This window comes from Microtus oregoni, unplaced genomic scaffold (genome assembly GCF_018167655.1).
Source record: "Microtus oregoni isolate MIOR12 unplaced genomic scaffold, Mior012 000002F_ref0000024, whole genome shotgun sequence".
NCBI lineage: Eukaryota > Metazoa > Chordata > Mammalia > Rodentia > Cricetidae > Microtus > Microtus oregoni.
Genome location: NW_024543061.1, coordinates 70,786,172 through 70,858,260, shown reverse-complemented (window position 1 = coordinate 70,858,260; position 72,089 = coordinate 70,786,172). Strand labels below are relative to the sequence as shown.

At 39.0% G+C, this 72,089-nt stretch overlaps 1 protein-coding gene across 1 annotated transcript; it reads left to right on the top strand.

The window, feature by feature from the left end:
* Positions 1–34,068: 34,068 nt before the first annotated feature.
* Positions 34,069–48,335, top strand: LOC121436434 (killer cell lectin-like receptor 2). The gene is made up of 6 exons (XM_041636319.1): positions 34,069–34,180; positions 35,758–35,844; positions 36,761–36,985; positions 39,500–39,639; positions 45,843–45,946; positions 48,176–48,335. The coding sequence occupies exons 1-6, from the start codon at positions 34,069–34,071 to the stop codon at positions 48,333–48,335; spliced, it is 828 nt and encodes a 275-aa protein (XP_041492253.1).
* The last annotated feature ends 23,754 nt before the right edge of the window (positions 48,336–72,089 follow it).

Sequence of the window (72,089 nt, the reverse complement as noted above, 5' to 3'; positions counted from 1 at the left end):
GTCAGTATTGCTCTAGGATAGGGTCATTTCAGGTTCCCTATTTTCAGCTGCCCCAGGAACTAACTGGGGACCTCGGCTTGGGCACCTGGGTGCCCCTCTAGGGTCAGGTCTCTTGCCAACCCTAAAGTGGCTCCCTTAACTAAGAATTGTGGTTCCGTGCTCTCCTGTCCAACCTTCCTTTATCCCAATCCTCCTGTTTCCCCAAGTCCCCCCCTCCTTCCCTTCTAACTTTTCTCTCCCCATCTCCCCTTACCCCCATCCCACCCCACCCCCAAGATCCCACTTTTCTCTCCGGCAATTTTGTCTACTTCCCTTAGCCAAGAGGATAACTATATGTTTTTCCTTAGGTTCACCTTCTTACTTAGCTTCTTTAGATTCACCTATTGTAGACTCCGTAACCCTTATTTATGGCTAGAAACCAATTATGAGTGAGTACATCCCATGTTCATTTTTTTGGGTCTGGGATACCTCACTCAGGATAGTGTTTTCTATTTCCATCCATTTGCATGCAAAATTCGAGAAGTCATTTTTTTTTACTGCAGCGTAGTACTCTAATGTGTATATATTCCATACTTTCTTCATCCATTCTTCCATTGAAGGGCATCTAGGTTGTTTCCAGGTTCTGGCTATTACAAATAATACTGCTATGAACATAGTTGAACAAATGCTTTTGTCATATGATAGGGCATCTCTTGGGTATATTCCCAAGAGTGGTATTGCTTTGTCCAGGGGTAGGTTGATCCCGAATTTCCTGAGAAACCAAAACACTGACTTCCACAGTGGTTGCACAAGATTGCATTCCCACCAGCAATGGATGAGGGTACCCCTTCCTCCACAGCCTCTCCAGCAAAGGCTATCCTTGGTGTTTTTGACTTTAGCCATTCTGACAGGTGTAAGATGATATGGGCAACATTGACTAAATGGGACCTACTAAAACTGAGAAGCTTCTGTAAAGCAAAGGACACTGTCACTAAGACACAAAGGCAACCTACTGACTGGGAGAAGATCTTCACCAACCCCGCAACAGACAAATGTCTGATCTCCAAAATATATAGAGAACTCAAGAAACTAGACTTTAAAATGCTAATTAACCCAATTAAAAAATGGGGCACTGAACTGAACAGAGCATCCTCAACAGAAGAAGTTCAAATGGCCAAAAGACACTTAAGGTAGTGCTCAACTTCCTTAGCAATCAGGGAAATGCAAATAAAAACAACTTTGAAATATCATCTTACACCTGTCAGAATGGCTAAAGTCAAAAAGACAGTTTTTTTTAAAAAATAATGCAATAATAAGAAAAGAAAAGAAAAATAGCTAATCTTGAGCCATAGAGCAAGCTGGTAAGAGAGTTACACTGTGGTTTCTGCTCACCTAAGTTTTTGTATTATATTCCCCTAATATTGTGTATTAACACATAAAATGAAATAAACCACTCCCTCCTAAGTTTATTTGGTTCAGTGTCTTAGCACAGTATCAGAAAGCAGACTAGGAGAGTACCTACACATACTGTTGACTTCTTAAGAAAACAAGTCCTGCTCGTATTTCCCAGTTCCTTTGAACTTCTTTCCAGTAGAGTTCACCTTTCATTATGTTTGTTAATTTTGCTGCTGGTGTCCTATTTAAGTCTCTCTCTGAATCCACAGTGTTGGCCTTATGCTATTCTGGTAGTTGTAATCTACTTGTTGAAGAGATCAGTTAGCATTGACTTCAGGATGACAGATTTCAAAGGCTGAGAGCTATGTTAAGCAGATAGAAGCAAAGTGGTTCTGTTCATTGAACATTTTGTAACAAAAGAACTGTTCTCTATTGGCAAAGACCCATAGAGAGTCACTGTCATTTGTGTGACAAATGTGTGATGCCTACTGATAACTTCATCTGTATCTAGTGTAATTGAAAGCATAGAGTTATTATATCTTTTTATTAATTTTGAATGAGAAGCTGCAATCATTCCAACTTATAACAATTACGAACATCCCTATCCAATCCACCTAATAAATTTGTGCTGATATTTTTTCACTTAGCTGGTATCAGTAGAGTTTATTTATTTATTTGTTTATTTATTCGTTTGCTGCTTTATTTAATGATGATTAATGTAGGTATTCAGATGGTTTGTGGCTTTATTCAGTGTAGCTGTAGGTACTGGCTTGGTTGTCCATTTGCCAGAAAGTACTCTCTGGTTCCTTTTGCTATTCACAAATGTGTGGTTCTTCTCTTCATTTTGCTGTGTAAAGTCTGTTGATTTACCTCTTTGTGCAATTCCATACCCATTAACTACAGGTTTGTTTTGTGGTAATTAATATTTGTATGCAAATAATAGGCCTTGATGAATGCAAAACATAAAGCACATCATTATCTTTTGTAGTAATAGGAGTGGCGGGGCTGAGTCCCCGGCACCCCGGCCACCTGCTAGCTTTATGCTCCGAAATAACTATACAGACACTGTATTCTTTTAAACACTGCTTGGCCCATTAGCTCTAGCCCTTACTGACTAATTCTGATATCCCGATCAACCCATCTCTAATAAAGTGTGTAGCACCAGTCTTACCGGAAGGATTCAGCATGTCTGACCCGGCGGCTTGCTTCTTCGCGTGCGTCTGCCCGGGAGAGGGGATTATGGCGTCTCTGCTCCAGAGAGCAAAGCTGTCAAGTCTGAGCTCACTTCCTCTTCCTCGCAGCATTCTGTTCTTTTTACTCCACCCACCTATGTTTTAACCTATGAAGGCCAGCCAAGCAGTTTCTTTATTTTTTAACCAATGACCTTCCTCCATCAATCTTTTTTTTTCTTAGCTGAAAATCCAAAAAGAAAGAGAGGAATGGGAACTATTATAAAGAAAATAATTTAATTGTCTCTTTCTTAAAGTTTCTAGGGTTTAGTGCATTTTCATTATGACAAGAAGCATGGTGTTATTCAGGCAGATATAGTGCTAGAAAAGTAGCTAAGGCTGCTACATCTGGATCTTGCAGGCAACAGAAAGAGGAGACACTGGAACTGGCTTTACTTTTCAAACTTCAAAGCCCACAACCGGTGATAGACTTCCTCTAACAAAGAGGCACCTACTCCAAAAACGCCACACCTTCTAATCCCTCTCAGTTACTGCTGCTCACTAATGTTCAAGCACTGAAACATGTTTGAGTCATTTTTCCTTCAAACTAGTAACCCTAACTAAGACAACATATATGAGAATTTAATAGGTCTTCACTGTTAGAGTAACAGCAGATGAATCACAAGAGGAAGCTGAAGTCCCACTTAATTGCTCAATCCTTGGGAATGCTGTCTCAACAGTTAGGGTAATCCCAATGTGGTCCTCTCTCACTGGGGAAGGTGATAAACTAGTAGTTCTCAGTTCACATGACTAAGTACCCCAGTAATCCTAGCAAAGCACCAAAAATCATTAAGATTCCTAAAGAATACCTGTGTCTTAGTCCATGATGAAAGCCTGGAAAGGCTGGGAGATACTAATCTGTGCTAAATTGAAACAGAAACAAGCCATAAAAAAGGTCTGCAGACAAAAATCCCCAAGATTTTAACTCCATGTGAATGGTAGGAATCAAAACTGGACACTATTGAAGAGTAGCCATTAGGAATACGGATATAACATATTATTATCAGGAATATAAATGATAGCAGAGGTTATTTGAATATATTACTATTAAACTCATATATCTTTACTTAAAACATGTGAGAGCTGTTTAAAAGGGCTAATACATATATTGATCTACAGAATCATGTGATTGTTTAAATAACTGAGTTCCAAAGGTTACTGGATAATGAACTAGGATAAATATCACATCAAAATCAAAATATACACAATCAAAAGTAAACTGATGATGTAAGGACTGGAGATGGTGGTTCACACTGTAATCCTGGAACTCAAAAGTTGGAGGGAGGAAGATTAGGAGTTCAGGCCTGTCTCAGCTACATAGTCAGCTCTAGGCCATCCTGAACTATATCAGATCACTTATCAGAAATAAAAATAGTTAAATTTGAAAGAAAGTGTTTTGAAGAGGATGAGCTGAGCCTGCTGACTCCGTAGGAGATGCAGTGGTGTTGCCCTTGGAGAGAGAACAGAAACAAAAAAGGTATTATATATTGATATTTAACTGTCTTCTCTATAAACAAGTTCTATACCTCTGTATCATAGAGCCCACAGATCCATGTGAAAACCTTTCCTGATCCCTTTTTATCACTCTTACTGAGTTCCTGAAGCATCCTTTACATTTCTTCCCTCTCATTGCTTGAGGTTCAGCAAGACTGTGTGGGTAGACATGATAAAGCAGAGTATTAGAAAACTTGTCATTGTAAATGCCAGGACACATGTGGTTATGGTCACAGGAAATCTCAAAATAGAGCTGTTTTTGTTTTTCTTAAGAGTTGTGAAGTTTACCGTATTTCAGTTTTGTGAAAGTTCCACCTTAAGGCAGAAGTATTAAGAGGTGTAAATTTGGCCAGAACCAGCCAGTCCTCCCAGTGAAACTTCACCTCAGCCTGGGACAGGAAGATCTATTTGCACTGTTATATGATGATGCCACTGTGGTCTGAGGGACCCACTGGTTTGAATTTGTTGTGCATCTCAACATAAAGGAACATGAAATTGTGGTTTAACAAACAAAGACTTTTATAGCAAAGAAGCCAAAGAAGTAAATAAATACTTAAATGTGTATGTGTGGGGATTTTTTCCAGAAAACTGAATTTGGAGGCAAAATTCAAGAAAATAAAAACTTTCTTCAGACTTCATACATCTCTGTTACACTACCCTGCTGGAATGAATGTTGGTATTTTCTGTTTTGTGCTGCAATTTGGTCAAATAATTACAGTGAGATTTTTAGTCAGTTTGGTCTGAATTGACTGTATTTTCTCATGATATTTATGCTCATCAATAATTTAAATTTTTCTAGAAATTCAGAGCTTAGTTGTACCGAGTTCAGAGGGTAGATCTGGGAAATTTCTTTGCTTATGCTTTAATAGGTAGCTCTTTGATCATTAGCATCAATAGTAAAATTCAGTGCATAACCATAAGAGACATAGGATGTCTAATAAATGATTTAGCATCACAACATGTCAACTGTGTTTCTGGTTTTGTTTTTATCAAATCACTACAAAATGAGATGCCCGATATTACTTAGCAGGAAAATCAGCGTGTTCTATTTCAGACAATTCAGGATTAAAGCAGTAGGCTGCACTGACTCTAGAGCCACCACATCTCCAAGCAAGGGTACAGGGTAGATTGCTGGATACATAGAAGAGTGGGAACTATCACTTCTCTTCAGAAAGAAACTGACATGGAGATATCACTTAAAAGAAGTGTGGGTGAAGCTGGGTGGTGGGGGCATGCACCTTTAATCCCAGCAGTCATGAGGCAGAGACAGTGGGGCCTTTGTGAGTTTGAGACTATCCTGGTCTACAAGAGTGAGTTCCAGGACAGATTCAAAAGCTACGGAGAAACCCTATCTTGAAAAAACAAAAACAAAAAACAAACAAACAAAAAATAGTGTGGGTGATATGGAGTTGTTGAAGGTGGTTAGACAAAGAACCTGCTTAATCATAGATGTTGTGCCTATGAGCAGTTAGCACTAGGTCCACACAGTCAGGTGCTCCCCACAGTCATCTATGGAAGGAGAAGGGGCTCCCCTGGGGCCTACTACTCAATGCTGATCTGTTGGGGATAGAGATGAAAGTGACTAGCTAGAGGCACTCTGGAAGCACCCAATGAACTTGTCTTACACTGTTGAGATGAATTAATATCTGTGAACTGTTTTTGAAAACATCTGGTGTATAATAATGGCAAATTATAGGGATGACTCAGAGATAATGGTTTAATAACAATGAAGTGGACCTGTGAAATGTCTCCATGAGTAAAGCACTGGCCACACAAGCCTGATAACCTCCCCAAATTTGATCCATAGAACCCAAAGTGGAAGAAAAGTACTAATTCCCAAAGGTGTCCTCTTACCCCTACTTGCAAGCCATGGAATGAATGCATTCAAACTCACATACAATCATTAGATCTATTCATCATTATCATCATCATCATAATAATAATAAATTTAAAAGTTCTTTTTTAAGTCTACAAAAGGAGCCATATAAGGAAACTGAAACCAACCATGTAAGACAATGGTTACAATGGTTTTACAATGGTCTTACATTGTAAAATAAATAGCAGCAAATTTAAGCGGTAGAAATGAATGAAGAGTAAGGGACTGAGAATTAAAGGCTAAAAGAATTAAAGTTAATAAAAGAAGCGATGTTAGTAATCAGGCATCTGTACTGGCCTGCTCTTGTGGATGTGACAGGACAACCTCAGCTGCAATCAATAAGAGCACATCCTGTCCATATTCACTGTGCTCGATTTTAAAGGGATCGGCAAGTAGAGCACATCCTGTCCACATCCACTGCATTCCATTTTAAAAGGTGGGCCTTGCCTACCTCCAGTCTCTCTCTCTCTCTCTCTCTCTCTCTCTCTCTCTCTCTCTCCTTCTCTTTTATTTCTGTCACTCCTGTCCCCAAAGGCTGGTCTCCCTTCCTCCTTTCTACTCATTTCCCATTCACTTTCCTCCAAAAAAAAAAAAAAAAAAAAAAAAAAAAAAACCTCTCTACCTGGGCTCTGTTGCATGGCATCTTCCTTTCTGGTGCTGCTTTTTCAAACTGACAACAAGAGAGAAGCAGGAAGTTTGCCTCTACTATAGTCAAGTGGGATCAGGCTTTCCATTGCTTCATTGGTTCCTTTTCTTTTCTCCAACCCATTCCCCATTCTCCAGTGTTCTGCTAATTTCTGTATCTTGATCTTATGTACAATTTATATTGATTTCATCAAAAAAAAAAAAACCATCAGGTTAGAAAATCTACAGTCAAATGAAAATAAAGTTTATTGAGAGATTCTGATAAGGTTTAGCTAACAAAGCAGACTATAGAAATCAAATAGCCTTTTTTCCCTCATTCCTCATCATCACCACCATCACCATTGTGCTGTTTGGGATCTAGTCTGGGTAACTGCACATGCCAAGCAAAGCTCTTCTGTGAATTGTACCCTAATCCCAAAGATGTTTCTAATGTCAGCAATCAGTATTGTGAGGCCTCACCAAGAGCTTTGAAGGAAGTGCTGTTGATGCAAGAACCAGCTTTCCCCTTTAAAGTAATAAAAGATAGTTTCTTCAGGAGTCACTTTGAGTGACCATGGCTCCATATTCCAAAGTGGAAGTAGTTTCATGAAGTTTCTTTAATTTTACAGAACTGAGAATTTCATAAATCAAGACAAATTTAAGACATATTGGTGGCCAACAGAGAGGTAGTTACAGAAAGATGTGGGAAGCTTTTAAATACATCATCAAATGACATGTTTAGCTTTCAGATTAGTGAAAGTTAGTGGTCTGCTAAGTTAATAGGTCTCACAAAGTTTTTATCTATTATTTATAGGTTGTTAATTCTGTCATAGGTGGCCAAAGAATGGCTGTGTAGAAGCTAGAGCTATCATGTGGTAAAGGAGTTAGTCTCTGTATCTACAGAATCCCAACCTCTCCACTTCAATGTAATTTTAATCAGAAATGAGCAAATGAGTCTTTACTGACGCAGCTTCTTTGCAGGAATTCTCATCACAAACTTTATGAGCAAAACTCATAGAGAAAAAAATCAGTTTATTTCATCTTTAAGCAAAGCACTTGTGAATATTTTCATACACAACTGGTAGACTACAAATGATTTACAGTGTGTGTGATAATCTATACTATAGCACATTAAATGTCTGTCTCCTTTGATCCCATGACTTCACACATAAAATATCTTTCTAAGTATGTTCTAAAGTATAGCCCATATAGTTTTTAAATTAACATCCAACAAAATATTGTAAATAATTTAAATATTAACAGTAGGAAATACCTAATTACTTAATTTATGCTGTATAGAAGTGATTAATAATTATGTCTTTTAAAAATTGTAAATCATTATTTACAAAATGCTTATTACTTATTAGACAAGTTAAATTAGAAACATGGTATAAATTTGTATGGTGGTAGACAGCTAAATTTCCAGCACTGAAGAGGTTGAGTCAAAATGTCTCAGAGTTTGAGGCCAGCCTGGGCTGCATAATAAGTATGATATAACAACTGTCTCAAAAAATAATTTTTATTATTGTGCCTAGCTTTCTCAAGGGTTCTGTGTCATGGCCCGTGAGGGTCCAATATAAATTCCCTAATTCCTCAAACCGGCTGGAACGGAGTCGCAAGGAAAAGAACTGACACAGCTTACACCGTCATCATGGAAATGGCCCGATCGCCATTTATTCTCCAAACATTTTATATACCCACACCAAATTGAGCAGGAAAGGGGGAAAACACATTACGCCATCACCTAGGCAACCAAGTGCCTGGGCTCAAGTCACATCTGCCTCTAGCAGTCAGGTAGGCCCTGAATTAGCATCTCTATAAGACATCCTTCCAAATTACAAAAGGAAGGAAGCACCAAATATCTGAACTCTTAAGTCATCAGCTTCAGTCAAACACCTCTTCTCAGGTAATCCACATCTTAACAAAAGAAGCTAGGAGCAGGCATCCTGGCCTTTGTTAAGGGCAGAGACAGCAGAGCTATGTGGTCAGCTCGGACCGGGCTAATGGCTTTTGTGCCATATCGAAACATGGGCCCACAATCCACTCTCTCTTATTATTTTTTTTTTTTTTTGGTTTTTTGAGACAGGGTTTCTTTGTGGTTTTGGAGCCTGTCCTGGAACTAGCTCTTGTAGACCAGGCTGGTCTTGAACTCTCATTAATTTTAATAACTCCTGTGCTTCTGCAACAGGACAGATATGTCACGCCTGACTAGGGCAAAGTCCTCTTCATTTACCCAAATTTTCCCTTCATTGGAACAGGCATCTTTTATGCAAGCCCCTGTCTTAGGCATCTGGGGAGAAGAAGCTTCAAACCTGTCATTGACTGCCGACCTCTGTAAAGAGAAGAGATTAGTGGAGAGAAATATACTTTTTAGGCCCTGTGTATCAGCCATTTCTTGTCAGGATGCAACACAATGTTTTATGTATAATTATGCTCCCAAAGACTATATTCTCCTATCTTAAAGGAGAGTAGAATCACCTGGGTTGAAAATGTTTCTTCCGCTGGTACAGAACATCATTCAGAGTTTACTTTCTCAGCATGTGTATCAACTCTCAACATTCATCGTCACAACCTCTCTTTCAGCTGTCAATCGCAGCAACTCACAATAATGATTTTTCCACATCATCGGTGTTGTTCTTAATTCCTGCAGGTTAGACGAGGGTTACACGAGGAAAGACACAGACACGCAGCAGTCCCACGTGGTACACTTTTAATGGGAGGGGAAAACACTAGGAAAAGTGGAAGGAAGGGACAAAGGGAAGGGACAAGAAGGGGAGAACTCGTGGCTTGTCTTTGCTTTTAACGGGGGATGCAAAGGCTTCTGGGAAATGTGTCCCGCGCTTGCGTGCGCTGGAGTCCAGAGGGATGTTGGGAGTTGTAGTGTTGCAAGAGAACAACATTTCACCCTTTTGGTTTGATTAAAAAAAATTGGGGGACCTTAAAGGGTAGGGAATGGGGGCGTAGTCCAGTCTCTCATGGCTGCTTCTTGCTGGCTTTGGGCGTTGAGGGGTCCAGGGAATGTCCGATTATCTTGGCAATGTCCCATTGGCGTTTGCGGTCGCTGATGTAGTTGGTCACTGATGTCCAAGGTTGCTGGCTGGTGTAGTTGGTCAATGATGTCCAGGGTTGCTGGCTGGTGTAGTCGGTCACTGATGTCCAGGGTTGCTGGCTGGTGTAGTCGGTCACTGATGTTCGAAGTCCTGGCTGTCATCTGAGACGGCTGATTGAAGAAATCTGTGTGGCTTTTCCTGAGTAGCTGGGTCATCATTAAGATGCTGGAAGGCAAAAGTTGCATTAGTAAAAGAAAAAAAAAATTAAAAGAAGGGAGCTGGGGTGAAGAGGGGGGGGAGAGGGTCTTCGGATGTCCGGGGTTAAGAAATGATAAAAAAATTAAGTGATACTTATTCCTTTGTGTTTGATCCGTTGGGCTGGCATCTTGAGGCTTAAGGAAACTGTCTTAAAAGAAATAGATTCTAACCATACATCTCTTAACATTTCAGGGGCCACTGCTGCAGTCAGCGGCTGGCCTGTTACGTTAAAGAGTTTTGTAGAGGAGAATCTGCTTACCACTTGCCTTCATATTTGATGGGGGTACCTGTAACGACAGCTAGACGGTTATTTATGAATTTAAAGAAGGGAGGGTGTGTTAACACAGTGACGGATCGGGACCATTGTTGTCCTTAGACTGTAGTAGGGGGGCTGAATCTGGCGTCCTTTGGAACCTAAGAGAACAGGGTCCGGTTTGGTTCACCGTGTATGAAGGATTATCTTGAGCTGTGGAGATAAATGGTTTAAGATGTGACAGGTGAATCCAATGAGGAATTCCTTTAAGCTTGGCAGCTGTGGGAGTTAAAAGAATTACTTTGAAAGGGCCCTGCCATTTAGGGGAAAGGGGTGAAGGGTGCTGGCCTGGGGGTGAGAGTAATACCTCATCCCCTATTTTAACTGGCGGAGGACATGTATTAGCACATGGTCGAGGTAGTGAGTGATCTGTGAAGTTCCATAGTAGTTAGACAGAAGTGTGAGAGGATTGGGTACCACTGGGTGTAAGGGAACGACAGCAGAATTAATGAGCCGGAGGTCCTGAACCAAACGATAAGTTCCGTTAGATTTCTTGACAGCCAGTATAGGAGTGTTAAAGGGGGATGAGGTGGGGCGAAGCAGCCCCTTCCTCAAGAGATCAGAGATTATAGGTTTTAGTCCTTTGAGGCTTTGGGAAGGAAGCGGGTACTGGGCTTGGGTGATATACCCAGTAGGGTTTTTTAACTGAATAACAACGGGGGGGGTGGTGTTTAGCAACAGCTGGGTTTTGGATGTCCCACACGAGAGGGTCCACCTGGGAAGCTGGGAGGGGAAAAGACATGTTAGTATCAGAGGGTCGCGGAGCCAGGAGAAGCAGCAGCTGTGTCACCGACGGATCTGAAATGAAACGGGTGGGGGGCGCAAAAGAAATGGAAGCTCCCAGCTTGGTCAGAAGATCCCTTCCCAAGAGTGGGACTGGACAGGTTGGTAGAACTAGAAATGAATGAGTGAGAAAGATACCTTTAAATATGCAATTGAGAGGTGGAGTTTGGAGAGGTAGATAAGGCTGTCCCCCTACCCCGACAATAGGGGAACGTGAGGGGGAGGTTGGTCCCCAAAATTCCCTTAGAACTGAATATGTTGCTCCGGTGTCCAAGAGAAAGGAGATGAGGCATCCCGACACTGTGAGAAGTACCCGCGGCTCCTGGTTGCAGATGGGCGTAGCAGTCGGGTTGTCGGTGGAGGAGCCCGGGAACCTTCAGTCTTCCAGAGCCAGACCCAATAGGTCAACCTGGGGGTCCTCTGGGGTGGCTACCCCAGCATCACCAAACGCACGAGGGCAGTCTGTGGACCAATGACCCTCCCTATGACACCTTGGGCAGGGGCCCCTTGGGTTGCGATGGGGATTGGGGCACGCCTTTGACCAGTGACCTGTCTTACCACACTTGAAGCATGGGCCGGGGGACGGGTGAGCTGCGCGCGGAGGGCGGGCAGTGGAGTCCATCACCTCGGCTGGCCTGGCGGGTGCGGTGATCACGTGGCAATGATTTCTGGCCTTGTCATTCCTTGAGTGGTAGATCTTGAAGGCCATCTCCAGGATCTGTGCCTGTGGAGTTAAGGGACCCTTCTCCAAATGTCTGAGCTTCGCCTTGATGTCTGAGTAGGACTGGTTGACAAAGTGGGACATCAGGAGCTGTCTGCCCTCGTTGGATTCTGGATCCATGTTTGTGAACTGTAGCATAGCTTTGGTGAGACGGTCAAGGAATGCGGAAGGATTCTCGTTTGTATCCTGAAATATTTCTGCAAGTTTAGAATAATTGACTGGTTTGAGAGCCGCCTTTCTTAATCCCACCAGGAGGCAGGTTAAGAATCGGTCTCTGGACAGAATGCCCCCGGGGGAGTTGTAATCCCAGTGGGGTTCCTGTTCGGGCACCGCCTCTGCACCGGGTGGATGAGAAGGCTGAGTCTGGTGTACTTCATCAGCATGCAGTCTCGCCTGCTCCCAGACCCATCGGCGTTCATGATAAGTTAGGCTGTAAGATTGGGTTAAATATTGAAACTCTTTTGTGAAATTAGTGGGGTTAGCCGTATACGACCCTAGTAGCTTAGAAATATGTGAAAGTTCCGATAAGGCGAAGGGGACGTGCACCCAAAGTGGGCCCTCGACCCCAGCTACCTCTCGTAAGGGCAGAACGGTAGCTGGTTTGGGTTGATCAGGGTCTGCTGCTGCGGCAGCGGCTCGTGAGTGCGTAAGGGGAGGGGTGAAATTAGGCGCAAGGCGGCAGGTGGGGTTAGCTCCTGAGGGGGTCTTGGAAGACCGAGGCAGAGCGGTGGGGCGGGGAGGTGAGACGAAAGAATCCGAAGTTGATTCGGACGGCCTGCGTCTGCTGTGACGGGAAGAAATCGTTAATTGTCTTCGCAGTCGAGCCCTGCTGCTAGAAAAGTTAGGTGAAGCTGGATCGGAAAGGCTGGGATATATGAGACGGGGGGAATGAGATTTTTTGGGGGATTCAGAGGAACGGGAAGGCGACCCAGAAGGATGTTTACGTGGAACTCCTGGAGACCTAGGAATGAAGCGTTTAGAGGCGTGGGGAGAAGGTGTAGGCGACTCCTTTTTGTACCTAAAAGAAACTTTTGAAGGAGGGGGGATAGAGGAGGTGGCCCCCGATTGGGCAGGGCAGGAAGGAGTGGTGTCACGAGGTCGGGGAGGCGGGGGGTCGTCATCGGGGTCCATGGTCGGAGCGGAGGGTTCCTGGAGGGAGGGTAGAGCCAAAAACATGTGAGCCGGTGAACAGTGTGACGAGGTAGATGGGTCAGTTTTTAGAGCCATATAAAAGAAGGCCATCACGTACATTAATTCCTTCCATTTAGCTGACTGGTGACAAAAATTTGCCAGCTCCCGCAGAGTGTCAGGGTCAAATGATCCCTGGGAAGGCCAGCGAATGGAGCCTTGTAAATTGTATTTAGGCCAAATCTTGGAACAAAGCCGTGTTAACTTGGAAAGTTTTATGGAGGGAATGAGGGCGTGGGGTTCGAGAGCTTCCAGAAGCTGCCCGAGCGGGGAAGATGGGGGGACCGGTTTAGAATTTTTTGAGCCCATGGCCGAAGTGTAGCCCAGCTGCAAAAAGGTACCAACAGAGTACCGCGAACACGGCAAGCCAAAAACGCAGGCGTCCGAGCGAATTTGGGGCGTGTTAACACTTAACTGCCCCGAGCCCAGCAACCGTACGGGGAAGAAAAAGCCCCGGCTGGGAGGAGGCGATTAAGCTCTTCAGGGCACAGGGCCCGGAGGTGCCACAAGGAGCGGCCCGAAAGCGGACAGGAAAAAGTTAGAAAAAAAAGGAAGAAAAAAGAGAAAAAGCCCGGAGCACCGAACTCCGGGTGCGCGGACTGAGCGTTTCGGCCGAGGGCAAAATACCAGGGGAGGCGGGTTAGCAACCTAGCCCTAGCCCGAGGTGCACAAAGAAAGCCGGCCGGACAGTCTTTGAACGCCCCAGGGGGAAGGAAGTGAACCCGGGGTAACTCACGGATCAGGATGAAGCGGTGGAAATGGCCGTGGGGAACAGGTGGTGGTGAGTGAAGGCTGTCGGTTCTTTAGACCTTGTTGGTGAAACCCAGAGGCAAAGCCTCAGGCACCGGATGGAGAGGTCTCCGGGTCGATGCGGTGGCACCAAAATGTTGTTCTTAATTCCTGCGGGTTAGACGAGGGTTACACGAGGAAAGACACAGACACGCAGCAGTCCCACGTGGTACACTGTTAATGGGAGGGGAAAACACACTAGGAAAAGTGGAAGGAAGGGACAAAGGGAAGGGACAAGAAGGGGCGAACTCGTGGCTAGTCTTTGCTTTTAACGGGGGATGCAAAGGCTTCTGGGAAATGTGTCCCGCGCTTGCGTGCGCTGGAGTCCAGAGGGATGTTGGGAGTTGTAGTGTTGCAAGAGAACAACAATCGGTCAATACCGATCTTTAGATTTCTAATACCGTATTTTCATGTTTAGCTGGTCAAAACCAGCTCTCCCAATTTTCATAATTTCATGTTTGGCCAGTCAAAACCAACTTTCTCAATCACTGATAATTTCATATTTAGCCGGTCAGTACCAGTTCTCCGAATTATTCATAATTTCATAATTTTCTTTACCATAAATTCATATTCCTTTCGGTCATTACCGATGTATTTAGCACCATTGGTCATTACCAGATTTTTCCCATCACCTTATATGCAGCTGTAAATATCAGGTCATTACCGTTAAGTATAATACCATTCGCTGTTATTAAATCTCATTTTCAGTCTCTGTGTAGCTGTTAAAACCTCAGTCTGTCCCTTTAAGTGAAAGGGGGGTTTTAGACATACTTTATTCTGCATCTTTCTTTCCCTGAGGGGAAAGCATAGGACTTAGTTCTTAGGTTTAATATTTTATTCAAAATGAGTCCTGCCCCATAAACCGAGAACACTCAAATGTTCAGTTTGTATCTTAGTTCTGAAGCAACAGGTTTCACACCACAGCCAGCAGCAGACACTGCAGTCAGCTTGTCTCAGCAGGATCTCTTTGTGTGAAGTCTCTTTGTAGCAGCACTGTGAGTTGCAGGTCCGGATCAGGCTCCTCTCTGTGGGCTGGGTTACTGAATTCCTCCTGGAGCCGATTTCTTTCTGTTCCTTCTGCGGTGTGGTTGTCAGCTACGCTGTCCTTAGGTCCGTTATCCTTCTGCTGAATGCATCGAATTAGACGTCCTGGAAGCCATCTCGCTTGGTTTTCGTCCTGTGAGAAAACACAGACATACTCTCGACCCCAAATTAAAATGGGTTCGGGTCCCTTCCAAGTCCCATTGCAAAGATCTTTCCATTTGGCTTTAGCAAATGTGGTTTTTGTACCATTATGCCACAATCTGTCCGCAGCTGATAGCTCATGGACATCTGTATTTAGAAAGTTTAGCGTAAACAATGCATGATTTAAGGCATTGTGTGGTGTCTGAGGATACAACTCCCCTGTCTTTACTTTTTGGAGTTGTATTTTCAAGGAGCTGTGTGCCCGCTCCACAATTCCTTGTCCTTGAGGATTATATGGAATACCAGTCTTATGAACAATATTCCATTGTGTACAGAATCTTTGAAAAGCTTTGTTAACATATCCGGATCCATTGTCTGTCTTTATTACCTTTGGGGTTCCCATGCATGAAAAGCATTTTAAGCAATGAGTTATTACATGCTTGGAAGCTTCTCCAGTTTGTGCTGTGGCCATTATGAATCCTGAGTAAGTATCAATTGTCACATGCACATATCTCAATTTTCCAAACTCAGTAATGTGAGTTACATCCATTTGCCAGATATGGTTTGGAAGGAGCCCTCGAGGATTTACCCCCAAATGAGGCACAGGTAGATATTGTGGGCATCTTTCACATTGTTTAACAATTTGCCGAGCAGCTTCTCTGGTAGGCTTAAACTCTTTTCTTAAACTTAAGCTGTTTTGATGGTGCAAAGCATGTGACTGCTGTGCAAGTTCAACCTGAGATACAGCAATTATTTTTTGTAAGTTCATCAGCTAGAGCATTACCTTCAGCTAATGGGCTAGGAAGATTTGAATGCGCTCTGATATGTCCCACAAAACATGGTAACTTTCTACATTGTATGGCTTTCTGAATCTGCTGAAACAATATTTTAACTTGTTCATTGCTAGTTGCTATATATGACACTGTTTCGAGGATTCTTAATGCTTCATAAATATACCAGCTATCAGTATATAAATCAAAGGCCTTATTATCAAAATTCTTAAATACCAGAGCTACAGCCCGCAGTTCAACTATTTGAGCTGAAGCTGGTTCTGTCTGTACCACGTGTCCTTTGCCATTGACAACATAAGCAGCTTTTCCATTAGATGAGCCATCAGTAAAAATCAACAAAGCATCCTTTAAGGGATTCTTTGCTACTATTTTAGGAAAAATAAATGAATGCTGTTGTGCAAACTGCAGTAACTGGTCAGCTGGGAAAAGATTATTAATCTGACCTTGAAATTGAGCAAACGCAGTTGCCCATGAGTCACTATTTTGAAATAACCATTCAATTTGCTGCTTAGTGTAAGGAACATTGATTACAGCTGGTTCTTTGCCAAAATATTTTCTAGATTCCATTCTGCTCTTTTGTGCTAAACATGCTACTGCTTCAAAATAAGGATTTAATACTTTTGCTGGTGATACAGGCAGATGCATCCATAAGAGTGGTCCATTCTGCCATAAGACTGCTGTAGGAGTCAGCCTTGTAGGTAAAATACACGCTTGCCATGTCTTGCTGTAATCAATATAGCACACCTGCTGTTCCTGTATAGCCCTCTCTTTCTGTGAGAGAGTCTGTCTGGCAGCTTCTGAAAGCTGCCTCCTAGAATTTGGATCATTGTCTCCTTTAAGTATCTCACTTAAAGGCTCAAGGTCTCCTGTAGGAAACCTCAAATAAGGTCTTAGCCATTGTATATTTCCTAATAGCCTTTGAAAGTCATTAAGAGTCTTTAACTCATCCTTCCTGATTTTTATCTTTTGAGGCTTATTTTTTGGGGGGTATAACATATGACCTAGATATTGAAAAGGCGGGTGCCTCTGTACTTTCTCAGGAGCGATAACCAAACCTGCTTGGCTTAGACATTGCTGTAATAATCCATATGTCTCTAGTAAAGTATCTTCATTTCTATGAGCCAACAAGATGTCGTCCGTGTAATGAATTGCGTACACCTGCGGAAATTGATTTCTAACTTCCTGTATAGCTTGGGCTACGAATTTTTGGCATAATGTAGCACTATTTAACATACCCTGGGGTAAGACATTCCATTGATACTTCCTCATTGGCTCTTTGAAATTAACTGAAGGAATGCTAAAAGCAAATCTTTGACAGTCTTGTGGCGCTAAAGGAATTGTATAAAAATGATCTTTCAAGTCTAAGATAATCTTATGTGTGCCTTTTGGAATGGCTGCCGGGGACAGCAATCCTGGTTGCAATGCTCCCATTGGCTGCATGGTTGCATTAACCTCTCTTAAACCCTGAATTAATCTCCATTTTCCCGATTTCTTTTTAATAACAAAAATTGGAGAGTTCCATGGAGAATTAGAGGGTGAAATATGTCCACTATCCAGCTGTTCCTGCACTAACCGCTGGGCAGCTTGCAATTTTTCTTGTGTTAGAGGCCACTGACTCACCCATACAGGGTCATCACTTTTCCATATTATAGGGTTGTTAGGAGCCAATTTCCTCCTAAAATCATTACAGGAACCATCACCCTGGGGAGTCTGCAGAGAACCCCACACCCTTAATTGTGTTAGGAATAGTTCTATTGACAGAGCCTACCCCACACCCAAAATGGCTGTTTATGGAGAGCTATCTGTTAGTGGAACCCACCCCACATTCCAAACTATCTAGGGAGCTAGGTGTGTCAACTCGTGACTTCTTGGCCTACAGTGACCTGACCAAAGATAACCTCCTGCCTACGTGACCAACGAGGACCATGTGACCAACGCGAACCACGCGGCAAGAGCCCAGGCCCCTGTGCCCACCCCCAACTCCTTACCCTATATAAAGCTGTACCCCATCTCTAATAAACGGAGGCTTTGACAGGAACCCCAGCTTAGCCTCCTTCTTGTCTCCTAGCTCATATCTTCCAGGTAGTGCCTCTCCGGGACCCTGGAATAACTGACTGCCAGGTGGGTTACTAACCCTAGACTGAGTAGCCCACCCCAAAAGGCAATCAACATATGGTCTGCATGGAGTGCAGGTCTTTCAGTGACCTCTCCTAAAAATACCCTAATCCTGCTCTAGAAGATCTACTGTCTGATATGACAGGATCAATCTTTCCCTTATTCTCTTTTCCTAGACCTTGATTAGGTAATAGTCCTTGTTGAAACATCTGATTAGTAACAGCCATGCTGGGAGAATATAAATATACTCCCATTCTGGACATGATATCTCTGCCCCATAAGTTCACAGGTAAATGGGGAATAATATACGGCTTAAAGGTTTCTTCATATCCTTCCTCATCTTTCCAATGCAGTTCATTGCTACTTTGTTCAGGATTTCTAGTCTGACCAATTCACTGTAACTGTGTAATAGTCTCTGTTTTTGGCCACTTAGAAGGCCACTGACTGGCGGTTATGACGGAAGTATCTGCACCAGTGTCCAGGAGGCCAGAAAATCTTTTTCTATTTTAAACAAAGTGAGTTCTGGTCTCTGAGGACCTATGGTCTGTACCCAAAATGCATCAGACGAACCAAATCTATCTTCTCCTCTCTTTTATTTTTAAGACCTCCACATAAAACCAACAATACTTAACCTCATATAAGAAAAAAATTTTAGAATTAACACTTAAATGCACTGGCACAACTCTGACACAATCTCAGTGGCATACACATTGATATACAACAAGATCTCTTGAACTGAGAAGTTTCTGTATAGCAACGAATATAATCAACAAGATATAACGGCCTATACGATCAGAAAATATGCTCACCAATCACTAATCCACTTCAAAAACATACAAAGAACTCTGGAAATTAGTCACCAAAAGAACAATTAATCCACTAAAAATATGCAACAGACCTAAACTGAAAACTCTTAATAGATGAACTTAAAATGACTGAAAACATTTGAAAATTGCTCAAATAAATATAATATCCTTAACCATTGGAAAACTGTGAATCTAAACAACTCTGAGACTTCATCTTATCTCTGTAACATTACCAAGATAAAAAATTTACTACTCACAACTTATGTTTAAGAGAAACTCATCCACTGCTGTTTAATTCTCAGAAAATTAGGCATCAAACTACTTTAAAACTCAGCTATACCTCTTTAGGGCCTATAAACAAAAGATGCTCAACCATACAACAAGGACACGTGCTTAACCACGTTTACAGCAGAATTACTTTATCATACACAGAATCTGGAAACAACTCAAATGTATCTCTTCTACACACATCATGAGATAGCCACAAATACCATTAATATCTTTGAGTAACTCTGACTATACAAATTGAAAACCTGTACAACAAGAACTTTAAATCTCTGAAGGAAGAGATTTAAGCCATTAGAAAATGTAAAGATCTCCTATTCTCTTGTAAAGATAGCACCAACATAGCAAAATTGACAATGTTACTGAAAGCAATCTACAGATCTAATGCAAATGACCATTAAACTTGTAACAAAATTCTTCAGACTTTGAAAAAACAATCCTCAACCTTGTGAGAAAAGACAAACTCAGGCTAGCCTGAACAATCTTAAAATCCTGTACAATCAAGGAATTTCTGAATGCATCACAATCTCTGACTTTAAACTTTACTGTAGAGCCACAGTATTGAAACAATTCACCTTGGATACGAATTTACTTGCCTACAAACTGCAGACTTTTGACAAAAAGGCAAAATTGTGAAATGAAAAAGCATTTTAACCTGCTTATCTCAGAGGCTACCTTAATTTAAACCTTTAATTTAAAGTCTCTGAGTTAATTATAAAAGGCAAGCTGAGACTTCGTCAACTAGCAGGCATAGACCCAGCAGAAATTATAGTGCCTTTCACTGCTGATGAACTAAAGAAATTATGGGAAGATAATGAACCATGGCAAAGAGCTTGTGCTAATTTTTTGGGAGACATTAATAACAACTATCCAAAAAGCAAGCGGCTCAACTTCATAAAGAGAACTTCTTGGATTCTTCCTCGAATCATCCGTGATGCTCCAATAACTGGAGCCCGTACATTCTATACTGATGCCAATAAATCAGGGAAGGCAGGTTACAAATCAGAAGACTTGGATAAGATGGAACAAAGTCCGTATAATTCTGTCCAGAAGGCGAATTATATGCCATTCTTATGGTGCTAAGGGATTTTAAAGAACCCATTAATATAGTTACCGATTCACAATACGCAGAAAGAGTTATTTTACATATTGAAACTGCTGAATTTATACCTGATGATACAGAACTAACCTCATTGTTTCTCCAGGTTCAAGATTTGATCAGGAACAGGCTTTGCCCTATGTACATAACACACATCCAATCCCATACGGGTCTGCCAGGTCCTCTAGCACAAGGTAATGCAGAAATTGATCAATTATTGATTGGTAGTGTGCTACAAGCCTCTGAATTTCATAAAAAACATCATGTTACTAGCAAAGGTTTGAAGAAAGAGTTTTCTATTACATGGCAACAAGCTAAGGAGATTGTGAAGAAATGCCCTACTTGCTCTTTCTATAACCAATCGCCACTGCCAGCAGGAGCTAATCCAAAGGCCACCCACAGAAATGAAATCTGGCAGATGGATGTGTTCCACTTTGCAGAGTTTGGCAAATTGAAGTATGTTCATCACACCATCGACACTTATTCAGGCTTTCAGTGGGCAACTGCTTTAAGTTCAGAAAAAGCTGATTCAGTAATCACTCTTTTATTAGAAGTCATGGCTATCATGGGTATACCTACCTTGAATTTTCTCAACGCTAATGAGAAGGGAATGACGGCTGCAGAAAGACATTGGATAATGGAAAAGTCTGCTGAACTAAATCAACCAGTTTATTTCAAGGATGTGCTGACCTCACAATGGAAGCCAGGAGATGTGCTGTGTTGGGGAAGGGGTTTTGCTCTTATCTCCACAGGTGAGGAAAAATTATGGATACCGTCAAAATTAATAAAGGTTCGGTTTGAGGAAGAGAAGTCACTTGGAAAAGATAAATAACAATTCATTCACAAGGATGACCGGCATTCAGATGGTAAGGATTACAGATAGGTTGGGGGCATGTTCTTTTCTTACCTCCACAGGAAAATACTCATCTTCAAAGAATTTAAGAGACCCTGAATATTTAATTACTGATGGATGGAAAATAGTTACGACCCACTAAGTATCTATACATACTGCAAGTATTGATTTTTTATATATATATTTATATGTTTTATTGAACACTTCCTTATAAATGTGTAGAGCTGGTTTTGGAGTTGGACTATGGCACAGTCCCTCTTCAATTCCAAGCCTGTTGATAAGAGATATTACAGAGTTTCTGTCTCAGGTCAGGAGCCATGAAATGGGACAGAATAAGAATAATTTTATACTTGATAAACTTTCTTTGCCTTCCCTCACATCTGTGTCTTTCTTTATATGTCAGTATATGTCCTTGTTGTTAATGTTTAAATTTCCCATAACAAGCAACATATTTTCCTACAGTAATCTTTGACGTTTCCAGGATGAAGATGGGGCCCCACAACATCAACTCAATCTGGTTTTTATGACGTCATAATTTTTTTTAAGCACTAATTTTAGACCTGTTTTTTGGTACCAACTGCAAGAGACAATTTTGTATGATGCACATTTTTGACAATGCTCTGGCCGGACCTTCTCAAAACACTCAGTGACTAGTTATAATTTTCTTGAGTCAAAGGTTAATTTGGGAATTTTACCATCATTTTCTTTCACAGGGACCCCTAAGAAGAACATCGCCCCCATGTCAGCTAGAAGCAATCTAAGAGGACGACGTCCCCTCTCCTATAAGAGTTTGCCCACAGGGTTAGGGACATCTTTTAGTGGTTGCTTTAGGGTTGAGGGGATGGGGAGATATTGTATGGAATTAAGGGTATATTCAAAAAAAAAAGAGGGGGATTAACTGGTTTGATGGGATGATTGGTATTTGTGACTTACTGTTTTTAGAAAATTATATTGGTACTGTTTCTTGTATATTGATATATTGAATATTGAATCTGAGTGTTCCTACCTGTACTTTTGTATAAGGGTATGCTTATATTGTATGGATACATCTATCATATCACAATGTACATTTCTACCTCTGGTACTATTTATGTAATAACATTATTTACATTTGATAAGTAATGACATTGTTTACAGGTGAAAATCATTGTCTTCATATATTGCACAGTTGTTTATTCTCTTAGTTTCAAATTAGATAGGTATTGAGAATTATATGTTTGTCATATTTATTTTTAGGATAATCAGCTCTTTTAAATACATAGAGATTCTTTTTAGTATAGATAGTATAATCTTTAGCCTCTTTGAAGAGCTGTAGAAAATGGCCTTTAATCTAACCTAGAATTCTGTGCCAATGAGACACAATTACTCCTGGCAACACAACTCTACTCCCGAGAGAACGTTGAACACCAAAGACACTCCATTGGGAGCTTGTCTTCTTGGCAGAACTGGCCTTTGGGTTAAGAAAAGCCCATACCTCAACTACTGTCTAAAATATGAAACAGGATAGTCTTATCTTGCAAAGACAGGGTAGGATAATTCTAAGAAAGTTCCTTGCATTTGATAATGGTATGTCAGTTATGTTAGGCCTTAGTCAAAGCTGGTTGACTCAACATTGCAAACGAGACTTTGGGTGATTGCCCAGGTAGTCAGTTGTCTCTGTCATTTGTTGCACATTTTGGATATCTCTCATTTGTTAAGTAATATTTACTCCCTTCTCAGATCTTTGATGGAGTTGAAGATTATTTAATTGTAGTTACTCTCTAGCAAAACTTTTGTTCTCAATATTGTTTATTTATCATTTGTTATTATTGTTTATAGTTATATTTGGTTTATTTCTGTCTTATTTAGACAAAAGGGGGAGATGTAGGGTTAAGACAGCCCCTTTAGGGGGCGGGGTTTGCCTCGGGCGAATGCCTGCCAATAAATGGGCACGTGGGGAGGCGGCTCAGCCCTTTTTTCCCCGCCCTACCTCCTGTACTACGCTGGAACTTTGGTTCTGTAAGTTTATCATTAAAGTGGTAAATATTCTTTGATATCTGCATTGCATTTATTTTGCGCGGATACAGCAGATACTAACCTAGGGCTTGTGACCTCCCCAATATTGAGCTTTTGATTTAGATTACAATACTGAATACTGAACATTGTATCTCTGATGTGTTAAAGACCTCAGGGCCTATAAGAAAGCAATTATTCATCCTATAATGATAGTTCCATGGGGTACATCTTGTCTTTCAGGTCAGTATTGTGGCATGTATAATTTGGCCAATAAACTTTATTTTTAAAATCATTGACTATATCAATATATTCTTCAAATTTTAATAAATGCCCATTGTATGTTTTTGTTTTACAGTGACTTGATGACAGTGAAATCAATACAGGGAAGTAAAGGCTGTGCAGCTCTCAGTTTTGGAGGCATAAAAACCCATGTCTGTGGTAGAAACTACCCCTGCATCTGTGAAAAGAGAAAGGATAAATTCCCTCATTCTGTGTGCAGCATGGAGGAATAGTAAAAGTGGAAATTTTGTTATCTTTCTTGGTTTCATGTGATGATTTATGACTACTTAGTGATTGAGTGTCTTAACCACAGGTCTCGGTCACTTGAGCAAACAGATTAATGGATGGGAAAGAGAAGCAATATTTTTCTGAAATCTGACTTAACACAGCAGAAGCCATCTCACTTCCTGTAAGCACAACAGCTTATATCTGGAAATTAGATGGCATTTAATCCAAGCTCTGAGAAATCATTTTCTTTGTTTCCTGAATGAGATATGGATCCAAATACAGATAGGTAAAAAAGAGGGCACACATATCCTTCTCACTAGGCTAATCCATTTCTATATCCCACTCTTCTGGCATCACAATTAAGAACTAGGATGCAATTGTGGATTTTTGTTTATTAGATGTTTGGTAATTGCTCGTCATTTTTTGAATGTAGAATTTATTTTAAATAAACATTTCTTTGCTGTAAAATATATTCCCAGATTTGACAAATAGTGGGTGGGATAGATTAAGGAACTCATACACCCATCTATAGACCTTATGTGTTCTCATCCTCTTTCTCTCTCTCTCTCTCTCTCTCTCTCTCTCTCTCTCTCTGTTTCTCTCTCTCTCTGTCTCTGTCTCTCTCTCTCTCTTTCTCTGTCTCTCTTTCTTTGACATTTCCTCATAAGTTGGGATCACATAGATACAGTAATATTAGTTGAGGGCAACTGGATGTTATGGCTCAAACTCAGTTTCAGGTACATGAGTTTGGGTACAACATAGACTGCATAATAGGTTTGAGGTAGTTTAGGGCTACAGAGTGAGACTTCTCATGAATAATAATAATAATTTTGATGGTAATAATAAAACTAAACTTAATAAATATATGCTAGAGACAAGCATTTTCTTTTTCAGCATCATACTAAAACTATAAAGCTTAAGAAATTTAGTATTTACCAAGTAATGTGATCTATTCCATAACTCATATTGATATTTGTCAGTTTTCTACATCACATCACTGTCAATATTTCCTCATGTTCGCTATCATCAATACTTACACTTGTAATATCCTTTAGATATAAAGTTGTTATTGAGTTGTGATGTCTGGTTTTGACCTTGACATTAAAAAATATCAAAATTTATCTTGTAGTATATATGTAACAAAATGCATCCAGTCTAAGTCATGTGAAATGTGAATTTTACAAACTATGTACAGCTCTTTAAAAACAATTGTGTAGACTCATTGTATGTCAACTTGACACAAGTTAGATAGATCTGGGGGGGGGGGAACCTCACTTGAGAAAGTGCCTCAAAAAGATCTAGCTCTATGCAAGCCTGTAGGGAATTTTCTGGATTAGTGATTGATGGGAGGATCCCACCAGGCTGTGAGTGATTTTGTCCTGGGATTAGTGTTCCTGAATTCCATAAGAAAGGAAGCTGAGAAAACTATTGGGAGCTTCCAGTAACTGGCATTCCTACATGATCTCTGCGTCAGCATCTGCCTCCTGGTAGAAAACCTAAGTGAACAATAAAAACTTAACGGGAAAATTACTTTTACCACCCAAAGTTCTTTTGTAATCCTTGGCCTCCCCACCTATGCTCAGGTAAGTAGGTATATGCACTCTTGTACTGTAAATTAAGTAGGCATTCCATAGTTTCATAAACTAAGTAAAAATTTGTGATTGGCTCCATATTTTTTGCATCTTTAGTTGTTATTATTATTATTACTTATCTAACTCAATGTTATTTCATGGGTTAGTGATTCATTGTTTTCGTTACTAAACACTTTCGATTACTCAAATTTTCTGCAATATTTTGTCATTCACACGTTCATACACGGTGTGTTTCTAAGTTTTAAGCATTATTAATGAACTTCTTATGCTAATTTTTGCTAGTCACTGTGTAAATATATATTTAATTCTTTTTGGTAATCATCTAGAACTCTGATATAGAATCCTTGTGTTAAGTAAAATTTCAATTAACAAGGGACTTTCAGAATGTTTCACATGGCTTACATTATGTTATTTTCTCTGCAACATGGGAGAGTACCCTTTGTCCCTTGTCTCCTTCTCTGAAATAAATTCTAAACATTAATTGAGGCCCATCATCCAGGACTGCTGAATCTAACTGAATCCAAATCATGTGGCATTGCTTTGATGCTAGAAGACCATGTCTTTATCATCTCCCATATGTTACAACAGCTTTCTTAACTTCATTTAGATCAACCATTCCTATAGGTATCCATCTACCTTCTTTGGATTGTTTTAGTCCTTTAGAACTTGATGTTTTTTGAGAGTAGTTTACAGGGTAGGAAGCTAAAACCCTGGGTAAGTCATCTCTGACAGCTACTGGCGATGTTGAATCCTGTCCTTACGCCTTCTTTCCCAGTTCATCAGCTTCAATAATTTCCTCAATTATTTCAAATCTTTTTACTATTGTCTTTTGTAAAGCCTGAATTTCCTGGCCTATATATATTTCTAGTAATTTCATTGAGGCACCTAGTCTCTGGTCCTTATTCTGCACATGTGAATTCTAAGGTCTGAAGTTTCTCCTTTAAAGATAACATCTCATTTTTGGACATTATTTGAACAGTGTGTATATTGATTTGCTGAAGAGATACTCTATCTGCTAACTTATCATAACTTTTTAACAAATTTTGATAATCAAATTCAACAGTGTGAATTCTTTCAGATAAGTTCTTAGTACCCTTAGATATGGATTCAATTTTGTCTGTCAAATTAGTGTTAGCCTTTTGAATGGCATTAATTTTTTCAGGTAACTTTTGATTTTCAATGGTCTTAATTCTGTCAACTAGTTGTTCATTATTAATCTGTAAATACTGGATCATTCCTCAAAGTGCCATATTCTTCATTCATTCATATGAAGGAAAAACCTGAGTCCCAATATCCAATAAATTGAAGTATCACCATAATCATATCAGCCTTGCATAATAAAATCCATAGTATTAGCAAAAAAGGTACTAAAAGTTTGAATATTAATGTAGCCTGACATATTGATTTATTAATTACCCGTTGTGTGATCCTTTAAACTGCAATCTTTATTGTCCAGCAGATGTGTGTGCAGAGTCACGGTGGTGACAGGAATGATCCTGAGCTGCTTTAGTTTCTGAGCCACTTTAGTTTCCCACCTTGGTCCTGGTTAAATACTGGGAAATATGCTTTGCTCGACAAATTAAAAGCAATGAAATCAATTCCATACATGGAACAAGAAACCTAGATCACATGGGTAGGGAGCAGAAACCAAAAGTTGCACAAGTCACCAAGCGACAAGGAACCATGCGAGAAAACCATGCCAGGGAACGTGACAGTTGTGCTTGTGCTTGGGAAATTTCCAAGTTGCCACACACAGTAAACGCCACTGTGGCTGGAGTTCTACAAAAATCTGCTTAGGTAAAAGCAAACCAAGTGGGCAGGGCTGGGAGACTGTCTGGGCCATGGACTGGCTAGGCCTGTAGGTGTAGAGTCTAAATCCACATGGGTGCCAGATGAAGAAGGATACTTAGACGAAATCCCACACTAGGTCAGAACTGAGAACTAGACAGTTATTTATTTAGGGGTAGACTCACAAATCAGAATCCTCTGCTGGAACTCAGATCAGAAACTGTATCCCACAGCTAGAAAAGAGGCAGGATGCATTTTCTACATTGGCATAAATCTTATAAGAAGGCACACTCTAGTGTTTGGGTAACTACTTTCTGTAGGACTTCCTATATCATGTTAATTTAAACTGTAAGAGCTAGTTAATAACAAGACTGAGCTAAAAGACCAAATATTTTAAAATTAATATAAGCTTGTCTGTGATTCTTTGAGACGGAATGGCTGTGGGACAAGGAGGGACAGAAGCTTCTGTTTATACATTATAATCTTGTAACAATTGTGAACAGTGCCATCCTATCTACCTAATAACTATTTGCTGATTATTTTTTCACTTAAGTGATACCACTAGAGTTTATATTATTTATTTATTTACTGTTTAATGCTGATTTAGTCAGGTATTCAGACAGCTGGTGGCTTTGTTCATTGCAGGTCTTTGTTTAGTACCCTGTTTGCCGTGACCAATGTTGGTGCTGCACTCAATGGCTCACCTTGTATCACAGAACTCATAAGTTGGAGGAAGGAGGATCAAGAGTCAAGGCCTGTTTCAGCTACATAGTCATTTCTGGGTCAACCTGAACTGAATCAGCCTACTCACCAGAAGCAAACAAAAACCATTAAAAGGAAGAGTGCTTTGAGGAGGATAAGCTGAATGTTCTGACTTCAGAGATAATGTGGGATTGCCCTCTGTATGCTATGAATACCACTGGTTAATGAAGAAGCAGTTTTAAGGCTGTGATAGGGTAGAGCAGAGCTAGGAGAGGAAAACTAAAAGTAAACTACAGTGGAGTCAAGAGAAGCCATGTAAACCCACCACAGACAGATGCTGGAACTTCACCTGATAAGCCACAGCCTCATGGCAATACACAGATTAATGGAGATGGGTTAGCCAGAAGTATGCTTAATCTATTGGCCAAAGAGTATTGCAAATAATATGCTTTCTGTGTGATTATTTTGTGGCTGAAGAGCCAGGAAGAAACAAGTGGTCTCATACAACACACAGAGGATGCAGTGGAGTTAAAGAGCTATTTATAGTCTCTCCACTGAACTATGATATGGTGAGAGGACAGGGACAAAAGAGAAAAAAATACTTATGGATTGGTGTTTAACTGTGTTTTCCTTAAGTAAATTTTATCCTTGGGTTTTGAAGGGCCCAGATATCTGTCTGAATCCTCCAACCCATTCTGAGTTCCCGAAGCATCTCTCATCTCCCCACTCTCAATGTTTGTGGCCCAGCAAGGACTATGTGAGTAGGAAAGATAATCACATCTGTAATTGTAGATAACAGGACACATGGGGTGGTTACTGACACAGGAAATCTCAAAATAGTCCCTTTTTTGTTTTTTATAAGCTGTGAAGTTTACCATAATTCAGTATTGTGAAAAGGCTACCTTAAGACAAATACTAAGAGGCATGAAGCTGATCAGGACCATGAAGTCTTCCTGGTGAAGACAGTGATTAAGTTTATCCTTCCTATGGGAATGTGGCTACTGCAGGTGTCCCTTCACCTCAGCCTGGGACAGGACGAACAGCTTTAAACTGTAAAATAATGATGCCACTGAGGTCTGAGGATCCAACTAGAAAGTTTGAATGTCTAACTAGGATTGAGTCTGTGTCAACATAAAGGAACAGACAGTTGTGCTTTCTCAAATAAAGGCATTTACATCAAGCAAAGCAGAAATATGTGAGGGGTTTTTAGGCACAAAAATGAATTTAGAATACAAAATTCAAGGAAACCAAGCCTTTCTTCAAGTTTCTGATTATCTATTTTATTAATTTGCTGAGATGAATTTTGATATTTCATATTTTGTTCTGGACTTTAACCAAAGAACCTCAGTGGAAATGTCTATCAGTTATGTCTGATGTGATATTATCTACTAATGCAAATTGTGCTTACTAACACTTTACTTTTTTTTTCTTTTTTTTTTTTTTTTTTTTTGGATTTTTCGAGACAGGGTTTCTCCTTAACTTTTTGGTTCCTGTCCTGGAACTAGCTCTTGTAGACCAGGCTGGCCTCGAACTCACAGAGATCCGCCTGCCTCGGCCTCCCGAGTGCTGGGATTAAAGGCGTGTGCCACCACCGCCCGGCAACACATTGCTTTTTTTTTCCTAGAAATTCAGAGCTTAGTTGTCCATAACTCAGAGGTAACTGCAGCTCTTTGACTTAGCCTCCTCCTGTCTATGTCCACAATCAAAAAATTGCCCACTCTGTGTTCAGTTATTGTTAGCTGACTCCTTCATCAAGTACACTGGTAGGCATCTCCTATTCATGCTTTAGTCATTATAAGGAACAAAACAGATGTGATGTTCTTGCTCATAGCCTTTGCCTGATGTTAGAGGAGGCATACAAGATGTAGAAAACATAAAAAAAAAAAAACCATGCCCTGCATGTGGTTAGTCCCAGTGGTAGGTATGACGACATCTCAGCAGAGATAAGGATGGACAATGACTCAGCAGCATTAATATTTCTATGGGAGTGTGACAAAAAATGCCTGGATCTGATGACAACAACATGGATTTCCTAGAGTAGCAGTGGATCTTTCAGTTCCTCTCTTGGGCTCATCTGCCATCCCCATCCTGTTCTTCCAAACACCTTCACTCTATGACAAGTCAGGTAGAAAACCTAGACCATACTGTGGCTTAGAGAAGTTTCTGTAGGCTAGGAAATGTAAAAAATGTTCTTTTGAAATCTAAGTGCCTCTGTCTGTATTCCTGATGGCCATTATTCCAACCCTAGAGACTAGATGACACACTCTCTAGATAACCATGTGAAAAAACAGGTTTGAAGATTAAGCATTTTGCTCAAATTTATGTGGTAAGGAACAACTGGAATTTGGGACTTTAAATCTAATGTTTCATGATGAATGAAAGCCTACTATCCATTACAGGTTATGATTAAAATTTTATTTGTGAAGCTGATGTGGTGGCTCACACCTTTAATCCCAACACATTTAAAGCAGAGGCAGGCAATCACCATGATTTTGAAGACAGCCAGTTCTACATAGCAAATTTCAGGCCATCCAGGAGTACACAGTGAGACTCAGTCTCAAAGAAAACTAAACAAAAAACTATTTTTTGATCTTATTAAATAATCACAGCAAGCCCGAAAAGAAGTTGTTCTTCTCTTTTGCTGTGGTCAAGGACTTTGTAAATGATCAAATTTATCTGAAGTCAGAGTACTTGTTGGTGTTTCCACTCATGTCTCTCAAGGTAAAAACTTATGCTTGTGGAAAGCTAAGATGCAGGCCCTTCTGAGTTCACATTGGATTTATATTCTGTGTATTCTGGAAGGCTTTATTTATACATCCAGAGTTAGTTACTTTGTGTCATTAAATAAATCAGAACAGAGAAAGTTATATATCAAGGCAAATTCAGCATATATTGGTGACCACATCAGAGACTTGGTTACAGAAAGATAGAAGCTTTTCTACAGGTCATCAGATGAAGTTCCTTGCTTTCAGGTTGGTGGAGTTAGTGGTCTGCTAAGCTGATAGCATTAAAAGGATTTTTTATCTATTAGTCACAGGATGTTAGTTCTGACATAGTGGGCAAAAAAGGCTACTTAGGGGCTAAAGATAGCCTGTGATAAGGTAAATAGCCTCTAAATCTACAACGTTCCAACCTCTCTATTGCATTGTAATTTTAATCAGCATTTGTCTTTGCTGACACAGTTTCTTTCCAGAAATCATCGTTCACAAAAACACAAGCAAAACTCACATAGAAGAAAAATTCACCTTTTCTCATCTCTAAAATTATCAATTGTGAATATTTGTGTATACCAAATGGTAGACTATATAAGTTAACAAGAGGGAGTATTATATTCTATACCAGAGTTCCTTAAATGTATATCTACTTTAATTCCTTGACTTCATGCATAAAATATCTAAGTATGTTCTAAAGTATATCATATGTAGTTCTTAAACTAACAACAAACTATTATAAAACAACTTGAATGTTTAGCAGTAGATATTTCTAATTAATTTATGCCATGTACAACTGACTGATAATTGTATATTTCTTTAAAATCTTGTATATCAATGTTTATGAAATGTAGAAATATGAACTGATTATTAGAAAATATAAATAAAAAAATGGTATAAATTGGTACAGTATTATGCAGCTATAACCCCTGCACTGAAGAGACAAATCTAGAGGACTGTGAATTTGAGGTCAGACTGTGCTACATAGAATAAATATAATAACTGTCTCAATAAACAAACAAACAAACCAATTAACCAATCAAAAAACAAACAAAACAAAACATAAAAGCTTATGTCTATAGCTGAGTGATAAAGCATTTGCTGAGCTTGCTCAGTGTCTTAGATTTGATATCCCAGCACCATGAATACATCAGCCATAAAACTGCTTTGTGTGGGCTGGGCAGTGGTGACACATGCCTTTAATCCAGTACGTAGGAGGCAGAGGCAGTTGAATCTCTTTGAGTTTGAGGCGAGCCTGGTTTACAAAGAGAGTTCCAGGACTGCTAGGACAGTTACACAAAGAAAGCCTCTCTCAAAAAATCAGAAGACAAACCAAAACAAAGCATGAAACCTCCTCCATATGGAATGACATCAACATTCCCAGTAAACATTCTCTGTGATTGAAAAGCAAGAATATACAGCAAGAGTTTCTCAGTGGAGTGAATGATTTTAAAGTGAGCGCTTTAAAGGAATCTGAAAACACACCTACCTGTAATAAACATACCTTGAAAACAAGAAATGCGTTTTCTTTTCCAATAGTAACGAAAGGGAAATTTTCCAACAGCCTGTTAAAAAATTAAGAGTGGGGGAATGTCAGTCACTTCTCTCTACTACTGGTTTTTCTAAGGACACTGGTTTCACTTTCTCGCAGGTATGTTCACCTTAGCTTTCAAATATTGATTATGGACATGATTTGTAGTATCTGACATGATATGTTGGTTCTTTCCTTTTGGTCAGCATCAGCTTTCATCATGCAGTTTCCTCTTTGCAGTTTCTGTAAGGAGGAGGGGCTGACAATCATGAGCTGGAGTATCATTCAGAGGCTATTCAGTTCTGCCTTTTCTCTTGGAGCTCTGAGAGGACCTGGCCTGGGAGGAAAGTTCAACTTGTCCCTCACTTGCAGGGCTCAGTTCACTTCACCAGAATCACAGGTAACTGCTGCTTTTATTTTATTTCTATCACATGATCTTTTGTACTCTAGAGAATTTCACAAGGTTTGACTTGAGAGCGGGATTGGTTGGGAAGCCCTATTGTCTGGGTTAGATCTGGTTGACTCTGGCGGTATGTGAAAACTGGAGTTCAGCACTAGTTATTTTCTTTCTGAGTGAGAAGAGACTTCTGTGTGCTAAGAAAATAATGTGGAGGGATCTCTGGAGTTTATTACTCTTTAACTGCATCAAATATTTATATATTATTTATCTTGAAGAAGTCATAATAGGAGCCAGGTAAGATGGCTCCGTGCGTAAAATACCCTATACATGCCTGCCTGACTGCCTGAGTTATATCTTTAAAACAAACATAAAACTGGAATGAGATAATTGAATCCATTATGGGCATTAACGACTGCAGCATAATGACAAAATTTATTTTCATGTAGGCTCGTCCGGCAACATTATATACTGGAATATAACATGTGAAATTATTGTGTACATGAGATGATTTGATATTTAAACTTAAGGTTTTATTCTGCTATGCTTCTCTCTATTGGTGCCACACACCACCCTTCCAATGCCCCTTTCCACCTTCCTGGTTGCTGCAGTTACTCCAGGTTTTGTAGCATGTCTGAGGACTTTCAGACAGGACCCACAGATAGGAAAGACCTTCTGGCCTTTGTTTTCTGGGTCTGGGTTACCCCGCTCAGTAGGATCATCTCTCCTTTCTTGCATTTACCGGGTCTGATCCTGGAGATCAATGTTTAGACTGTGGTTGGGTAGAGAGGTTGGACAGCTTAGGATTGAGCATTAACCCAAAAAAATATCTATGTGTCTTGTAGCCCAAAATGTTAATCATCTTCAGGATTAATCTTTAAATACTTTTTTTTCTTCTTTTATTTATTTATATTATTTAATTAAAAATTTCACCTCCTCCCCTCCTCCCATTTCCCTCTTGCTCCCCCCATTCCCTTCCCCTCCCTCTCCAGTCCAAAGAGCAGTCGGGGTTCCCTGCCCTGTGGGAAGTCCAAGGTCCTCCCCCCTCCATCCAGAACTAGGAAGGTGAGCATCCAAACAGACTAGGCTTCCACAAAGTCATTACATGCAGTAGGATCAAAACACAGTGCCATTGTCCTTGGTTTAAATACTGTTTTTAAGGTGTTTTTTCAGAGACTCTGAGAATCATGTACAATTTAAAAAACTGTAAGAACATTTTTATACTTGTGCATTTATCAATATATGTAACTAAATTTAAAGAAAAATTTTATTTGTTTTTTATTTAAATAATAGTTTTTCTTGGATTTTACATACCAATCAGTTTCCCCTCCTTCTTCTCCCCTTTCGCATTCTACCACCACATCCACTCCTCCTCCATCTCCATTCAGAAAAGGACAGGCCTCCCATGGTCTTGCACAAAAGTTGGCTCATTTAGTTGGGGAAAGACCAAGTTCCACCCTTACGTCTTTGAGAAATGGACAGGTAACCCAGCATGGGGAACAGATTACCAAAAGCCACCTAAGTGCCAGGGAAAGGTCCTGCGCTGAAAAGCTAGGCTCACAGCTAAAAACAATTATTTATTCAGAAATCTTTGACTTTTTGTTATTTGAATTGTTAGTGTTAAAGTTTTTCAATGATTTTTTTCAGTGGTACCAATTTTTCCTAACATTTCTATATTTGTTGAATATTTGAACAAATAGGCTGTGCCAATATTACAATAACTTATTAGTATATTTTTAAATTCATTCTGTATTTTCTGATAATAATTACTGTGACTAATAGCAATATAAATGACTTTAGTGGAAATCTTCAAAGACTTCTCACCTCTAGTGGAATTCAAGGTCAGTCCCTGTTAGGATGTTTGGATTGCTATAGAAGTCAGATCCCACCCCTTCCTATCACACTGCAGCATCAGATCCAGGTATCTTCCTAATGATGGAAATTTTAACCTTTTCTTAAGAAATCACTCAAGGTCGGGTTTTAAAGCAAAGCATACTTTACTTACGATCAAGATGAGTGATGAAGAGATCACTTATGCAACTGTGAGATTTGGTAAATCTTCGGAATTGCAGACCAGAGGAAGGAAGGACGAGAATCAAGGGCCGAGACGAACTGTTCACAGAGGTAAACGTTTTAAACATTTAAATTCACTTGGATTTTATGCCTTGTAACTTTTGACATTTGAAAACAATATCCTACTGGCTTCCATTGAAAACAGTTGAGCTATACAAGAGTAGAAGGGAGGTGAGTGTGAGTAGGAAAACATCATGTACAAAACTGTTCAAAAATTAGTTAAAAAATAAAATAGTCAATTTTTAAAATAAAAAAAACAGATAAAGAGAGTGAAAAAATGCAACTCTACCTCTACTTCTAATTAGTAATTGGCGAATTAGAACAATAGGAGTCTATAAGCAAATGATTTTGAGAATCAAGTAGTGAGAAGTTAATACTTTCTGTCAAATTTGAAAAAAAAACATTAGGAGGTCTTAATTTAGTTTAGTCAAGATGAATTCTGAAACTTTTAAAAATAGCAGACAAACTGCAGTCTGAAGAAAACCAAATCTTTGAAGAGTAACAAATCTCAAAGAAATGAAATGCATGCATTAGAAGTAATACTTTCAACGTAAGGTGCTTTAACTGTCTGAAGTATTCCCAAGATCTAATGCAACGAAGCCGCAACAATAGTCCATCAGATGAGAAAGTCTCTTGGGAAAAAGGCTGCAGAGGAAGCGGAGGATAGGAAAGGGTAGTGAGGGTGGGGAAGACTAAATCATACTGCATTTAAAGAAATGTGGAAGAAAATTGAGTTTATTAATAAAAAGCGGGAGTCTTTTCTTTTCTTTCTTTCTTTCTTTCTTTCTTTCTTTCTTTCTTTTTCAAGACAGGGTTTTTCTGTAGCTTTGGAGCCTCCCCTGGAACCCACTTTGTATACCAGGCTGGCCTCGAACTCACAGAGATCCACCTGCCTCTGCCTCCCGAGTGCTGGAATTAAAGACGTGAGCCATCATTTTTTTTTTTCTGTACACAGTCTGCTCACACTGTCACAAATTGACTCCAGCTGAGAGCCTTTACTTCTTTTACCAGGTGATAATCAGATGCATGGCTATCATATTTCCAACACCTCAGATACACAAAAGTGTTCAGTATTGTCTGAAGAAGACTGGATTTAGGGGGAAAAAGAGAGAGTTAACTTTAGGATCCTTTAAGAATGAGCCTGTATACAGGTCAGCTCCAAACTGCAAAGGTTCTCTACAGTTCTCAAGAACACTGACCCTCTTTCCTTCCTCCTCATCCTCAGTTATGCTCACTTGGTGGACTGCATACTCCAATTTGGGGTCTTCTACTTGAACTATGTCTGTCCTTCCAGTGCTTTTTGAAGGATGCACTTTTGATCGTGTAGAACTGGGGGAGGAGGGGCACATGTCTTGCCATCCAGCTACTTCTAGGCTGAGAGAGGAGGACTGAGAACACAAAGCTAAAGGTGAAAAAAGCTTGGAATCCTATGAAACTTCTCAAATGTAACATCTCTACGGTAGGTAAATTTTAGGGAGAGATCTACAATTTAGAAAGCACATGTTCAGTCAGGTTGTAAGATGGACTTCTGTAAAATTTTTAGAGACCATGTTATGCAAATTTATGATTTGTAAAAGGATGCGCTCTTTTCATGGTGATAATTTCTTGCTTTGCTTTGTTTATTTAAGAGTGTTTAGCCCCCTGGTACCTCATTGCAATATCTCTGGGAATCCTTTGTTCCTTTCTGGTGGCCGTTGCAGTGTTGGTGGCATATCGTGAGTAATTGATAAATATCTTCTTTGCCTTTCTTTCTAAGTAATAACTTTAGACACTACTTATGCAGTTAACACTGTCCATTGTCCTGGCTATAATCATTGAATGTGCCATATAGTTCTGGACTTTGGATGTTTTCTTCCTGATGCTACAGTATCCTCTTCTCTTACATACCTATCTTATTAACTCTGCGACTGTTAGGAGCTGCCTCATTTTGTCTCAGTTTTGGTCATACTCCTTTTGATGACTTGGTGGCAGTTTGCCTTCTGAGGAATTTGTGATAGTCAGCCTTCTGAACTTAGGTGATTGTGAATCTTAAATAAGCATTCTGTGAGAAACAGATATGCAAAAGAAATGATGATTGTTTATTAAATTTACTCTGTGAATGTTAAGTTAAATGAAAATAACTCATTTTGTACAGAGACATTAAAGCTTGAGATTTTTGAGGTTTTGTCGAATGTTTAGAGAAACTCTCAGTCTGGGCTAAAACACATTTACATGTATGGATATTATGCCTTCCAAAGACTCCAGTAAGTATTGTATCATTTCTTAATACTTCTTCATTCACATTTTCATATTGTGTTAAGTGTTCACTGAGTATTTTACTTAGTTATTTATTTGTAAGTTTTGTGGTGTTTAAATGTGAAGTAATTGGCAGGTATGGTGCTTCCACTACAGTTTTATTAGCTGTACCAATCATTTACTTTAGACTGAAATTGCTGATAGAACTCTGCTGATATACAGAAACTGATATTTCAATCTCTATAGTCAGTTGATATGTTACTTTCTAAACCTTAAAGTACAAATGACAGTAATGACATATGTTGGTGTACAAATGAAATTTTTTTCTCTAATCTTAGATTTTAATACTTATTCCATATGATCATTTTTTGGTGTTATATCTGCTCTTATTCTTAGTTTCTCAGGATAGTGGAAACAACCATGAACTGCAGAAAACTCTAAACAGCCTCACTCAACAGTATCACACCCTGCAAAGTAACAACTCCGTAATGAAAGAAATGCTGAGAAATAAGTCTAGAGAGCTTGATGACTACAAACGTCAGAAGGAACTTGACTCCTCCAACAAAGAACGAAACAGATGCTGTGGGGAAAGTAAAGTTTTAGACTGCACACAGCTCACAGGTATGGAGGGGATCTTGAATAAAAAATTTCACTATTCTGTACTGACTCTTCTCCAGAAGATTTAAAGTCCAGTTAACCACTTTTAACACTGGTGATCTGTGGGTTATTGGTTGAGGTTTTTTTTATTTCATGTAGGGGTAAGGAACCCTGGAAATCCTAAATCCTTGTTTGGATTAGGATAATCTTATAGTATCTAAAACTCAGGGGTCTTTGGGTGCTCCTAATGCTACCAGTGCGTGGAATTATAGTTCATTGCAGCTAAGAATTCAAGTTATTTTTTTTTCCAATTTTTATTGAGAAAAGGAGAAAAAAAAAACAAGTTTCCACCTCCTCCCAGCCTCCCATTTCCCTCCCCCTCCTCCCACCCTTCTCCCCCTCCCCCCACTCCTCTCCCCCTCCCTCTCCAGTCCAAAGAGCAGTCAGGGTTCCCTGCCCTGTGGTAAGTCCTAGGTCCTCCCCTCTCCATCCATTTCTAGGAAGGTGAACATCCAAACTGGCTAGGCTCCCACAAGGCCAGCACATTACGTAGGTTCAAAACCCCGTGCCATTGTCCTTGGCACTCATTGTTCGCCATGCTCAGAGAGTCCAGTTTTATCCCATGCTTTTTCAGTCACAGTCCAGCTGGCCTTGGTGAGCTCCCAATAGATGAGCTCCACTGTCTCAGTGGGTGGGTACACCCCTCGTGGTCCTGACTTCTTTGCTCATGTTCTCCCTCCTTCTGCTCCTCATTGGGACCTTGGGAGCTCAGTCCAGTGCTCCAGTGTGGGTCTCTGTCTCTATCTCCATCCATCACCAGATGAAGGTTCTATGATGATAAGTTTAAGTCTCCAACTTTGTTCTTGTCAGAACATCAAGTTTTTAGTAAAAGTGAATTTACAAAATATTTAGGTTAAAATGGATGTAGAGCATTTAGATGGATGCAGTCACAGAAATAACAATGTGTGTGTGTGTGTGTTTTCTTCTGTCTTGTTATGAGAAAATTAGCCTGTTTATGACTAAGATATCATCCCTAAAGCTCAAATGGGAGTTTCATCAAGGCTGTTCACATTCATGCACTTCTAACAGTAACACTATTAATGACACCTAAAACATACACATATCAAGTGTTTTCAGGAATTTTTTTATTTTTCATCATGTCTGATTATCTTTAATTGATTTAATTGATCAATAATTATTAAATAATTGTTCAGGATTTAGAGTTTACAAAGAGTTTTTGTATATGAACTTACTGTGCTATGATAGTAGAGGTTGACAATTTCATTATTCAAGGATTGATAATATCTTTAAAATTGCTACATTATAAAATTTGTGGGAAGAAATGAAAAATCTCCCCCAAAATCTTTAAAGTATTCCAGACCATGAAAAACATTTTGCGTCATTTTTTTTTTGAAAAAACCTTTGTCATCTGTAAATGATAGTTTAACACAGTAATCCCTGTACTTAGGAGGCTGAGGCAGAGGGATTGTAAATTTGAGAACAGTCTATAAAGCCCAACAAATTATAGGCCAGCCTGAGCTACACAATGATACCTCTTCATAGGAAAACAAGGACTGAAAATAGAGTTTGGAAATTGAACATGGCCATCCACATCCCCTCAACAAACAAAATAATTGTATTGAGGTGGTGATGTTACACGAACTGGACACATTTCATTGTTTTCAACTTGACATGTTTGGACATATGAGCACACTGCTGAACGCATCAACATAATCAGAACAGACTATTACCTTCACAAGCTCTCTCATGTGTCTCTTATGTGTGTTAAAATATGAGTATCTAACATAGATCATAGCACAACTCTAAATGCACAGTATGTCTGAACCAGTGTGGGCACAATCTAGAATTCTGTCATGTTTGCAACAGCCTTTGAGCAGACAGTGTTTGTTCGCCACCCTCAAGCTCCTTACTACACAGCTCTGTTTCTTAGACTTGGACTGTGTTAGAACCCTCACCTGAGTTGAGTCATAAAGTTTGGTCCTGGGCCTGGCTTGTTTCATTTTGCACACCATGCTCAAGTTCATCTATGTTTGTCATAGTGTCCGTGTCTGTATTGGTGGTGTTGAGGTGTTGAGGCTTATTCTGTAGTCCCGGCAGTCTTAGAATCTACTTTATAACCAAGGCTAGTATGGTAGTCATCACTACTTAGCCTATGCTGGCCTCAAACTGCTGGCAACCCTCCTATCTCACTATCTGGAGTGCTTAGGTCATGGGCATAAACCATCATGCCCAGGCGATTTACTTCCCTTTAAAGGAAAAACAGTATTCCGTTATGTGCATCTGCTATATTTTTTGTACTGATCTATCCATATTGGACACATCAGATGTTTCCACACATTTACTGTTATAGACAGTGTTGCATAAAGCATGGGTGTACAGGAGTCTCTCTGCATTCTAGAATCTCAATTTCTGAGAGCCGTGCTATTTTTCTTAGTTATAGATACTTAATAAATGCATTTCTCTGAAGACAGTATGCCAGAAAATAACAAGTTTAATTATTCACCTCCTCTGTTGTAGGCAAAAATGTTGAAGGACACTGGTTCTGCTGCGGCATAAAATGTTATTTCATTTTGGACAATAAACACTGGAGTGGATGTAAACAGACCTGCCAGGATTACAGCTTAAAACTTTTGAAGATAGATGATGATGATGAACTGGTACTGTAGACTCTTCCATGTTTTTCTATTCTCTGGGATTTGTGTCTCTAACCCTTGGATAGTGGCATACTGAGTTCAGGCATGTTTTTGAAAGTAAAACCTTCAAGATTGTATATGGTTTGCCAGTAATGTGAGCAAAAGTGTTTAGTAGGAATCCTGGCTTAGTTCAGGACACAGGGTCTTTGACAAAGAGACTCAATATTAAGAGACAACTGTATCTTTGCAATTTCCTCCCTTTCTCAAGTATACACAAGAGAATCCCTCAAAAAATCCTGTTCTCCCTGAATAGGTTTAATGCTTTGGTATAGAATATCCAGTGACTGACATTTATTTATTTCCAGAATGCCAGCTACACCATTTCCTGGAAATTAGTACTTGCTCCTTGGAGTCCAGAAGTGAGACTGTCTGAAATGAGCAGTTAGATGACAATAGAGAAATTAACTGACTTCTGGGCCCATTTTCCAAATTGAACTTACATAAGAACTATGTAATAAATGGTTTTAACTAGTTAGTCCCATGGTGATTTTCACAGAATCTGGTCACAATATTTACTTCATAATATTCTTCATAATGTTTCAAAAAAGTTATCTATCTCTAGAAACGAGTATTTAAAAGAACAAAATGATCAAGGTCCTGACATTTTCTGTTTACATTTTTTTTTTTTTGGTTTTTCGAGACAGGGTTTCTCTGTGGTTTTGGAGCCTGTCCTGGAACTAGCTCTTGTAGACCAGGCTGGTCTCGAACTCACAGAGATCCGCCTGCCTCTGCCTCCCAAGTGCTGGGATTAAAGGCGTGCGCCACCACCGCCCGGCTCTGTTTACATTTATTACTAAAGAAATGTATCCAAATACACAGAAGATATTTTTCTGGAGAAACAGTTGAAGGATCAGCCTGAAACCTCTGTCATTTAGAACATGATGTATAATTTATATAGCAATTTATTTACAAGTTTTTAATTTATATAGCAATTTATTTACAAGTTTGAATAATTATGGTACAAAATGTGTTTTAATTTAATGTAATCACATAATTTCCCATTTGAAACATAAAATATAGATAATCTAAAAATAATATTCCAAAATATATTTAGTAATTTTGGTAATCATTCCATTGGGATGTCATATGTAAAGTACATTAAATATTCCCAAATATATTCCTCTCTCCTCATCAAGCTCTACCACAGAATAACTTCATCTCTGAAGCATGGAGTTTAAAGCATTGCTTTTCAGACAGAATTTTTCAACTTTTAAAATTTTTTTGTTTATTTTACTTCCTGTCTGCTGTTTTCCCTCCGACCTCTCCTTCCAACCTCTCCAGACATTTCCTCCTGACTTCTACCCCTAATCCTTTCCTACTCCTTTTCTGTTCAGCAAAGAGTAGGCTTCCCATGGAATCAACAAAAAATGGGCATGCCAAATTGCAGTAAGAACAAATACCCATCCCTCCGTATTAAGATTGGGAAATGTGACTCAACATAAGGAACAGAGTCTCAAAACCCAGCAATAGAGCTAAAGACAGTTTGTGCTCCCACTGTCAGATGTCCCACAAGAAGATCAAGCTATATAACTGTCCCATATGAAGAATCCAGTAAGTCTCATGCAGGCTCCCTGGTTGTCTCTTCTGACAATGTGACCTCTCATGGATAAAGGGTAGTTGATAGTGTGACTTCTTTTCTGAAGTCCTTGATCACTTTGGTTCCTCCCTCTTCTTCTCTTCAGCAGAAACTTGGTCTAAAGTTTGGCTGAGAGTCTGGGTCTCTATTTCTATCAGTAGCTGGATGAAGCCTCTCTGAAGACCATTCTTTATGAAAGCATTTAGTGCTATGAACTTTCCTCTTCTGACCACTTTCATATAAACCCATAGGTTTATATGTGGTATGCATTCATTTTCATTGAATTGTAAGAAGCCTTTAATTTCTTTATTCCTTCCTTAAACCTTGGTAACATAGTAGATGGTTGTTCAGTTTCCATGAGTTTGTAGGCATTCTATTGTTTGTGTTATTGTTCAAATCTAGCTTTAATCCAAATATGTGATGTATTTTGGAGAAGGTTCCACGAGGTGCTGACAAGAAGATATATTCTTTGTGTGGGTAAAATGTTTTATAGATATTTGTTAGGTCTATTTGGGTTACAATGTCTGTTACATCATTTATCTAGTTGTTGTCTGGATGACTTGTCAATGGATGAGAGATTGGTATTGAAGTCTCCCACTTTTGGGGTTTGATGTGTGATTTATACTTCAGCAATATTTCTTTTACAAATGAGATTGCCCTTCCATTTGGGCCACGTATATTAAAGAATAGAGATATCATCTTGGTAGATTTTTCCTTTCCTGGGTATAAAATGCTCCTTTTCATATCTTTTGACTAAATTTGGTTTGAAGTCTGTTTTGTTAGATATTGGGGTAGCTATACCACCTTGTTTCCTGGGTTCATTTGGATGGAAAAAACTTTTCCAACTCTTAACTCTGAGTCAATGTTGAAGTGTGTTTCTTGTATGTAATATATGAATGGATCCTGTATTTATGTCCATTCTGGTAGACTGTATTTTTTGAAGGATATTGATGCACATTAATGACCAGTAATTATTAATTCCTAATATTTTATTGGTGTTGGTGATGATGTGTTTGTGTATATGTACACATGTGTTTGTGTGTATGTGTGCTTCCCTTCTTTGGGTTTTGCTGTTATGGGATTATCTGTTGCCTGTGTTTTATGTGTGTAGTTTACTTCATTGGGTTGGAATTTTCTTTCAAGTACTTTTGGTAGGACTGATTTGTATATAGATATTGTTGAAATTTCACTTTGTCATGAAATAACTTGTTTTCACAATCTATGGTGATTGAGAGTTTTCCTGGGTTTAGTTGTCTGTACTGGCATCTGTAGTCTCTTAGAATCTGTATGACATCAGTCCAGATCTTTTTGGCTTTTCTCAACTTCTGTTGAGAAGTTAAGTATAATTCTGATAGGTCTGCCTTTAAATGTTACTTGGTATTTTTGACAGTATTTTATTTATCTTCTTATTCTTTTAGTAATGGGAATCAAATTCACAACCCTGCTCATGTTTGGCAAATTTGTTCAACAACGAACAATATCCAAGTGTCAAGATAATAAAAGTTTATTATAGTTGTTATTATATAACAAGAAATTTATACTTCTCTAGGTATAGTGACATATATTTCTTTTTAAAAATGTATTTATTTACTTTTAAAATGATATTTTCTCATTTTAAAAACCTATCCCAGTTCCCACTCCCTTCCCTCCCCTCCTGTTCTCCCTACCTTCCTCCCACTCCAGCCCCCATCTACTTCTCAAAGATAGCAAGGCTTTGCATGGGGAGTCAACAAAGTCTGATACCTGACTTTGAGGCAGGACCAAGGCTGTCCCCCCATACTCAGGCTGAGTTGGGTATCCCTCCGAAAAGGATGGGCTCCAAAATGCCAGCTCAAGCACTAGGGATAAAACCTGGTATCACTGCCTGTGGTCCCAGAGACTTCCCAAGCCACACAACTGTCCTCAAATTCAGGGATCCTAGTTTGGTCTCCTTTGCAGGTTCCTCTGCTATCAGTTCTAAGTTGGTGAGCTCTTACTAGCTCAGATCAACTGTTTCTGTGGCTATCCCCATCATGGTCTTGACCCCTTTGCTCATATTATTGTACTTCCTTCACTTTGATTGGTCTCCAGAAGTTAGACTCAATGAATAACTGGATATCTGCATCTGCTTCCATTAGTTGCTTGATGAAGTCTTTATGATGATAAACAAAGGTCAGTTTAGGCACCCTCTCCACTATTGCTTAACTGGGGTCATCCACGGATGCCTACAGAAGGAGAAAAGATCTTCATCAACCCAACATTGAACAGAGAACTGATCTCCAAAATATATAAAGAACTGAAGAAACTAGACAGTAAAATACCAAATAATTCAATTTAAAGATGGATTACTTATCTTAACAGAGAATTCTCAACAGAAGAATATCAAATGGCTAAAAGAGACATAAGGAAATGCTCAACATTATTAGCCATCAGGGAAATGCAAACCGAATCAATGCTGAGATAGCAATTTACAATAGTCAGAATGGCTAAGATCAAAACCACCAACGATAGCTTATTCTGGAGAGAATGGGAGTATTAACTTGTACAGACACTTCGGAAATCAGTATGGCAAAAGATGCACACTCATACTACACAGACATTTGCTCAACTGTGTTTATAGCAACATTTTTCACAATAGCCAGAACCTGGAAACAGCCTTGGTTCTCCTCAAACAAGTAATGAATACAAAATATGGTACATTTATAGAATGGAGTATTACTCAGTGGTAGAAAAAAATGACAACTTGTTTTTTACCATGCTGCTTTTAATATTGAACTTTATTTTATATGTTTAGTGCTTTATTATGTGGCGTTGGGATTTTCTTTTCTATTTCTTTCTTTCTTTCCTGCGTTTTTTGAGATAGGGTTTCTCAGTAGCTATGGAACCACTCCTGAAACTTACCCTGTAAACTAGGCTGGCCTCAAATTCACAGGTCTCTGCCTCCTGAGTTCTGGGATTAAAGGCATGTGCCACTACCACCCAGAAGGATTTTCTTATCTGATACAGTCTATTTGTATTCTGTAGTCTTCTTGTACCATCTTTCCTAACCTTTTTCTTTAGGTTAGGAAAGTTTTCTTATGTGATTTCATTAAATATAGTCTCTGGGTGTTTGAGTTGGGATTCTTCTCCTGATCCCATTCTTCATAAGTTTGTTCTTTTCAGTGTCCCAGATTTCTCGGATGTCTCATGTTAGGAGTTTTTGAGATTTAACTTTTTCTTTGACCACTGAATTTATTTCTTCTATCATAATTTCAGCATCTGAGATTCTCTCTTCCATCTCTTACATTCTGTTGACAATGCTTGCATCTTTAGTTCTTGTTCACTTACTCAGATTTTCCATTTCCAGAACTCATTTAGTTTGTCTTTTATTTTTTTCATCTTCTTCAATTTCCAGGCCTTTAATAGTTTTCTTCACCTGTGCATTTGTTTTCATGGGTTTTCTTTACATTCTTTAAGGGATTTGTTGATTTTTTTCTAATTCCTGGTTGTCTTTTCTTTGATTTCTTTAAGGAAGTTTCTCATTTCAGTTTCAAGGTCTTCTATCATCTTCATAAAGTTGTTTTCCTGCATTTCTGCTGCCTTGGAATATACAGGTTTTATTGTCATAGGATACCTAGGGTCTTGTGGTGGCCTATGTCTTGACTGTTATTGATTGTGTTCTTAAGCTGGCATTCGGTTATGAAATGATTATAGGTCTAGATACATAATTCTGTGTTTGGTTTTGTTAGATTGATGTTTTGTTCTTTAGTTTCTTTTTCTTTTTTGGTCTCCTCATCTTTTTAGTCTTTATTTCTGGTGATCAATAAGACCTTAGATCTTCCCAAGTTGGGAGCTGGCCTGTTGATTATTAAGTTGACTTTTGTTGTAGTGAGAGGGGGTTGGGTCTCTGTTCTTCTGACTTGTGTGGTTTGGTTTTCTGATTGGTGTGGTCTACACTTCAATAGTAGAATTCTGCCAGAGTTTGAGGAAAGGGCCCAGCAGTAGTGCTGGTGATGAGGTAGAAGGGAGAGGACCTCACAATGGGTCTTGAGGAACAGAATCTGTGAGGTGGTGTGGTTTCACTGGCAGGCAGGACACTCACCTGCTCTTCAGACTGGTCTGGACAGTACCTGAGTCTATGAAGTCTGCTGATGTTGGACAGAATTTGTCATTTTAATGAATTTGGTTTTAAGACAGAGGATCACATAGAATGAGCAATTCCCACATGCTCCTGTAGTCTTCTGAAATGTGCATTTGAATAATTTCATATTTTCATAATTATGTATGGAGCTGGTATGCAATGTTCATTTAGGGTCTGAATAAGGGAGATTGTAAATTCAAGGACAGCCTTGGCCACACAGTGAGACTTTCGCTGAGAAACACAGTCACAAATCATTTCACAAGTCCAGTATCTCTAGAAACCTGATTTTTTTTTTAAAAAAAATAACTTATGTAATTGATCGGTTCTGTCATAAATTAGCTACTAGTGAGAAATTACTTTAAAAATTAACTTTGAGGGACTAGAGGAAAGGACAACAGAGAACAGACATAAAAAATAGCTGAGATGTGTTATGTTGTTCTTTCTCTGAAACAGAAGGAAATTTTATCATCAGATATGTCTTTTCCCTTACAGAAATTCCTCCAGTTCAAAGTTAATCCAAACTATTACTGGATTGGATTATCGTATGATATGAAAAAAAGCAAATGGCAATGGATTGACAATGGCCAATCTAACCTGTGAGTTTCCTGAGCATTCACAACGCTAACAGTGTACATGAGTTGGGAGAATTGTGTGTGATAAAGGATGTCCTTCTGTATATGTGTTGCCTTTATTAGTTAATGAATAAAACTGTTTCGGCTAATGGCTTAGCAGGGTAAAGCTATGTGGGCAATCTGAACAGAGATAGAAAGAGATGCCATATAGCTGCTGAAGGAGTAACATCCTGTACCAGTAACCCACAGCCTTGTGGCAATACACAGATTAATAGAAATGGGTTAATTTCATAGTTAGAGCTAATCAGTAAGAAGTCTAAGGCATTGACCAAACAGTATTGTAATTAATATAAATTTCTGTGAGATTGTGTCTGGGCAGCTAATAAATGAAACCACAGTTTCTGTTTACATGTGGGCAATTCATTTCTCTCATTTCACATGGATTTCCTCATTTTCTATGGAACCCATGGGTAAGAACAAGATGCATATCACATATTTTGGTCAAGTGTTAGACGGGGAGGAGGAATGGTCTAGAAGCTGACCGATAGAGATGGAATATTGAACACACATCAGGACTGTATGTTCTATGATGTGCAGGGCAGAAAATCAAAAGCTTAAGAAGATATGAAATAACTGGATCATGCTGATAGATACAATGAGTATGAGTTTCTCAAACTTTTACTAGGCTTGTTTCTTCTGTAGTTAGTGTATATAATTATTTGTTATTTATAAATATAAGAATTTGTTAATGTGTACTTTCCATTTCAAAGTATTATAGTGTATAATGAGATTGAAGGTTATTTATTTTCAATCTAATGGAATGCTGCTCACTAATTTTCTTAGTAATATTTATTGTAAATATCATAATATACAGAATGACATTTTATCATATTCATCCCCTACTTGCCCTTCCAACCTTTTCCAGACTGTATGCTAATGTAGTCACCCCTAACTCAAGCTTTTATTATTAAGACTGTTCATTGTTATATGGTTATAGGACAATCATCTGAGCAAGCAACCCAAGCAGTAGCTACACTCCCAATAAAGAATGAGTCTTCCATTTCCAACAGCTGTCAGCTAACAATAATGATTCACTAAAGAATAAAGAGCAGCTCCCTATCTATGCTGGGATTTTAGCTGGTATAACTGTGTGTAGGTTGCATATAGGTAACCACAACTGCTGAGTTTGTGATTTCATAGTCGTGTCAAGACCAGAAGACAACATTTCACAGAGCTTTTCCATATCAGCTGGATCTTACATTTTTACACTTCCTCTTCATTGATACTACCTGAGTATTTGTGGTTGCCAGGAGGAGGTTGATGAAGGCATCGCCATAGGACTGTACACATTTTCTCTTCTCTTCAGCATTTTGAGCAATCCTGCCACTCTGTACTGCCCACTATATAAAGAAGCTTCTCTGACCAGGGTTGAAAGAAGTCCTGCTTTAGGGCATAAACGGAAACATTAGAACTGCAGTGTGACCACTTGACCTCTTAGCAATGTGACTGTAGCAGATACAAACCTAGGGCTTGTGACCTCCCCAATGTTCGGCTTTTGATTTAGTTTTTCTTATGCTGAAGATTTATCAGTTTTTCCTCACATCTCCATGGAGTTCTGTGAATTTCATTCTCTTTCAAATATTTTTGATGCACATTCTCATTAGGCTACAAGCTTAAAACTATCTGTGTTGCCCAAGCCATGACATATTGTTCTTTTGTCACATACATTATTTTTCCTTGTTCTTCAGATGTCTTTATTGAAAAAGTATCATAGGAAATCAACTTTAGTGTAAAATTCGTTTTAGTGATCCTTAAACAATTTTACTTCATGATGAAAATTTAACAGTGTAGAATAAATAAAAAGTAGGATTATGATCAAGAAATTATTTTTCTGTTTTTTATTATGTTTTTATTTTTGTGTGAGTGTATGTGCATTTGTGTGATCATGTTACAGCACATCTGTAGTTAGAGGATCGTTGAAGTAGTCATTTCTCTACTTCTACTGTGTGGTATCTCAGGGCTAAACTCTGGTAGTCTGATTTGATAGCAAAGGCTTCTATCCACTGAGTCATGTCACTGGCCCAAGATCATTTTTTATGAATTTAGAGAAAATAAAAAACCTTTAGTAAAACTTCTACAAGTGATTATATATTCTATTATTTGACCAATAAATTTTATTTTTAAAATCATTAACTATATAAATATATGCTTCAAATTGTAATAACTGTCCATTATATGGTTTTTTTTTTACAGTGATTTGACAACAGTGAAATCATTACAGGAAAGTACAGGCTGTGCATTTCTCAGTTATAAAGGAATACATCCCAATGACTGTGGTAGAAACCACCCCTGTATCTGTGAAAGGAGAATGGATAAATTCCCTCATCCAGTGTGCAGTATGGAGGAAAAGTAAAAATAGAACGTTTGTCATCTTTCTTGGTTTCATGTGATGATTTGTGACTACTTAACGATTGAGTGTCTTAACCACAAGTCTCAGTCAGCTGAGCAAACAGATTAATGGATGGGAAAGGGAAGCAATATTCTTCTGAAACCTGACTTAACACAGCAGAAGCCATCTTACTTCCTGTAAACACAACAGCTTATATGTGGAGAATGGATGCCATTTGATCCAAGCTCTGAGAAATCATTTTCTTTGTTTCCTGAATGGGATGTGAATCCAAATACAGGGCACACATGTCCTTCCCACTAAGATAATTCATTTTTATATCCCATGCTCTAGCATCACAAATAAGAACTAGGAGGAAATTGTGGGTTTCTGTTTGTTAGCTGTTTGGTTACTGCTTGTTATTTTTTGAATGTAGAATTTATTTTTTAGAAACATTTCTTTGCTGTAAAATATATTCCAAGATTTGACAAATAGTGGCTGGGATAGTTTAAGGAACTCATATACCCATCTATAGTCCTTATGTGTTCTCGTCCTCTCTCTCTCTCTCTCTCTCTCTCTCTCTCTCTCTCTCTCTCTCTGTCTGTCTCTGTCTCTGTCTCTGTCTCTCTCTCTCTCTCTTTCTCTCTCTCTCATTTGTTCATATGTTGGGATCATGTAGATGCAGTAATCTTAGTTGACGCAAACTGGATGTTATAGCTAAAACTCAGTTTCTTACAGGTATATGAGTTTGGGTACAACCTAAACTGCATAGTAGGTTTGAGGTAGTTTAGGGCTTCAGAGTGAGACTTCTCACAAAGAATAATAATAATGTTGATGGTAATAATAAAACTAAACTTCCCATAAATATTTTCTATAAGCAAGTAATTTCTTTTTAGCATCATACTAAAACAATAAAACTCAAGAAATTTAGTGTTTACCAAGTAATGTTAGCTATTATATAGCCCATATTCATATTTGTCAGTTTTCTACCTCACATCACTGTCAGAATTTCCTCACATTTACAATCATCAGTGTTTTCATTTGTAATGTCCTTTAGATATAAAGTTTTTATTTAGTTGTGATGTCTGTTTCAGGACCTTGACATTAAAAAAAACTCAAAATTAATTTGTAGTATGTATATGACAAAATGTACCCAGTCTAAGTCATTTGAAATGTGAGTTTTATGAACTATGTACAGCTCTTTAAAAATCATTGTGTAGACTAGTTTTATGTCAACTTGACACAAATTAGATAGATCTGGGGGCGGGGGGGGGATCTCTCTTGAGAAAGTGCCTCAAAAAGATCTGGCTGTATGCAAACCTATAGGGAATTTTCTGGATTAGTGTTTGATGGGAGGGTTCCATCAAGTTGTGAGTGATGCCATCCCAGGACTAGTGTTCCTGAATTCCATCAGAAAGGAAGCTGAGAAATCTATGGGGAGCTTCCAGTAACCGGAATTCCTACATGGTCTCTGCGTCAGCTTCTCCCTCCTGGCCCATTAGGTTTTAGTGCCTATCTTGACTTCGTTTAGTGATGGAGTGTTATTTGGAATGTTAGCAAAACAATTTCTTTCCTCCCAAATTGCTTTGGTCATGTGTGTTTCATCATAGCAATAGAAACCCTAAGACAACAATCAAAACTTAAAAGGAAAATTACTTTTACCACCCAAAGTTCTTTTGTCACTTTTGGCCTCACCACCTGGGCAAAGGTAAGCAGGTATATGCTCTCTTGTACTGTAAATTAATTAGGCATTCGATAGTTTTATATACTAAGCCCAATTTTGTGATTGGCTCCATATTTCTTTGTATGTTTTATTGTTATTATTATTACTTATCTAGTTCAATCTTATTTCATGGGTTAGTGATTCATTGTTTTTGTTACTAAACACTTTCCTATCACTCAAATTTTCTACAATATTTGTCATTCACACATTCATATATGGTGTGTTTCTAAGTATTAACCATTATTAATGAACTTCTTATGCTAATTTGTGTTAGTCACTGTGTGAATATATATTTAATTCTATTGGTAGACATCTAAAACTCTGATATTAGAATCCTTATGTTAAGTGCAATTTCATTTAACAAGAGCCTTCCAACATGTTTCACATGGCTTACATCAGCTTATTTTCTTTGTACCACAGGAGATTTCCCTTTGTCCCTCGTCTTTGCCAATACTTGATGGTCTCAATGCTTTGGATTTTTACCTTTGTGATAAATTTAGGACTTTTGCATTTCTCTAAAAACTGATGATATCAACCATCCTATTTCAAATACTTATATGTCACATATATGTTTTGTTTTGTCAAATATTTGTTCATTATTTTCTTACCACACATTGGCTTTGTCTGTCCTCTAACTGTAACATTGTAAAAGGTTTGTGTAGCAATATAATGTAACATTGCATTTGATAGAGCTATGTGTTAAGCATTTTCTACTGTTTAGTCTGCATAATCTGAAATAAATCATTCAGAAATAAAATTAAACATTTCGTTCAAGTTTGTCTTATCACTTTTTATGCTTTCATAATAAGTATTATAAAAAGTTTCTTATTTCAAATTTGCATAGATTTTTAACAGTTTTATTTTTCCAAGATATTATAGTCTTAGCTTACATATTTAGCTCAAGGTAATATTTTTTCCTTTATTTAAATGTTCCTGTGTGTGTGTTTCTGGGTTATCACGTGCCATGTATGTATGGGTCCTTCACAGATTAGAAGAGGGCATTGGATCCCCTGGACTTCACTTTTAGGAGAATTTGAGTTACCCATGTACTGGGAACTGAACTCAGGACCTCTGTAACAGTAATATGCTCCCTCCTCTCATTTAAAAACCATAATAGATATTTATTGAGTACTTCCTATGTGCCCATTAATGCACTAGACACTAAAATCAACTTTACTATTTGGAGAGAGATGTTTGACTATTTTATTTTGAATAAAAATTTAATAGAAATAGATATTCTTAATACAAAGTGTTCTGATTATGGCTTACATTTCCACATCTCCTTCCAAATTCTCCCTACTTCTCTCACTCATCCAAATTCACATTCTTTCTTTTTCTCTCTATTGTGGGTATAATCATTCATCTAAATAATAATAATAATAAGCTAAAGTTAGACAAAATTAACAAACAAAACACAATAGAACAAAGTGAATGGAAGAAAAAGAGCCAAAGAAAAAGTCCAAGAAACTCATACAGAGAGACAGACACATTTGCACACACAGAAATCCCTTAACAGCAAAAAACTTGAAACAGTAGTAAAGGACCTGTAAGAAAGGAAAAAAAAAAACTCTAACATAGCATTATGAGAAAAACAAACTCAGAAAATGTCACCGAATTCTTTTTGTGTTGATCTTCTACTGCTGGGCATGTGGCCTGATCGTAAGAGATGCTTACAGTATCTTATTCTCATTGTTGTTTGCATTTTCCTAATGAATAAGGCTGTTGAACAATTCTTATGTGTATCTCAACCATTGGCAATTACTCTGTTGAGAATTCTCTGTTTAAATCTCTGATGTAGGAGGCTGTGTTTTCATCTCCCGGCTGCCCAGACATGCAAAATAATCACACAGAAACTATATTATTTAATTCACTGCTTGGCCAATCACTTAAGCATATTGCTAGCTAGATCTTATGTCAGAATTAACCAATTTTCAGTATTTTATATTTTATCACGAGGCTCGTGGCCTGCTGGCAATGTTCCAGCTGACTACTCACATCTTTCCCCTCAACATGGCATCTCTTGACTCTGCCTTCTTTCTTCCAGCATTCAGTTTATTTTCCCTGCCTAGCTCTGTTCTGCCCTGCTATAGGCCCAAAGCAGTTTTTTTATTCATTAATCAACAAAAGCAACACATAGACAGAAGTTCTTCCCACACCAAATCTCTACACTATTTTTAATTGTATTATTTTGTATTATGGTGTCTAGTTTCTTGATTTCTTTATATATTTTGGAGATTAGTCCCCTGTGACATGTGATGTTGGTAAAGATCATTTTCCATTCTGCAGGGTGCCATTTTTGTCATATTTAAAGTGTCCTTTGCCTGGAAGTGCAAATCAAAATGACTCTGAGATACTATTTTATACTTACCAAAATGGCTATGGTCAAAAACACTAATGGTAGCTTATGTTGGAAAGGATGAAGACTAAGGGAAACATTCCTCCACATCTGGTGGGAGTGAAAACTCCTACAGTCACTTTGAAAATTGGTATGACAGTTTCTCAGAAAATTGGGACTCAATCTACCTCAAGACTCAGCCATACCAATCTTGAGCATATACCCACAAGACACTTGCTCAAGTATGTTTATATCATTATTTGTAATAGTCAGAACTTGGAACAATCTAGATGTCCCCCAACCAAAGAATGGATAGAGAAAATCTGGTAAATTTACATAATGTAGTATTACTCAGTGGTGGAAAAAAATGACATGATGAAATTTGCAGGCAAATTGATGGAACTAGAAAAAAATATCCTGAGTGAAGCACCTGAGGCCCAGAAAGACAAAGATATTATATACTCACTCATATGTGGATATTAGCTATAAATTAAAGAATAACCAGGCTACAATTCACAGTCTCAGACAAGGTAGCTAACAGGGAAGGTCCAAAAGAGAGAGGAGTGGATTTCACTGAGAACAGGAAATAGATGATATCTTCTGGGTAAACTGGGGTAGGGGAAGATGTGGTAATAGGAACATGAGGAATTTTGGTTGGAAGATTGGGGTCAGGATGTAGGGAGAGAATAATGAAAAAGATATCCTGAAAGGGTGGGCCATTTAGGGGCTATAGAGAAACCTGGTGCCAGGGAAACTCCCAGGATTCCACAAGGAGGATTCCAGATAAGACTCCTATAGAAGGTGCCTGGACTGGTTTTCCTCTTGATTAGATTGGTGACTACCCTAATTGCCATCAGAGAGCTTTCATCTAGTAACTTATGAAATCAGATGCAGAGATTCACAGCCAAACACTGGGACAAGCTCTGGGAATCCTCTTTAAGAGAGGGTGGAGGAATAGAATTAGCCAGGAACCCAAAGAGAAAGCTGACATGAGTTTATGGGAGTTCACAGACTGGATCCACAGCTAAGTATCCTGCATGAGACTGACTTAGGTCCTCTGCATGTGGGTGACAGTTGTGTAGCTTTGTCAGTTTGTGGGCTACTATAAGTGGAATCAGGACCCATCGCTGGCATTTGAGCTGACTTTTTGGAACCTATTTCCTATGTTGGAATGCCTCATCCAGTCTTGGTGCAAGAAAAGAAGCTTTATCCTTTCTCAACTTGATATGCCATGTTTTGCTGACACCCATGGGAAGCCTGCCCATTTCTGAAGATGTAGTCCTACCCCTTTCTGAGACAGATAAAGTATGGATAGGAGAATAAAAGGGAGGTAGAAGGACAGAATTGGGAAGAGGATGTAGGAGAAATTGTGGTCAGTTTGTAAAATAAGTGAAATAATTTAATAAAAATATTGCAAGATATCAATGACCAAAAAAAGTATGGTTTTTGTACTCAGTGAGATTCTGTCAGAGAAAAGTAATTTTTTTTTGCAAGTGGTTATCAATTGGAGAGAACTTCTATACTAGGGATATGAGTTGTGTTCACTTTCTCTCTTGATACAGGGATCCAGGCATCTCAGACCTGTGCAGGTCCTGGGTCGGCTGTCAATAGTCTCAGTGAGCTCATCTATGCATCTGTTCCCTTGTGTGTGGAAGACCTGTTCCCTTTGTGTCTTCCATCATCTGTGGCTCTTATACTCTTTCTGCCTTTTCTTTCATAAAGTTCCCTGAGCCTTGAGGGGAGGGATTTGTTGGAGACATCCTATGTAGAATTGAGTATCCCAAGATCTGTCTCTCTCTACATATTGTCTGGATGTGGGTCTCTGTTCCCATCTACTCCAGTAATGAGATTTTTCATAACAGACTTTGTGCCCTGACACTAAGCCAGGATGAGAAAGGAGTAGCCAAGGATACTCTTACCGCACAGCTTTTGCTCAGATTACAAGCAAACTAAATACAACACCTCAAGGTCTCTCTTTCAATAAACCTGCCTACACTCAAAATCTCACTATCCAAGGGTTTGAGAAGGAATCTAAGAATAAAGAATCATGTAAGAGTCTATGGTACCAGTTCATCATCATCATTTATCCTCCAAAAAGATAAGTTTCAGTCCTGGAAGGTTTGATTGTATCTACTCTATTATTTTCATTGATGAACTATTAATATTTTATACCACAGCAAAACCAGTGTCCTTCAACATTGTGCCTACAATAGACAAGGTGAATAGTAGAAATTCTTATTTTCTAGTGTTCTGTTATTGAAGCGATGTTTTGATTAAACATCTCGAAGTAAAATCTCACAGCTATCAGAAATTGAGGTTTTAGAATGGCAAGAGACCCCTATATGCCCATGCTTTATGCAGCATTGTTTGTAACAGTAGATATATAGAGACAGCTGATGCATCCATTGTGAATAAATCAGTAGGAAAAAAATGAAGCACATGCACACAAACACAGTACTATTTATCCTTGAAAGAAGTAAATTGTCTTGGCATGATGGCTTATGACTATTACCTGAGCAGTCCACAGAGTGAGTCAGAAGGCTCACCACCAGTTTAAGGCCATCTTAGGCAAAGTAGTGACTTCCATACCGGCTTTGGCTATAAAGGAGGCTTTAAGATAGCCTGGGCTACAGAATTAAACTGTGTCTCACACCTCAATACCCTAAAAGTGAGATGCTCAACTAAGAGCCAAGCATGATTTAAGTGGAAGATGTACAAAGCAAAATAAGGCCAGTTCAGGACTGTACTCTTTGACTCAACTCAGATGAGAGTTCTAACACAGCCCAACTCTAAAAAGCAAAGGCTTGTGAGATACCAGAGTTGGTGTGCAGGGAACAAACACTTGTTGCACAGAGGCAGTTACAAGGATGATGAAATTTTCAACATGCATTAATGCACTGTGTCCCCAGTTTGTCCACACGTACTGTGCACTTAAGGTTGAGCTATAGTATGTGTTAGATGCTCTTACCTAAAGAGAAATAAGAGACACATGAGGGAGCTTTGGAAGGTGGTTGTCTATTCTCCTGTTTATGTTGATGCCTTCAGGAGTATGCCCATATACCCAAACATGTCAAGTTGAATATATTAAAATATGTGTAGTTTGTGTAGCAATAATTGCTCAATAGGATTATTTTGTTTAGTGAGAGCTGAGGATGGCCATGCTCTATTAGCAAACTTTATCTCAACCTTTGTTTTCTTGTGAAGCAGAATCATTGTGCATTTCAGGATGACCTGGTCATCCTGTCCAGGTCATCCTCAAATTTATAATCCTCTGTCTCAGCCTCTTAAGGAGAGAGATTACAACAATATGCTTTCATTTACAGATGTTAAATTATTTTAAAATAATGACACAAAACTTTTTCATTGGTCTGCAAGATTTCATAACATTTTTGGCTCTTTTTCTTTTTGTATTACGGATTTTAAAATGTATAAATTTTAAAGATATTATTAATCCTTCCATAATAATGATTGTCAACCCCTATCATGGCATGTAAGCAACGGAGGTCAAGATCATGATGGAGAACTCTACAGAGACAGCTAAAACACACTTGTGGAAACTCATGAACTCTTGACTGACAGCTGTCGAGCCTCCAAGGGACAGAACTAGGCTCTCCATATGTGGGAGATAGTGGTGAAGCTTAGACTATTTGAGGGACCTCTGGCAGTGATACCTGTATCTATCCCTGGTGCATGAACTAGCCTCGACGAGCCCATTCTCCATGATGGAATGCCATGCTCAGCTTTAATGAAGGGAGGAGGGGTTTAATCCTGCCCCAACTTAATATTCCAGGCTTTGTTGACACCCCATGGGAGCCCGAACACATTGAGAGGAGAGGATGGGGGTTAGCTGGAAGTGGAGCCAAGAGGGTGTGTGGGAGGAAAAGTCAGAGGGAGAATTGTGATTGGAATGTAAAATGAAATTTAAAACATAAAGAAAAAAAATCAAAAAAGAAAAGAAAAATTGTGGCAAATCCCCCAGTTCTACAGGATCAAAAGTGCATCCTTCAGAAAGCACTGGAGGCACAGACACAGTTCTCTTAGAAGTATCCAAACTACACTGTGCAGTCCATCAAGGGACATAACAGGATAAGATGGAGGGATAGATGTGGTTAAGAACTGACAGGGAACTGTTACTGTTCTAAAACTGACATGTATGCATGTCCATTTTTTTCTGGGGCCTATAAATCTACTCTCTTTTTTCCCATAATTTCCAATTTTCTCTAATAATATTAAACATCTTTGTGTATCTTAGAATAGGAATCTGAAAGCCAAGCCTCTGATTATCACTATGACAAAGAAGTTAAAGCTCTCAGCTTGGTGTTCAACTGTTACAGCTAATGCAGGGTAAGCAGAAAAAAAGCATACAAACATGAGATTTCCTCTTTTTTATTAATAACCTTAATTATTCTTTGACATTTCTGCAAATGCATAATGTGACTTAGTCATCCCTGTTCCCACTACCCTCTCTCATCTCCTCTCTTCCTCTGCAGCCTTCTTCCCAGGAAGAGACTTCCTCATTGGATGAACTGCTTTTGCTGCTTCGTTGCATTATGTGTTGGAATACATGTAGACAATCAGATCACCTTCTGCTGAAGAAAGAGTACTATTTCTAATGCATACATTGAAATTCTATAAGATTTTATTTTCCTAGCGTATTTGGTGTCTCTTCAGACTTTAATTTGCCACATGTAAACGTTTCAGAATTCTTCTTTACTAAACCTAAATGATAAAAACCTCCTAAGAGTTTTCAGTTGTGATAGAAGGTATTCACTTCTCACTTGTCAATCTCAAGAACTTTTTTCTTATAGACTTCTATTGATCTCCTGTTGTGGGATCTCGATCCATTTAGCCAATGACTTTTGGGATAGCCAGCAGTAGGGTGTGGTCTTGTCTACTTACATGATCATTGAAGAGACAAGGAGGAGAGAGCCTGGCTTTCTCCTCTTGCTCTTGCACTTTCTTGGTGTGATCCTAGCAGTTGCAAACCAGGGATAGGCTGCTTGGTGCTCTTCACTCCTGAGAAGAACCGCTGGACGAAATCAGCTGGATCAGAGGCAGCATCTGTTTTTTTTCTGTATTTGTGAGTTTATCATTTCATTGCACCCTTTAATAAATTCGTTAATAGACTTTTGTGGGTTCTTGAGTCACCTGGAGAACAATGTGTAGCTAACCCAACTGCTGCCTGAATCCAATCATGGCCAACCAGCATGACATGCCTCCTGGTTCAGGCAGGGTGCTTGTACACAGGTACATGCCCAAAGTCCATCTTTTAATCGAGTTTCCCTACTCCGTTAGATGTTCTCTGTAGCTACAGGTGCCCCCAGCCTCCGCCCTCATACTAGCACCACCTCAGGACTGCAGTGCACTCATGCATGGTACCCCTAGGGTAAGGAGGAAAGTAGCTCTGGCGTCTGCCTCCTCTGCTCTTATACTGTCACATAGGCAGACAAGACAACACCCTAGGGCTTCTGCCCCAAAAGTCATTGGCTGTACAAATAGAAATCCCACAACAGAAAATCAATAGAAGTCTATAAGAAAAATGTTCTTGCCGGGCGGTGGTGGTACACGCCTTTAATCCCTGCACTCGGGAGGCAGAGGAAGGTGGATCTCTGTGAGTTCGAGGCCAGCCTGGTCTACAAGAGCTAGTTCCAGGACAGGAACCAAAAGCTACGGAGAAACCCTGTCTCAAAAATCGAAAAAAAAAAAAGTTCTTGAGAATTGACAAGTGAGAAGTGAATACCTTCCATCACATTTGAGAAACTCTTAGGAGGTTTTTATTACTGAAAAAGCATGGGATAAAACCGGACTCTCTGAATATGGCGGACAATGAGGGCTACTGAGAAGCCAAGGACAATGGCACTGGGTTTTGATCCTACTTCATGTTTTGGCTTTGTGGGAGCCTAGCCAGTTTGGATGTTCACCTTCCTAGGGAGGACTTTGGACTTTCCACAGGGCAGGGAACCCTGACTGCTCTTCAGACTGGAGAGGGAGGGGGAGAGGAGTGGGGGAGGGGGAGAGGAGTGGGGGAAGGGGAGAGGAGTGGGGGGAGGGAGAGAGGAGTGGGGGGAGGGGGGGAGGAGTGGGGGAGGGGGAGAGAAGTGGAAGGCTTGGAGGAGGCGGAAATTTTTTTTTCAATAAAAAATAAATAAATAAATAAATTTTTTAAAAAAAGAAGAATTCTGAAACCGTTATAAGTGACAAACTGGAGTCTGAGGAGACAACAAATGTCTCCAAACAATCTCCTTTATTACTGGTCTGGCTTTCATGGCTGCCAGCTCACTGTTAAAAATAGAGTTATTCTTTTCGTTTTTTAACTTTTCAAAATCGATTGCTTAATTTTAGACTTATTTTTGAACAAATTTATATATGATTACTCTCCCACCCAAAATCACTTATCTTTCTCTTTCCTCTGTGTATCTCGCAGATAAGATGGGGGTTACGTTTTTCAACAAAAACCAGTAGGGTATTGTTTTCAAATGTCAAAAGTTACATTGCATAAAAACAGGTGAATTTAGACACTTAAAACACTTGCTTTTGTAGCGAGATTTTCTGGGCCCTTGAATCTCATCAGGCCTTTGCTGTTCTGCAACCTTGAAGGTTTATATAATTTAACAGTTGTATAATTTATCTCCTAATCAAGCGTCTTGGAAGTAAGTGAAGTACTGTTTGTGTCAAAACCAGGCTTTGAGTAATTTCTAAAGAAAAAGTTAAAATGCCCAACTTGAGGAAGGTACCTGGATCTGATGCTGCAGTGGGGTGGTGATGTGGGAGTGTCATATATCAATCTGTTGATTTCATTGGTTAAGCAATAAAGAAACTGCTTGGCCCTCATAGGTTAAAACATAGGTGGAGTAAACAGAACAGAATGTTGGGAGAGAGAAGCTGAGTCAGTGAGTCACCATGATTCTCCCACTCCAGACAGACATAGGCTAGAATCTCCCTGGTAAGCGCACCTCATGGTGCTACATAGATTAATAGAAATGGGTTAAGAGGCTGAAACTAAGGGGCCAAGCAGTGTTTAAAAGAATACAGTTTCAGTGTAATTATTTCGGGTAAAGCTAGCTGTGCAGGCGGCGGGGTGCCGGGGTCGCAGCCCGCTGCTCTTAATACTACAGAGTGGCGCCCAGATGTGATGGGCTAAATCCACTTAAAAACCCGAGAAGCCTTAAAAATAAGGGAGAGAGAATTTAACACAGATTTTTGCTGTTTGTTGTTGGAGTGCTGTAGAGAGATTTCCTGATTCGGAATCAGCAGCAGAAAAAACGCTGCATCATTTCAAAGCACGGCTTCCTGGGGCTGTGCTGCCAGCGTGAACTCTGGCTTTAAAGCATTTCAATGGATTTTATGGGACTGAATGTTTGTGTTCCCGCTTGGGATCAGAAGGAGAGTGCTCTGAGACCTTGCCAATGGCTCAGCACTCCCTGCCTGCACCTGGGCAGACAGCCGAATCAGGCTTAGGCAGGTAGAAGGGCATGGCATGTTTTCAGACTGCACAGTGCTCTGCGTGTCAGATTTGGCTGTAACTTGGATGAAAAGAATTTCTGTGCTGCACGCTCAGTCTCAGAATTAAAGTGCTGAGTGCTGCTCCTACCTGGAGGCCCCAGAGCTAGCACAAAATGGTACGTCCTCCATTTTGAAATTTTCCTGACTCAGCAGCAGGAAAAAACTGGCTGTTTTAAAATGCTGGCTTTCTGGGCTGTGCCGCCATTGCAATCTGTCTCCTGCGGGAGACAGAGCTTTTGAATGGAGCATTTGGAGTAAAGTGCTATGATTTGTTTGATGGCAACTAGACTGCTGTGTGCCTAAAAGGGGGACATTGCGTGCTGCAGCTCAGAGGCACAAGCAGCTCTGCCATGCTAGTGGTGCAATGTACAAGCATCAGAGGCACAAGCGGCTCCGCCATGTTGGACTGGGCAGGGCCAGCAGGCAGTACCTGTTTTTGACATAGGAATGTCACAGCTTAGATTCTTAAGCACCTAGTGATTTAAAGGCGCAAATCAAAAGTGCTCCTGGATAGTAAAAAATTAAAGATTCACAATAGGACAGATTCAGACCACTAAATGAGTCACAGTGTTGGATGAATGTACGTAGGCTTGAAAGAGAGAAGAAAAAGAATATAGAGAATAAAGTTAATGGTTTAAAAATAAAGGGTAAAGTCTTTAAAGAAACAGAGTACAGATAGTTAAGAGATAAAAAGAAATAAAGAAAAATAAGCCACGTAAAAATGGAAAATTCACAGAGAGTCTGGATTCTTTGTATTATTGTGTTTTCTTTAAAATTTTTGACTGTAAAGGAGCTAAGTACAGAGAGACATTTCATTACATGGGCTGCCAAGCTAAACCAGAATGGATATAAGGGTATTATGACTTCAGAATTTGGGTCTAAGGATATGATGCTTTGGAAAGGGTCTTCTTTTGTTTTCACAGAGGACCAGACCCTGTGGATTTCTTCTATTCCAATGTGGTATGATAGACCTCGCCCTCCTGAAGGTTGGCTTTGAACATCTTCAGAAAATTGCTTCGCTCAACTGCCAACTGAGATGAAACTAGCACACAGGTTATACCATGAAAGACCTAATTAACGACGCCCCCATTCAGCAGGAAGCAGTTTGGAGAGAAAAAACTGCGCCCATGTTCCCAAAATATTGTTTATAAATGTTCTTTTACATTTAAAGGGGGAAATGATATAGGTATGAATAATTTGCATTGGTGTGGATTTTAAGGTCAATTTTGTTATATGTATATGTATTTCTGATCTTGATTAAGGTATTGTGATTGTGTAGTTCATTTTTAAAATGTAATGTATAATTAGGAAATATAGGTTGTTAATGGATAATCATTAATAATAGTAATGCTTGTAGTCATGATAGATTTTCTATATATATAGAGATATATTTCAGATAGGCATTCTTCATATCTCTCAAAGGCTGCAGAATATTGCATTTAAAATATTTTAATAACGTAGGACTTTTCATGACAATGAGACATGTCTGCTCCTGGCGGCACCAATCTACTTCGAGAGGAAGATGGGCATCGAAGAGGATCCTTATGGAGTTTGATAGCCATTTGGTCAAGACACTGTTCTTGCCTGGACTGTTGCGTAAACTGGACAAAGAGAACCTGCAGAGAGAGGACTGCTGAACTTGCCTAAAGGTGAGATGGTCTTTCGGGGTTCCTGACTCATGAAAGAGTCTGCAACACATTCTGCAGGACACAGCAGAAAGTGACTGAACTGTCTTTGGAATTTCCTGCTTGATGAAAATGTCTGCTGGATACTATGGGCCTGAAGGCTGAAGATGGATGCCCCAACGGTACAAAAGAACTTTGGGTGACTTTCCAGGCAGCGAGATGTGAGGTCAGAGACTCACAGCTCTCCTCTCGGGAACAGACGCCTGAGAGAGACGCCATGCCCTGCTCCCGGGATGAAGCTCCGACCCAGGATGGACATAGGCTAGAATCTTCCTGGTAAGCGCACCTTGGGGTGCCATACACAGATGATTAGAGATGGGCTAAATTAATATGTGAGAATTAGACTAGAAGAGAATGGGCCAAGCAGTGTTTAAATGAATACAGTTTGTGTGTTGTTATTTCAGGCATAAGCTAGCCGAGCGGGCGGCTGGGGTGCTGGGGTGCTGGGGAAGAGGCCCCGCCGCCCCTATTACCACATATGGCGCCCACGTGGACAACTGCTTCCACATAAAGCCTGAGACAGCTTGGGAAGTAATTCTAGAACAAAATGAATGCATTGTGCCTGGTTTCTTGGTAGCAGCAATTTCTCGGTTCTACTCTGCTTGCTAGAGGCAAGCAAGCGCCTCCTCTAAGAGAGGTTTCCTGACTCAGCTTTAGCTGCAAAGCCTGTAGCTCATTAAGAGGTCCTGCCACGAAACACTTAAACGGTGTTGACGAAAAGCTGAACACATGATTTTCGGTTTTCAGCCATAACAGGAAAAAAGCTGCGCCGTTTAAAAATGCCGGCTTTCTGGGCCGTCCTGCCAGGGCAAACTCTGACTCTTTTACGCAGGCGGCTTGTGCGGTTTGCAAGCACAGGCTGCTGAAGCTCGCTTGCTGGCTAAAGCCAGTACCTCAGCCATGAGGCTGGAATGCTAAGGAATGGACTGGATCTAGCTGGCAAAGCCACGCCTTTAATCCTACTGATATCGCTTGGTAAATTAAAGATTCATGTGGTCAGAAAAAGAGAGATATACAGTAAAGAGAGATTCAAAGACAGAGAAAATTTCTGAATGGTTTAAAGTGTGTTAAAAATATATGCAGACTAAAAGTTGAAGTTCTTAAAGTAAAAAACATAAAAAAAGGAAGAGAGTTGTTGTGTGTGGTAGCACACGCCTTTAATCCCAGTGCCTAGAAGGCAGAGACAAACAGATCTCTGTGAGTTCAAGGTGTAGTAGTGTACACCTTTAATCCCAAATGCCTGGGAGGCAGAGACAGGCGGATCTTTGAGAGTTCAAAGACAGCCTGGTCTACAGAGTTACTTCAGGTCAAAGATACAGAGAACCTGTCTCAAAAAGCAAAAAGTTAAAAGTAAAAATAAACGAAATAGAGGTTAAAACAAAGCTGTACAAAGATGGAAAATACACAGAGAATCTTGATACTGTATGCTATTATGCTCTCTTTGAATTATTTAAATGCTGAGGAAGGAGCAACAGATGCTAAAAGATATTTATTTATAAATGCTGCTGAACTAATCCAACATAGATATTTTGAAAATGCCTTGAATTTGAAATTTGGATCTAAGGACATGATGCTTTGGAAAGGAGTTTCTTATTTTGTTTTCACAGAGGATGAGACGCTGTTCATTTCTTCTATTCCGATTTGGTATGATGGACCACGCCCTCCTGAAGGGTTGCAGTGAACATCTTCAGAAAATTGCTTCGCTCAACTGCCAACTGAGATGAAACTAGCACACAGGTTATACCATGAAAGACCTAATTAACGACACCCCCATTCAGCAGGAAGCAGTTTGGAGAGAAATAACTGCGCCCTTATTCCCAAAAAATGTTTATAAATGTTCTTTTACATTTCAAGGGGGATATGATATAGGTATGAATAATGTGCATTAGTATAGATTTTGCTAGAGATTTACAGTCAATTCTGTTATATGTATATGTATTTCTGATATTGATTAAGGTGTTGTGATTGTGTAGTTCATTATTAAAATGTAATGTATAATTAGGAAATACAGGTTGTTGATGGATAATCATAAATAATAGTCAAGTTTGTAGTCATGTTAGTTAAGATTTTCTAGATGTGCGTAGATATATTTTAGATAGACATTCTTCATGTCTTTCAAAGATTACAGAATATGGCATTTTAAATGTTTTAATAACTTAGGACTTTTCATAACAATGAGACACTCTGCTCCTGGCAGCACCAATCTACTTCAAGAGGAAGATGGGCATCGAAGAGGCACCTTATGGAGTTTGATAGCCATTTGGGCAAGAAACTGCTCTTGCCTGGACTATTGCATAAACTGGACACAGAGAACCCACAGAGAGAGGACTACTGAACTTGCCTAAGGTGAGATGATCTTTCGGGGTTCCTGATTCATGAAAGAGTCTGCAAGACATTCTGCAGGACACAACAGATAGTGACTGAACTGACTTTGAATTTTCCTGCTTTATGGAAATGTCTGCTGGATAGCATGGGCCTGAAGGCTGAAGATGGATGCCCCAACAGTACAGAGGAACTTTGGGTGACTGTCCAGACAGCGAGATGTCTAGGTCATTTCTAGAGTTTTAAAAGTTGCTTTTTTTCTTGTTTACTTAAGTAATATTATATCTTTCTGGTGTCTTTGATGGAGTTAAGAATAGTTAGTTATAGTTTTCCTTAGTTATGATAAAGATTATTGTAACTTTTACTTGATAACTGTTTTGTAATATGTAATTTTGCTATGTTAAAGCCTTTTTTTTTTGTTTAAACCGAAAAAGGGGAAATGATGGAGGAAGGTCATTGGCTAATAAAGGCACTGCCCTGGCCCATTTTATTGGTTAGAGGATAGGTGGGAGGAGTAAACAGAACAAAATGCTGGGAGGAAGAGGAAGTGAGGTCAGAGACTCACAGCTCTCCTCTCGGGAACAGACGCCTGAGAGAGACGCCATGCCCTGCTCCCGGGATGAAGCTCCGACCCAGGATGGACATAGGCTAGAATCTTCCTGGTAAGCGCACCTTGGGGTGCCATACACAGATGATTAGAGATGGGCTAAATTAATATGTGAGAATTAGACTAGAAGAGAATGGGCCAAGCAGTGTTTAAATGAATACAGTTTGTGTGTTGTTATTTCGGGCATAAGCTAGCCGAGCGAGCGGCTGGGGTGCTGGGGTGCTGGGGAAGAGGCCCCGCCGCCCCTAATACTACAGAGATGTCTCTGTCATTTCTAGAGTTTTCTTATTTCTTGTTTACTTAGGTAATATTATATCCTTCTGGAGTCTTTGATGGAGTAAAAGAATAAATAGATAGTTATAGTTTTCCTTAGTTGTGATAAATGATAAAATAGATATAAATATTGTAACTGTAATTCTTGCTTGATAACTGTTTTGTTATATGTAATTTTGCTATGTTAAAGTTAAAGGCTTCCTTTTTTTGTTTAAACAGAAAAAGGGGAAGTGATTGGGAGTGCCATATATCAATCTGTTGATTTCATTGGTTAAGTAATAAAGAAACTGCTTGGCCCTCATAGGTTAAAACATAGGTGGGAGGAGTAAACAGAACAGAATATTGGGAGAGAGAAGCTGAGTCAGTGAGTCGCCATGATTCTCCCACTCCAGACAGACATAGGCTAGAATCTCCCTGGTAAGTGCACCTCATGGTGCTACATAGATTAATAGAAATGGGTTAAGAGGCTGAAACTAAGGGGCCAAGCAGTGTTTAAAAGAATACAGTTTCAGTGTAATTATTTCGGGTAAAGCTAGCCGTGCAGGCGGCGGGGTGTTGGGACGCAGCCCGCTGCTCTTAATACTACAGGGTGGGAAGGGGTAGGATCTGATTACGTCCCCTAATGATAAAAACACCCTAAATCACATGGACTGACCCTGACTTCCAATGGAGGTAAGAAGATTTCTGTCCTTTATACCTCTAAGGTTCATGGTACTTAATATTAGGAAATACAGAAAGAATTAAAAATTTACTAGTAAGTTATTCTAATATTGGCACAGCATATTTGTCTAAAATATTCAGCATATATAAATTGTTAGGAAAAATTGGAACTACTGCAAATCATTGAAACACTTTCAAACTATCAATTTAAATAACAGTCAAAGCTTTCTAGATGAATAAAATTTCGATTTACAATTATTTACACATTTTGATAAATTTGCAAATATAAAAATGTTCATACAGTCTTTTCAATTATATATGACTCTCGGTGTTTCCCAGACACCACCTTCAAAACAATATTATGAAGGTTAATACTCCGGGTGATTAACATTTTGGGCTCCTTGACCCAGAAATATTTCTTTGATTAAAGACCAAACACCTGAGATGTTCACCCTCTCCACCCAGTCTTAGCCTACACAATTTTCTCCAGGTCAGGATGGTAAATGCATGGAACTAGGAAAATCCTACTGAGTAGGGTAATCCAGTCCCATAAAGACAAACACTTCTTGTTCTCTAGCATTCGAGACTCCTGGCTCCAAGTCTTCAGACATGTTACATAACCTGTAGTAACTACATTAGTCAGTATAGTTAGAAATGGGTATTGCAGGAATTGGGTTTGGTAGCAATAGAGAGGGGCATAATGGGATACATCCTGAAGTTTTAATCTCAAATCCTACCATGTGCATGATTATTTCACATATGAAATTCTAATGTGTGGCATTGCCAAAGGAACATATACAAAAATAACTTTGGTCACTAACAACAGTCATTAACTAATACTCATGAAGGATTCAGTCTGATAATCAATATCAATATATTATCAAATAGTAAATATTCATAACTCATCTTGTCCCTTACATTTATAACTGAGATGGTAGCTAACGGACATATGGAAAACAAATAGTACATGGGCTGGTTCTGCTCTAGTTTACTAATTTATGAAGCTTTCTGAAAGTTTTCAAATTTTCTCTTATTTTCTGAGAAAAGGGAATCTTCCCATTGCAGAATTAATTTCTAAAATTGTTACTTATTATTACTTGGTCTTTTTGGGGGGTGGAGGTACCTGAGGCATGGTGCAGGTATCCAGAGGATAGCTTTACTGAGAGAGTCCTCTTACTCCACCCACATTTGGTTTCCAAGGATCAAACTCAGGTGGGTCTGTCAGGCTTGTGTAGCAAGTATTCACTGAGTACACCTGGCTCCTATTATGACTTCTTCCTCATGGATAATATATAAACATTTAACTTGCTCAATAGTAATGAATTCCATAGAACCCTCTATCTTATTTTCTTAGTGCACAGAAATCACAGCACACTCAGAAAGAAAATAAGCACTGCTGAACTCCTGTTTCCACTTGCTATCAAAGTCAACCAAATCTAACCCACCAACAGGGCTTCACTATCAATCCTGCTCTCATGTCACCTCGCCTGAAATTCTCTACAACATATATGATCATGTATTGGAAAAACAATAAAGGCAGCTATTTAACTGTGTTTTGACCCAGAAGCAATTTTGCTGGAGGGAACTGATCTTCCAGTTGGGGAACAACTTGAACTTCCCTGTATTGATCCTCTCAGAACTCTAAGAGAAAAAGCAGAACTGAATCTTCTCTGACTGATACACCAGATAATGATTTTCAGGCCCTCCTCTTGAGAGAAACTGTAAGGAGGAAACTGCATGATGAAGCTGATGCTGACAGAGAGGGAAGAATAAATGAATCATGACAGATACTGCAAATCAAGTTTGTTTCTAAGGCTTGTAACTTACCAGTCAAAATAGCATTATTTTCTTCAGTAATTAGTTGTAGAGCTTGCATATTATCAGTTGTAAACTTTTCTAAAGCTGTTTCTTATCAGTAAATTTCTCATATTTGGCACTGATATCAACCAACATTTTTAGGGATAAAATAACTACCAAAATGATAATAAATATAATTGACATTATGTAAATTCCAGATAAGTTAATTATCTCCTCATTTAATTGTTCCATTTTCAAACCATCCATTGTCAAATCATACACAGACCTAACTCACTCCACTGTAAATTTGTTTCCCATTTTTTGAAAAAAATATTTTTATTTTATATGCATTGGTGTTTTGCCTGCAAGTTTGTTTGCATAATTATGTCAGATCTTGCAGTTACAGACAGTTGTTAGCTGGGGTTTTTTTTTTTTTTTTTGAGGCCTAAGATTTGAAAATGATTGGACTTACCTGAAGTCATAGGAGCTTGGTGTTTTCACTCATGTCTCTCCAGATTCCACACTCATGCTTTGTAGCAAGCTAAACCCAGGCCCTTTGAGTCCACATTAGATTCAAATTCTGTGTGTTAAGTTAGGCTTTGTTTATAGGTCAGAGTTTGTCTTAAGGTGTCCGTAAGTAAATCAGTTGACTTCTTTATAGTGCTTCCTCTTGTAATGTTGAGACAACACAAGCATCTTCCTGCATTGGGACAGAGTGTCTGCCACTTCCTCCAGCACTGCTGATCTTCCACCCCCACTCACTGTTTTCTTCAAGCACAACTTTACTAAGTTTCTCCTTTCATCCCTTGTGTGTGTGTGTGTGTGTGTGTGTGTGTGTGTGTATGTACATGTGTGTATGTGCTAACACTAGAGAGTCCCCATGATGAAGGGATACAGACAAAAGGGACTGGATGAAGGTATTCCAGAAGTATTTACACTCTGCACCCAGTGAACTTAGTTTACACTGTTGAGATGAGTTAATGTTTATGGGTGATGACTCAGAGATATCAGGGTTTAGGAACATAAAGGGTACAGGAGGGATGATTCAGTGGGTAAAATCTCTCTGGGAACACAATGCAAACCTGAACACATCCCTAAATTTGATCCACAGAACCCTCAGGAGAAGAAAAGAACCAACTCCCCAAAGTTGTCCTTTGACAATCTTGCACACTATATGGCTTGCATGTACTCAACCTCTCTCAAAAGCACACACACATGACACAATAATAATAAATATAAATGTTTTAAGTCTACAAAAGGAACAAGGTAAGGAGATAGAATCTGGTCATATAAGACACAGGCAGCATAGCCAAGTGGTGAGAACATGCATAGACTGGGAAGCAGGAGGAAACTTTGGAAATGGGAGCAAGTAAAGGCTAGGAGAGATGATTAACAGTTGACTAGACGTTAGTAAAGGAAGAGAAAAGCCGGAAGTTTAACTCTGTTCCAGTCTGATAGGAATCAGGCTTGTCTGTTCTTACATCATCAGTTCCTCTTCCTGTTTTCCAGCCCGTTCCTCACTACCCATCCCCCAGTGCCCATTAACCACTGTCACTTGATTTGAAGAACAATTTAAATTGCTTTTATTAAAAAAATAAAAAGAAAAGTTCTCAGGTTGGAAATGCTCCAATCAACGGAAAGAACAGTTTAGTGAGAAATTAGAACATATTCTGGCATGGGTTAGCACATGTTGACAGACAAGAAATCAATGCCTTTTACTTCCTGTCTTTGCTCTCTTATTATTGTTGCTGTGTTGTTACTATCAGTCTTGCTACTAAGGTTATTGTCTTTTATTATCATTAGAATGATAGTATAATTACATTTTTAAGTCTACAAAGGGAACAATGCCAGGAGATATTTGTGGTCAAGCCTGGACCTTTACACATGATCAGCAAGGACCCTCTCTGAATTGTACCTCTAATTCAAGTGAAATTTCTAACATCTTTAGCATTCAGCATTAGAACTTGAGGCCTCCCTGGGAATGTGAACAGCAAGAGTTTTGAATGAAGACCTCTGAAAGCAAAAACAAATTTCATCTTAAAGGGAATAATGATAGCTTATTGTGGACTTATTTTAAGTGACCCTAACTCCATGTTCAATGTGGAAGCAGTTTCATAAAGTTTTGTAGTTTTACAGGTCTGAGAAAGTTATAAATCAAGGCAAATTTAAGATATATTTGTGGGTACATCACAGAGGCAGTTACAGTCAGATGGAGAAGATTTGGTATAGGTCATCAGATGATGTTCTTAGCATTCAGGTTGGTGAAAGTCAGTGGTCTCTTAAGTTAACTGGTTTCATGAAGATTTTATGTATTGGTCATGGGATATTAGTACTGACACAGTTGGCAAGAAATGTCTGTTTACGAGGCTAGAGCTATATTGTAATAAGGTAATTAGGCCCTCGACCTACAACCTCTACATCCTACTGTATCTTTACTCAGCAAATCAGTCTTTGATGACACATTTTCTTTCCAGGAATTCTAATTTGCAAACCTACGGGCAAAACTCACAAGAAGAAAAATTCACCTTATCTCATCTTTAAAAAAAGTAAATTGTGAATATTCTCACATACAATGGTTACACTATAAATGAACTAGAGAGCTTGTGATAATGTACATTAGAGATCCTTAAATGTGTATATACTTTAATCCCATGATTTTATATCTAAAACATCTTTCTAAGTATATTTTTTAGCAGTAGAGATTTATTTGATCTATACTGTATACAAGTGACTAATAATTATATTTGGCTTAAAATATCTCATAGATCAATATTTATAAAACATAGAAATCCTTTTTATTTCTTAGAAAATATCAAGAAATGTGATGTAAATCAATGTGGTGATATATAGTTGTAATCCCAACAGCGAAGAATTGAGTCAAGAGAACTATGAGATTGAGATCAGCCTGGGCTGCATAGTAATTGATGTAACAACTGTGTCAAAACAAATAGACAAACAAACAAAAATAAAACAAACACACAAACGAAGTAAAAAACAGAACAAAAAGAACCAAAGATGATATATGTAGCTCAAAGGTAGAATATTTGCTGAGCATGTTCACTGTCTCATAGTTGATAAATCACACCATGAAAATAGCAATAAGACTACTCTATATGGAAGGCCATCAATGTTCACAGTAAATATTGTGTGTGATTAAAAATCTATAAATGTTTGCAGCAAGTTTCATGGTGGAAATGTGAGTGCTGCAAAAGCTTCTTAAAACATACTTAGCAGCAATATGCACGATTCAAAAACAAGAAGTAACTTTTTTCTTCAAATAGTAACATAAGAAGAAATGTCCAACAGTCTATTATTACAAAATTAGGAATGGAGGAATATTAGTCATCTCTTTTTACTAGTGGTTTTGCTAAGGACACTGATTTTCCTTACTTGAAGGTATGCTCCTCTTGGTCTTCAAATATCATTTACACAAATGACTTGCAGCAGCTATCATAATATGATGATTCTTCCCTTTCTGTCAGCTTCAGCTTCTTTATGCAATATCCTCTTTTTAGTTTCTGTCAAGAGGAGGGGCTGAAAATACTGAGCTGGAATATCACTCAGAGGCGATTCAGTTCTGCCTTTTCTCTTGGAGCTCTGAGAAGATCAGTCCTGGGAAGTTCAAGTTGATCCCCAACTGGAGAATCAATTCTCTCCACCAAAATAATTTCCTGGTTGAGACACAGGTAATAGTTTCTTTTACTGTTTTTCTATCATGAGATCCAGTGTTCTCTAGACAATTTTAGACGGTCTAACTTGAGAGTGGGGTAGATGGGGAAGCCCTGTTGCCTGTGTTAGATCTGGTAAACTATGGCAGCTTATGGAAACAGGAGTACAGCATTGATACTTTTCTTTCTGAGTGTGTGACTCCTGCTGTGTGCTGAGAAAATAGGGTAGAGGGATCTATAGAGTTCATTACTCTTTATTTGAATCAAATATTTATATATTATCCATCTTGAAGAAGTCATAGTAGGAACCATGTAAGATGGCTCAGTGTGTAAAGATACTTATTACACAAGTCTGACTGACCACCTGAGTTTTATCCCTGAAACCTACTTAAAGGTTGAATGAGAGGAATCACTCAGTTATCCTCTGGACACCTGCTCCATGGCTCAGATAACTCCAACCCCCACAAATTTCCAATAATAATAAATAACAATTTTTTAAAATTATTCTTAAATAAGTTTTCCTTTTTTTCAGTAAATAAGGGAAAACTTGAAAACTTTTTAAAAAACTTTGTAAATTAGAAAATTAGAGAAGAATCAATCCATATACTATTTGTTTTCCATATTATCTGTTGGGTACCATCTTATTTATGAATATAAGGAGCAAAGGGAGTTAGGAATATTTAGTATTTAATGATATATTGATATTTATTATCAGAAGGAATCCTTCATGGGTATTTGCTAAAGATTGTTTTATATGGATGAAAGCCATTTTCAAATAGATTCCCCTGGCAATATAAACTAGAATATATTGTGTGAAATAAACATGAATTTGAAATGATTTAAGATTAAAACTTCATGTTGTTATTCCTCTCTCTAGTGTTCCTACATCCCACCCATGCAATACCCCTTCCTGCATTCTTGGTTGATGCAGTTACTCCAAGTTATGTAAAATGTCTAAAGACTTGGAGTCAGGAGCCTCAGATGAAAGAGAAAATGCAGTGTTAGTCTTTCTGTGTCTAGGTTGCCCCACTCAGTAGGATTTTCCTAGAATCATGCATTTGCCAGGCCTTGCCATGGAGAAGAATGTATAGGCTAAGGCTGGGTGAAGAGGGTGGACATGTCAGGTGTTTGGACTTTAACCAAAGAAATATTTATGTATCTTGGAGCCCAAACTGTTAACCACTTTGAGTATTAACTGTCATATATTG

What these genes read in the sequence shown, in the direction of transcription:
- LOC121436434 (XM_041636319.1), top strand. Translation starts at nt 34,069, where the DNA reads ATGAGTGATGAAGAGATCACTTATGCAACTGTGAGATTTGGTAAATCT. An exon ending in TGCAGTGTTGGTGGCATATC is followed by an intron (nt 35,845 to 36,760) that starts GTGAGTAATTGA and finishes TCTTATTCTTAG; the next exon opens with TTTCTCAGGATAGTGGAAAC. An exon ending in TAGATGATGATGATGAACTG is followed by an intron (nt 39,640 to 45,842) that starts GTACTGTAGACT and finishes TTTCCCTTACAG; the next exon opens with AAATTCCTCCAGTTCAAAGT.